Source organism: Grampus griseus (assembly GCF_964374135.1).
Source record: "Grampus griseus genome assembly, chromosome: 3".
Lineage (NCBI taxonomy): Eukaryota > Metazoa > Chordata > Mammalia > Artiodactyla > Delphinidae > Grampus > Grampus griseus.
The window spans coordinates 147,280,005-147,351,306 of record NC_139019.1 but is presented as its reverse complement, the minus strand read 5'-3'; the positions used below and the strand labels follow the sequence as shown (position 1 = coordinate 147,351,306).

General features: G+C 50.5%; 1 protein-coding gene across 3 annotated transcripts; it reads right to left on the bottom strand.

Moving 5' to 3' along the window:
• Nucleotides 1-14,673: 14,673 nt before the first annotated feature.
• On the bottom strand, nt 14,674-50,433 carry NEURL1B (neuralized E3 ubiquitin protein ligase 1B; the record flags this gene model as incomplete). Of its 3 annotated transcripts, XM_082651053.1 has the most annotated exons (5): nt 14,674-14,920; nt 15,291-15,416; nt 17,512-18,231; nt 31,609-32,154; nt 50,403-50,433. In XM_082651053.1, 5 exons carry the CDS (start codon nt 50,431-50,433, stop codon nt 14,676-14,678), a joined length of 1,668 nt encoding a protein of 555 aa, XP_082507179.1. In that variant the 3' UTR covers nt 14,674-14,675. The 3 variants fall into 3 exon arrangements, with proteins under 3 accessions (XP_082507179.1, XP_082507181.1, XP_082507180.1); XM_082651055.1 differs by lacking the exon at nt 17,512-18,231; XM_082651054.1 differs by lacking the exon at nt 31,609-32,154.
• Nucleotides 50,434-71,302: the final 20,869 nt, after the last annotated feature.

Below are 71,302 nucleotides of genomic sequence, written 5' to 3'. Positions count from 1 at the left end.
TTTTCTGTATCTATTGAGATGATCATATGGTTTTTCTTCTTCAATTTGTTAATACGCTGTATCACATTGATTGATTTGCATATATTGAAGAATCCTTGCATCCCTGGGATAAATCCCACTTAATCATGGTGTATGATCCTTTTATGTGTTGTTTGATTCTGTTTGCTAGTATTTTGTTGAGGATTTTTGCATCTGTATTCATCAGGGATATTGGTCTGTAATTTTCTTTTTTTGTAGTATCTTTGTCTGGTTTTGGTATCAGGGTGATGGTGGCCTCATAGAATGAATTTGGGAGTGTTCCTTCCTCTGCAATTTTTTGGAAACATTTGAGAGGGATGGGTGTTAGCTCTTCTCTAAGTGTTTGATAGAATTCACCTGTGAAGCCATCTGGTCCTGGACTTTTGTTTGTTGGAAGATTTTTAATCACAGTTTCAATTTCATTGCTTGTAATTGGTCTGTTCATATTTTCTATTTCTTCGTGGTTCAGTCTTGGAAGGTTATACCTTTCTAAGAATTTGTCCATTTCTTCCAGGTTGTCCATTTTATTGGCATAGAGTTGCTTGTAGTAGTCTCTTAGGATGCTTTGTATTTCTGCGGTGTCTGTTGTAACTTCTCCTTTTTCATTTCTAATTCTATTGATTTGAGTCCTCTCCCTCTTTTTCTTGATGAGTCTGGCTAATGGTTTATCAATTTAGTTTATCTTCTCAAAGAATCCGCTTTTAGTTTTATTGATCTTTGCTATTATTTTCTTTGTTTCTATTTCATTTATTTCTGCTCTGCTCTTTATGATTTCTTTCCTTCTGCTAACTTTGGGTTTTGTTTTTTCTTCTTTCTCTAGTTCCTTTAGGTGTAAGGTTAGATTGTTTATTTGAGATTTTTTCTTGTTTCTTGAGGTAGGATTGTATTGCTATAAACTTCTCTCTTAGAACTGCTTTTGCTGCATCCCATCGGTTTGGGATCATCGTGTTTTTGTTTTTGTTTTCCTGTACGCGGGCCTCTCACTGCTGTGGCCTCTCCCGTTGCGGAGCACAGGCTCTGGACGCGCAGGCTCAGCGGCCATGGCTCACGGGCCCAGCCGCTCCGCGGCATGTGGGATCTTCCCGGACCGGGGCGCGAACCCGTGTCCCCTGCATCGGCAGGCGGACTCTCAACCACTGCGCCACCAGGGAAGCCCCAAGGATCATCGTGTTTTCATTGTCATTTGCCTCTAGGTATTTTTTGATTTCCTCTTTGATTTCTTCCTCAAGTGATCTCTTGGTTATTTAGTAATGTATTGTTTAGCCTCCATGTGTTTGTGTTTTTTATGTTTTTTCCCCTGTAATTCATTTCTAGTCTCATAGCATTGTTGTCAGAAAAGATGCTTGATATGATTTCAATTTTCTTAAATTTACTGAGGCTTGATTTGTGACCCAAGATGTGATCTATCCTGGAGAATGTTCTGTGTGCGCACTTGAGGAGAAAGTGTAATCTGCTGTTTTTGGATGGAATGTCCTATAAAAAGCAATTAAATCTATCTGGTCTATTGTGTCATTTAAAGCTTGTGTTTCCTTAGTAATTTTCTGTTTGGATGATCTTTCCATTGGTGTAAGTAAGGTGTTAAAGTCCCCCAGTATTATTGTGTTACTGTTGATTTCCTCATTTATAGCTGTTAGCAGTTGCCTTATGTATTGAGGTGCTCCTATGTTGGGAGTATATATATTTATAATTGTTATATCTTCTTCTTGGATTGATCCCTTGATCATTATGTAGTGTCCTTCCTTGTCTCTTGTAACATTCTTTATTTTAAAGTCTATTTTATCTGATATGAGTATTGCTACTCCAGCTTTTTTTTGATTTCCTTTTGCATGGAATATCTTTTTGCATCCCCTCACTTTCAGTCTGTATGTGTGCCTAGGTCTGAAGTGGGTCTCTTGCAGACAGCATATATATGGGTCTTGTTTTTGTATCCATTCAGCGAGCCTGTGTCTTTTGGTCAGAGCATTTAATCCATTCACGTTTAAGGTAATTATCGATATGTATGTTCCTGTTACCATTTTCTTAGTTGTTTTGGGTTCGTTTTTGTAGGTCCTTTTCTTCTCTTGTGTTTCCCCCTTAGAGAAGTTCCTTTAGCATTTGTTGTAGAGTTGGTTTGGTGGTGCTGAATTCTCTTAGCTTTTGCTTGTCTGTAAAGCTTTTGATTTCTCCATCGAATCTGAATGAGATCCTTGCCAGGTAGAATAAGCTTGGTTGTAGGTTCTTCCCTTTCATCACTTTAAATATGTCATGCCACTCCCTTCTGGCTTGTAGAGTTTCTGCTGAGAAATCAGCTGTTAACTTTATGGGAGTTACCTTGTATGTTATTTGTCATTTTTCCCTTGCTGCTTTCAATAATTTTTCTTTGTCTTTAATTTTTGCCAGTTTGATTACCATGTGTCTTGGTGTGTTTCTCCTTGGGTTTACCCTGCCTGGGACTCTCTGTGCTTACTGGACTTGGGTGGCTATTTCCTTTCCCATGTTAGGGAAGTTTTCGACTATAATCTCTTTAAATATTTTCTAGGGTCCTTTCTCTCTCTCTTCTCCTTCTGGAACCCCTATAATGCAAATGTTGTTGAGTTTAATGTTGTCCCAGAAGTCTCTTAGGCTGTCTTCATTTCTTTTCATTCTTTTTTCTTTATTCTGTTCCACAGCAGTAAATTCCACCATTCTGTCTTCTAGGTCACTTATCCATTTTTCTGCCTCAGTTATTCTGCTATTGATTCCTTCTAGTGTATTTTTCATTTCAGTTATTGTATTGTTCATCTTTGTTTGTTTGTTCTTTAATTCTTCTAGGTCTTTGTTAAACATTTCTTGCATCTTCTCGATCTTTGTCTCCATTCTTTTCCCAAGGTCCTGGATCATCTTCACTATCATTATTCTGAATTCTTTTTCTGGAAGGTTGCCTATCTCCACTTCATTTAATTGTTTTTCTGGGGTTTTATCTTGTTCCTTCATCTAGTACATAGCCCTCTGCCTTTTCATCTTGTCTATCTTTCTGTGAATGTGGTTTTTGTTCCACAGGCTGCAGGACTGTAGTTCTTCTTGCTTCTGCTGTCTGCCCTTTGGTGGATGAGGCTATCTAAGAGGCTTGAGCAAGTTTACTGATGGGCTCCTTGTTTTATTTTAATGTGCCTGACGTAGGGTTTCATATGTGGGTTAAACAGAGCCGGTCAGATCAGTGGCCTGAGGTGGGAACCAGAGTTAGGAACCACGTACCTTCCTCCCAGCATTGTGGGGTCTTGGGAAGGAACCTGTCCTGGGCCCAGCCCCAGTTCACCCTCACCGTGTCCCCCACCTCAGTGCCAGCCCAACCCCAGACTCAGATGTAACCTCAGCACAGCCTGTCACCCTAACATGCCCTCCTCAAGCTTACCCAGATCCGCAACGCCATTCGCAGGAGCCTGGCTTCCCAGGTCACCTGGTGACATCTGAGGATCTGCTGAGGGTGGGGTGTGGCAGGGCAGTAGATCCGTCAGCACTTGGACCGTGACTACCTGTCCAGTAGTTTCTTTCTGCTTTGGTTTTTGCCGCCTCTCACCAAAGCCACTAGAGGACGACAGTGCTCCATCTTCTAGAAAGAATCAGCCAATCTCCCCCAAGGAGGAGCCCAGAAGGCTCCCTTCTCTGGACCTCAGGACTTCTAGGGTCACTGCTTCATGGTGGGTATGGGGAAAACGTGGTCCCAAGGGGATGGAGCCCTCACCCAGCATCACATGGCTATCCTCTCTCCTGACCCCCTGCCCAGGCTACTCCACTGCCCTTGGCCCATTCTTCTGTCCCTTCTGGAGACTGGCCTGTGGGAGGAAGCCTGCCCAGGAGCCGCCAGCCAGGGGAGTCGTGGGAACCTCTGGAGGAAGAGAGGCTGGTTGTAGCAGAAGGAAGATGTCTCTGGGGACCTTTGCCCCACCCATCATGCTGTCCACAGCCTCTGTGCTCACGCTGCACTCTGCTGTAGACCATGCTTGGGCTGATCCTCTCTGCCGGCCAACCGCTGTCCATGCTCCGAAGCCCAGCTCTTGGGTGACCTCCCCAGGGAAGCCTTCCCCAGGACTGGCGCCCCCGAGAACAACCCCGGCTGAAACAACCCCGGGGGCGGGGAGGGGTCTAGACAGCAAGGCTGGGCTGGGAGGGACAGCTCCAGACAGCCTTGGAACCACCTGTTGGGGAACAGGGGCTTGAGGGAGACCTGAACTGCTCAGAATAATGGAGAAGATTCCTGTTTTTGTGGGGATGGGGATAACACTGGAAAAGGCAAATCAGCTAGCACTGGAAGCTTGGGTGTGGATGGGAAAAGCCAGAGCCATCTCCCTGGGCACCTCCCTGCATTTCTTTCCTGTGGTGGCTTTGGGTATCTTCTCCCAGACCCCCGTCCCCATCCCTCCCTGGTGGGGCAGGTTCCCCTAGGGGACGCCAAGGTGGGCGTGGGCCAGTGTCGAGGCTGCTGCGGGGATGACCAGGCTGCAGGCAGCTCTCCGCTCAGCTCAGCCGGGGAAGCCTGGCCCTTCCCACGCCCCTCCTGGAATGCAGGGCTGCTCCGGGGAGTTGATCGAAAGTGTGACTTCCCCTCCGGAGTCTGAGGTCAGTCAGCCTCCCAGGCCCGGGCCAGCATTCTTGACAGGGAGCCAAAACAAGCAAGGGGCGAGGGGCTGGGGCCAGCTCAGAGGCCTGGGAGCCCCTGCCATCTGATCGTCCCTCGCTTTCATTCCTTGTGGGTAGGAGGTGTGCTAATGCCAGATATTCCACACTTGGGGGAGGGAGATGTTGAAATCAAGGTTCTACTATTTGGGACACCTGTGCTGATCGCCTGTAGATGCTGCTAGCCGTGTCACAGGCCCACTCCTTGAGGTAGTACGGGGCCTGGAGGGAGGCCCAGGGGACTGTGGGGTGACAGAGGTGACCCCTGGCCCAGCTGGGACAGGGAGGAGCGGGATGAATGGGGGAGGTGGTGTAGCAGGCCTGCACTACTGGTAAAAACGCTAACCACCTACTGAGCACTTCCTAAGTGCCAGCCACTTCCTGACACGGAGCGTCCTGAGCAGTCCACCACGGGGCTGACACCCTCTCACCTCAAAGATGCAGGAACTGAGACTCAGAGAGGGTCAGTAACTTGCCCCACAGCAGAGGCAGGCCTGGACCTCAGGCTTGTCTGTCTCCTGAGCCCGCGCTCTCATCCCCCTATGCTAGACTCCATCATAGTGGATACCCTGCTGGGAACTGACAAGCCGGAACGCAGCCTCCTCAGGACCTGGGGAGTGAGTGGTTCTACAGCCCCACCTAGAGGCAGGGAAGTGAGGTGCAGAGAGGGAGCCTCCGCATCGCAGCCACACAGACTTGGAGATGAACAGCACCCCAAGAAGGCACCTTGGGCAGACCAAGTGCCCCAGTTTGTTGGGGTCTAAGTGTGGATGTGAACTCTGGCCTGTCCGGCTGACTCCTGAGCAGTTCCTCCAGAGTCCTCAAAGGATGGCTGAAGCCTTTCCCTGGCATCGGGGAGAGGCAGACGGGGAGTCTGAGGCTCTGAATTGCGAGAGGAAGGTTTAGACCTGGGCAGGTCATAGCCAGGAGGGGAGGGGGCTGAGGGAAGAGGACCAGCCTGCCCAAAGCACTCTGATGCAGCTGCCCCAGGGACTTCTGGAAGCTTCCCCTGGGTACATTTAACAGCCAAGGTTGGGGCTCTGTTCCCATAGCTGGATGCCTGGAAAGTTCATTTTCCACATCCCTGTGTGGGAGCCAAAACCAGCTTCCAAGAGCCAGGAGACTTGAGCCTGAAGGGAGAAGCAAAGATTCTCTGTCCCTAGAATTGGGCTAATAGACGTTATGTAAGTTGAGGACTTGGCTTGACAGCTTTTCTCTCCTTGCCCTTCTAGGTGCTGAGCCTGGTTCTCTCCCTTCCGCTTCTCTCCCCTTCCCTCCTCTCCCATCCTTCCTTTTCTTTCTTCTCTTTCCTCTTCCTCCCCCTCCCCCTCCCCCTCCCTACAGTTTACTCACAGAGAAGCCATGATGCCGTGGAAGGAGCCAGACGTGGTTCACAACCTGGGCTCCACAGCTCACGAGCTGTGTGATTCAGGCAGGTCATTGCCCTCTCTGAGCCTCTCTTCCCTTACCTGTAAAATGGGACAATAATACCTACCTGAATGGCTGTTTGTAGGATCAATGAAAACACAAGTGAATATGTTCCAGGCCCATTTGCCCTTGAAAAATCACTGGGTTTAGATTCTGGGAAATAATTACAAAAAGAAAAAGAAGAAATCCTTTTGTTTTTGAGAGGCCACGCACAGTGGGATAAAGTTACTTAATTTCTCTGAGTCTTGGTTTTCTCTCCATAAATGGGAGTAATGATGGGATCTACCTCAAAGAGCTGTCATGAGGATCCAATGGATGTCCTTAGCACATAGTAAGTGGTCATTAAATGATTTGTTTATTATTATTATTACTATTAAGGATTGTTTGTCCTGTGGGAAGCCAGGAAATGAGGGAAAGAGAAGTCTTTATATATATATTTTGGCAAAACTCCTCTGAGGCTAGCTGCATCAGGGATGCTGAGGGTCAGGGCGTGGGCTTTGTACACTGAAGCTTTAGACAAGAATATGATGTGCCTGGGAGTATGGCCCAGGCATTGGTAAAAGCCTGAACATCCAGGAGAAAGAAGGATGCTTAAATTACATCACTAAATGATCAAGAGCTTTTACGCCTTGGATTTGATCTGTCCCAGCAGCCTCAGAACTACACTAGCCTGAACATGTCTGTTTTGGGGTCTGCCTTCCCGTTCCAGGTTGGTTGATTCTTGAGGGTAAAGGCCATGTCATACCTGATTTTGTATCAGGTGTGGGTGTGTGACGGAGATTGGTTCAGGGATTAAGCGTTTAGATTAAGTGCTGGGCAGACTCTGCCTCTGAGACCTCAGGGAAAGGGTGAAAATGTGCCTCTGAAAGATTTTGTCTCTTTACTCTGGAACAGGCACACCTGGGGTCTAATACTCCTTCTACCTTGGAGGGAGCCTGGTTTCCTCCCTGTAAAATGAGGAGACAAATATTGTGGTGAAGATTCGTTGAGAGAATGTGTGAAAATCACGGTTTCTTCCGCTCGATAAATGCTGGTTCATTTCTCTTACCCTACTGTTTCCAAAATTCAATGTCACCTAGCTGGGCTGTTCTAACAAGCCAGGAGGAAGAGCCCTGGGCAGCAACTTCTCTTCTTCCTTCCCCCCACTCCTGATACTGCTGCAAGGCTCCACCCCAGAAATCTGGGCTCTAAAGCCTGGCCTGGAGGAAGCCCAACCAAACTGGTTAGCCTGGCCTGGTCTCCACTAGAAACTAGCAAGCCCTTATCTCCACCGTGACTAAATTTGGATCTCAAACGCAGACAGTCAGCCTGGGAATTCCTGCTGAATTCTAGCAAGGGCCAGCTGTGCCTGTCGGGTTTTGCAGAGCAGGGAGATCATTTTTCCAAATAAGAAGTTTAAATTAAAAGTAATAACTGGTCATTATAGAAAAATTGGAAAACATGGCAGAAAAAAAGTTACCAATAATGCCATCACCCAGACACAACCCCCATGGCACTTTGCTTCTATTCTGTTGGTCATTCCAATGCATGGTCAGGTTTTAGGGCTATTGGTTGTTGGTGGTGGTTTGTTTTGCTTGTTTGTTTGTTTTACATCCATCCAATCAGAGTGTATGTGCAGGGTTGTTTTTGAGTTGTTGTTGTTGCTTTTCAAATTTTTATTGGAGTATAGTTGATTTACAATGTTGTGTTAGTTTCAGGTATACAGGAAAGTGAGTCAGTTATACATATACATATATCTACTTTTTTTTTCTAAGATTCTTTTCCTATGTAGGCCATTACAGAGTACTGAGTAGAGCTCCTTGTGCTATACAGCAGGTTATTATTAGTTATCTATTTTATATATAGTAGTGTGTATATATGTCAGTCCCAATCTCCCAGTTTATCCCTCCCCCCGCTCCCTTATCCCTTGGTAACCATAGGCTTGTTTTCTACATCTGTGACTCTACTTCTGTTTTGTAAATAAGTTCATTTGTAGCCCCGTTTTTTAGACTCCACATGTAAGTGCTATCATATGATATTTGTCTTTCTGTGTCTGACTTACTTCATTCAGTATGACAATCTCCAGGTCCATCCATGTTGCTGCAAATGGCATTATTTTGCTCTTTTTTATTGCTGAGTAATATTTCATTGTATATATGTACCACATCTTCTTTATCCAATTCTCTGTTGATGGACTTTTAGGTTGCTTCCATGTCCTGGCTATTATAAATAGTGCTGCAATGAACATTGGGGTGCATGTACTTTTTGAATTACGGTTTTCTCTGGGTATGTGCCCAGTAGTGGGATTGCTGGGTCACATGGTAGTTCTATTTTTAATTTTTTAAGGAACCTCCATATTGTTCTCCTTAGTGGCTGCACCAATTTACATTCCCACCAACAGTGTGGGAGGGTTCCCTTTTCTCAATACCCTCTCCAGCATTTATTGCTTGTAGATTTTTTGATGATGGCCATTCTGACCGGTGTGAGGTGATATCTTATTGTAGTTTTGATTTGCATTTCTCTAATAATTACTGATGTTGAGTATCTTTTCATGTGCTTTTTGGCCACCTGTATGTCTTCTTTGTAGAAATGTCTATTTAGATCTTCCCCCATTTTTTGATTGGGTTATTTGTTTTTTGCATGTGCAGTTTTATATCTTGATTTTCACAGTATATTTTAATGTAAACATGTTCCTGTGTTATAAACTCTTTGCTGAGTGCCAGATGCTGTGCCTAGCACATCACCCGCATGGTCTCAATAATGCTCACATCCATCCTAAAACCAGGAGCTCGTATTATTCTTGCTTTGCAGATGAGGAAACTGAGGCACAAAGAGTTTAAGTGTCTGGCCCAATGTGGAGGTGAGCACCAGGCTGTCTGGTTTCACAGCCCATACTATTTCCCAGGGATATATCTGTATCATGTTTTATTCAACCTTTCTTAGACACCTGTTGTTCCTCCCTGCCCAGCTTTCCTTCAACATCGCTTCAATTTTCCCATGGGGTCTCTGATTCCCACCCCCCAACCCATAATTCAACAGGTGAGGCTATTGGGTGGAGGTGAGCACATGTCCTGGCTGTGACCAATCAGAGCCCCGGATCTCCCCAGCTTCCATGATTGGCTAAGGAAGGGGCACGTGATCCAGTTTGGTCCACGCAGGGATTGCTCAAAGGCAGGATATAACCTGGACCTGCTGCCAGCTGTCTTGAGAACTTGTGTGGGAAGTGGGGACAAAAGGAGGCAGAGGGGGAAAGACCACATCCTCTTGCAGCTTTTCAGATTCCGGATCGAAATGCACCCGATTTGAGTTCTTAGGTTTTGATACTGGACTTCTCAGTTACCTGAGCCTTTTAATTCTCCAAAACCCGTTCAGTTGGGTTTCTGTCACTTGTAACCAAGAGCTCTTGGCAAGTACAGTTGGCCCTCCATATCCGCAGGTTCTGCATCTGTGGATTCAACCAGACTCAGATGGAAAATATTTGAAAAAAAATTCCAGAAAGTTCCAAAAAACAAAACTTGAATTTGCTGGGCTGGCAACTATTTACATAACATTTGCCTTGCATTAGGTATTCTAAGTATTCTAGAGATGATTTAAAGTATATGGGAGGATGTGCATATGTTATATGCAAATACGACACCATCTTATATAAGGGATTTGGGCATCCGTGGATACTCCAAGGCAGGGTGGTCCTGGAGCCAATCCCCTGATGACAGAATGGTGGGGGACAACTATAAACCCTGGTTGTTGGTCATCAGGCTTGCTTCTAGTTTTTCATCATTATAAATAATGCTGCAATGAACATCTTTATATATAGAGCTTATCCTCAACAAGAATTATTTCCTGGGGATATTTTCTCAGGCGTTACTTGGCAAAAGGTTTGAATATTCTCAGGGTTCTATAGACATTTTGCAAATTGTCTCCTCAAGGCTGGCAATGATTTGTATCCCTCACCTCCACTCCCCAACTGTGTAGGCAACTGTGATTTTTAAAACTGAGTCCTGAAGAGACTTTCTTAACAAGCCAAAGTTGTATTTGTTTTTTTAAACAGGAAAATTATGTTAATATAAAACGGATAAAAACAGACAAAAATCAAAACACACAACACGCAAGAGCACAACACACAGGACCAGTGCAAACCCTTCCCCACCCATTCCCCCCAGGTTTTGAAACCTTTATTACAGATCTCCAAAGATTAGACTGTATTGGAGAGGTCACAGTATTGAATCAGAAAAAGAGACATTTTTTAAAAAGGTCTGTACACAGGTAGTGGGGTGGGGCGGGGGACGTACACTTCTTCACTCCAACATCAAATACACAATGCAGAAGGGTTTCAGTGATGAGCACAGATTTCTAGAACACTACCACGTATGCTAGTCCCCGGCCCACTTTTTAAAGTTGCTTTCAAAAAGGATTAAAAGTGCACAGACACTTTCATAAGGCACAGACAAATTGTTGTACAAGTCATCTCACTAGGGACTTGAGAAAGACGGTGAGAAAATTAAATACCGAGAGATGCCGGGAGGACACGTGTTCCTGAGCCGGAGTCCTTCTGCCAGAACCGGGTCAGAGACAGGATTGAGCAGCGGAAGGTGACTGCCTCTCATTCGCCAAGAGTTTGCACAACCCTATTCTGGAACTGACTGGGGGTTCTCTGTCGACTTGGGGATTGATTGCCAGTCACCAGTCCCAAGGCCTGAAAGTAGCAGGTAGCTACCTCCCTGTGTCTCCCTGGCAAGACCTGAAGGCGATTATCGGTCGGTGGGGCTCTTGAGGGTTCTGTCCAAGGCCATTTCGGCAGCAACTCAGTGACTACGAGATGCCCGGCATTCCTAATTCAGAGGAGGCTTTCTGAAGTGTGCAGGGGGCTCTGGGTCTGGAAAGCAGTTGTGTACTCACTAAGATAGACCCCCGAGGCAACAGAATGGCCAGGAAAGCCCATGGACTCTGCCCCAAATGTCTCATAATGTCACTCCCTCTGACATCAGAGCTGGGGTCCTATCCGCTCAGCTCCGTCCTCCCAGCACCCCACGCCTGGTGGGCACTCAGCAAATGTCTGTTGAATGACTTTGTGTGCATGTATACACGGTGTTTTACCAAACCCTGAAGACTCATAACCTGATTTCTGATTTACTCAGTAAATCTTTAATGAGTACCTACTAAGTGCTACCACAGGACCCAGCACTAGATGGGTCCAATACAAGTTTACAAATCTGCCCACCTCCTGCTCTGGACTGCGAGCTCCCTGCAGGCCTTGTCTTTAGACCCGGTTCCCATCCCTTTGTCCAGAACACAGGCCACGCTGACCAGTGGTTGTCGGATGACTGAAAAAGCATTGCTGTACTTAGGGGAGCAGCTGCCCTGGGTAGCTAAATCCTAGAAGACTCCCAGTTCTGAGAATGGGCTAGAAAAAGGAGTTTGTCTTGACTTGGAAACAGCTCAATTTCTCTGGCGGTTCAGAATGAACAGGCACCAGACCACAACAATGGGGGTATCCTCTGGTCTTCCTGTCCTTGCGCTGGGGGCCCTACTTAGGGGGGTGGTGGTCATGAGGCCCAGGAAGGTGGTGGGACAAGTGTCTCCCCGAAGTTGCCCCTGATGGGCACCCCCACGTAACAGGAGGAGGCCCTTGGGTTGGACCCAAGCTCACACGTGGCTCAGCTCTGCCGGGAGAAGGTGGACAGTAGGCAGATAAGCCTGAAAGGAAGGACACTTGTGCTCCCAGGGTTCCGGGCAGCACAGGGGCCGCAGTCTGGGGCTGGAACCCTCACACAGGGGCGGGTGCCCAGCTCTCTCCAGGTGCTTCCCAGGTGAGCTTCAAGGAAGAAAACTCAAGGAGTCTCGAGCTTTCTGGGCTCAGGGCCAAACAGCGGAGAGCGTGGGTTTGGCATCACGCGCTCCTGGGTTTGAAGCCCAGTCCTGTCACCTCCTGCTTCACTTCCAGCACCTTAGTTCTCTTACCTGCCAACTGGGGATAATATCGTATTTCACTGATTCTAGGAGCACAGCTTCTCCACTTATGTCGGAGTAAAATGAATCGAATAGCTGTGGCACCTTACAGTTGAAATCGGCAGTGTTTTTCCCTTAGTGGTACATAGAATGGTGTGTTTTGTCATCAGTGGTGTCTTTGATACGACTCAATATGGTACTAAGACCTCCCTCACAGGACTGACATGGGGATGCACCTCTCCAGCCCAGTGCCAGGCACACAGTGATGCCAAATAAAGGAGAGGGGTTCCCTTCCCTCTTCCTCCTGCCCCCTCTCCAGACAGAACCTAGAGGGCGGTGTGGGCAGCTCCTCTGCAGCGCTGAAGAAATCAGTTTCGAGCATCAGGAAATGTCTGGTTTTTAGAAGATAAACACACCCTTAATTCCTCTTGGAAACAGGGAGGCTATTTATAGCAGCTGCAGAGCATGTTAAACAGGCCACCAGCTCCCTTCTTCCCAGGTAACAGGTCACCAGGCACATGGCCTGGTCCACCCTGGGTCCAGGCCCTCGATCCCTGGATTCCTGGCAGTGGTTGCACTGACCCTGGCTGGAACCCGAGGGGACAAGAGAGGAGCTGGCTCCCCCAGGCCGCCGAGACCACCGGGGCTTGCGACTATGGCTCAATCCAGTCAGTGGAGCTGCTGCCTGGAGAACCACGGTCCTGTGGGTGACTAGCCCTCTCACAGGGGTCCTGTGCGTGGCCTTGCCCACACCCAGCACGCGGGGGAAATAGAAGGCTCCAGCGGACCAACTTCAGCTGGGTGCCGCGCGCCGCCTAGGTTTGCAAACTCTTATCTTGGCAAATGCTGGGGTGCCAGTCACTCCCCTAAAGATTCTGCTGCAAAATTAAAACCTGGGCATGTTTCCCAAGTTCATAAGGGAAAAAGAACTAATCAGGGATCCTTGAAGGGGCAAGAGTAGGGCTTCTGAAGTTGAGATCAGGTCGGAATACCAGGCAGAGGAGAAGCAGATGGTCTAAGACCTGGAGCATCACAAGGGCACGGACTGACTGGCCTTATGGGCCTTGATCTGACGAGGGGGACCCCAGACACGCAACCAACACTTGTTACGTGAAGGCAAAAACTCTGAATGTCCTCCCTTCCCCGCTTCCCTCAACAGAGGAACAGATTAGGAATTGGACTAAAAACAATACCTGCTCTTTGCAAGGTGTCTTGGGCCTTTTAAAATGTGCCAGTCCTGCCAAGAGCTCTGGAGTGTGCAGGTACCAGGCTTCCTCTTGGACAGATCGGGAACTGAGAAACAGAGAGGCCCAGGGACCTCCCTAAAGGTACAGCACAAGACAGGGCAGAGGTGGGGCCCAGAAGGGAATTGCAGGCCTCCCAGCCCATCAGCTCAGGTGTGGTCCGGGAGTCTGCAGAGATGGGCCCAGGCAGGGGGGAGGGGGTTGGGGCAGGGCCAGGGTCCCAGGAAATGCCCAGCAAATAACCCTGGGGAGGGGGATAGTCCCAGTGTCAGCATTTTCAGCGAGTGTCTCAGTTCCTAGTTAACATCCTAATGATCAGTTAACATCTTCCGGTTGCAAAGCCCTGCTTCCTTCCCCTACTTGGCCAGCAGGTCATCCTGGTGATGCCCACAGCCGTTGGCAAATGCCAGGCCCCGGATTTCAGCAGGAAATGTGGAGAGCTTCGGAGTGACCCTTTCCAACCCCAGGTGGCTCACCGGCATCTAGGATTCTTCCCCCCGCCCCCCCCAGGAAAAGGGAACCTGTTGCTTGTCTTCTCCTTGGAGACGGTGAGGATGCTATAGACTAAAAGCAGGTAGGGATGGAGTCAAGGGGTGGTGTGCTTGTAATCAGGCTGTCTGGGGCTGAAGGGGTGACAAGGCTTCTGGAGAAGACACTGCCCAGAGCTCTGGCCCCAGCACCCAGTCAAAACTCCTCTCCAAGACTGAGTTAGAAACTGAAAAAGCAAATTGTTCTCTTATGTTCTCCGCCCAACTACTCCCCGAGGAGTTGCTGCTTCGGAGCTGTAAACAGGGAGCTATTTTTTCCTCGCCTTAGAAAATCTGAGTGTCCCTTTTCTATACCACCTGAGGGAGTTCTGTTTAGGTGCAGGCTTTGTACATTCAAAACCAGCTGACGTCACAGCCCTGTAAAGTGAACAACTTCTAGTCACGCTACCGTCTGGGCTCCGGATTGCACATTCCTTAGTGTTAAATAACCTCCTAGAGCCAGGATCCCTGGATAAATACCTACACGTTCTCTCTAGGTCATTCTCACACACTCGCCCTCTCTGGACTGTCTCCCTCCCCTCCCCCTCTCTCACACACACACTCAACCCAACCCCAGCAAAAGGCATTGCACAGAGGACGCCATTTCTCAGCTGAGAGGTCACCGGGGGACAGGGCAGTCTGCCAGGCAGTTCCTGAGCTCGCTCTTGGGACGGCCTTTTGGGGGCAAAGCACTTTCGAGCCAGAGGCAACCCTCACTTGGACTGAGACCCCCGGGGGCCTCGTGTCCACGACTGTCACGCCTTGCCCACCCCTGGAGAGTGGCAGGCAAGATAGCTGCTGCCCTTGGACTCCCCAGCGGCCATGGTGGTTGCCCGGCCCGGGGTGGGGGTGGGCTTCAGAAAGGTGACCTTGCTCTGGTCAAGGCCGTCGGCGGGCCAGGCTACGGCCTGTAGATCTTAATGACGTCCTTGATGGGCCGCCGGCAGATGGGGCAGCAGGCCCGGGCCTGCCTCTTGAGCCGCAGGCCGCAGCCGTGGCACAGGCACATGTGTCCACACGTGTAGATGACTGTGTCCACCTCGCCATCGAAGCACACCGCGCACTCGCTGTTCTTGCTGCCCACCAGCTCCGGTGGGGAGAACACGGGGGACACTGGTGGGCTCAGTGGGGAGCTGGGGGCCGTCACTGCAGAAAGGGAGAACAGGCAGACCTTAATCCGTGGTTCTCAGGTGGGCTCTGCTGGGGCAATCCCAAGAAGGCAGGGCTTCTATGGCAGAATCCATGGGGGGACAACTTGGGGAGACACCAGTTTTGGTTATTCTCCTGGGTTTTGCCCCCTTTCCTAGGCTCCTACCCCCAAGCATCAAGCACCATTATCAGCCTCTGGGATGCCACATCCAGATGTTTCTCCTCCCTACAGCTGAAGAAGGAAAGGATGCGGGGGAAAGGCAGCCACCTTGTTTAGCCCCAGGAAGGGCTGGTACAGCCACCAGGGCGAGCCCCTGTCTCCCTGCACCCTCCACTCCCCCATCCCTGAAGGTCTGCCCTTCCTTACCCAGGGATGATTCAGATGCCGAGGAGGACTGGTTGACACTGAAGGCCATGTCGGAATCGCTATCGTCCTGGGAGCCGCTGAGGGATCCTGACGGGGACGTGGTTGCTGGGCTGGACTGCAGGGTGCCTGAGACCAAAGAGACTCCATCAGGGGCAGTGGGAGGTGGGCTCTGCTCTGCTAGTCCCTGGCTCTCCACTGCTTTGCACCTTCACTTCCTCATGTATCTAATGGGAGGACAAGAGCTACCTCACAGGGTTCTGCTAAGAACGGATGGAATCGTTCATGTGTGATAGACATCTGGTCTTTGCCGCCTAGCCTCCATTCTTGTTTATTTCAGAATCAGCACTGGAATTTTGTTTGAGGCACTACTTCACCCTCACACACATGATCTAGGCCAGGCCAATAAGAACTTCCACCCTTGGTCTCAGTGGTGGTTCAAGCAAGGCCTGCAAGGCCAAATTCTGTGACTTTTACTAGAACTACTAGGAAAGAAGGGGCCCATTCCATGGGGAGATGAGCCTGGTGCTGTAGGGCCTGCCTGAGAGTCAAGCCAACACAGAGGAAAGTACAGCTTTCAGGTGGAATCCTGAGGACATCCTTTCAACACCTAGATCCAGCTGTTCCTGAATCCATCCAATATACTTCCAGACTTCTGAGGCATGTGTATACCCCCCAAATTCCTTTTTTGCTTAGGGCACTGTGAGTGGGGTTTCGTTACTTGCAACTACAAGACTCCCAACTAGTGTTCAACATGGATGGGTCTTCTTCCCTGAACTCACTGTTGGTTCAGATAATGATGCGTTATCTCTGATGTGAAGAGACATGCCCCTTCCCTTACCCTACTTGAGGATGGATGGACAGATTACAGAACCAGGGTTGCTGTCAGACGGGGATCAGGAGGGCAAGTCCCTGGCCTCTAAAAGCAGTCACTTCCTTTCTAGCTTCTCCTGCCTTCTCTTCCTGACCACTCAAAGGCTCATCGTGGTTCTTCTGGAGGTGCTGGGGAGGGGGAGAGAATGACTCTAGGCTTAGTTCTTGCAAAGTCCCAGTGGGAACTTGGGCAACTCATCTCAGGCTGAAATGATGACTATTGTCTGATGGTCCCTTAAAAAAAAAACAACAACAACAAACCCAAACCAACCAAATTACAACCACCACTACCCTGTTCCTCCTCTGTCCTCAAACAGCAACAGTCACTGTCGTTACTATTGCTACTTATTAAACATGCTGCATGTGGCAGGCACCTGCTTAAAAGCATTATATGCACCTCATCATTTCATCCTCACAACAACCCCACGATGCACGTCATCACTCCCTTTCTACACTGAAGGGAACTGAGGCTCAGGGATTCTCTGATTTGCCCAGCATCTTCATGGCTGACCAGCCACGTGACTGGGAGTTATTTAATCTCCCTGTGCTTCAATTTTCAGGAGGATAAAACTGAATGAGGTGACATATGAAATGTTCATCGTTTCTGTTATCGTTTGGACTTTACTTCTTGAAACACGAAAATGGAGCTGTGCTCTCTGGGAACCTTCCCTGATCACCAGCCCCGCTCCACCAAGCTGGCAAGAAGAGAAGCCCCTCTGCTGTAGCAAACACCACACCGTGCAAATCTCCATTTGGGTGTCTGTGAGGACGTGAGGGCGCTCCATGGTCTGTGTCCTCTCCTCTGCCGTGCCCCATCCCACGAGCTCAGGGCCTGGCCCACAGCTGGAGGAGGGTGCTGCGTGTCTATTTGTGGCATGAATGAAGGCAAGACTCAATCTCAAAACGGGGTGGTTCAAGCCTGCGTTCCACTTTCTGTGGACGGTGTTATTCTCATTTTCCTCTTTTAAATGTAGTTGTATTTTCTTTTTCTCCTACACTTAATATACATTACATACGTAAAAATATTTATAATAAATCATAATAATGGAAATAAAAATTGCACCGACAATTTCCCTGTCAGGCTCTGACACCAGCGGGTACTTGGGTTGGTGTGGACAAAGTGTAGTCCAGGGAGCTGCGACAAAGGCATCCCCGGGGCACTGGTTAGAAATGCATCTTCTCAGGACCCACCCCCACTGAATGGGAAACTCTAGGTGGAGGCCAGGCGGTTCTGATGCGCGCTCAAGTTTAGGGGACCACCGGCTGGGCTTCAGCAGTGGTTCCGGCTACCTGTCCAGTGGTGCCAGGATTCCCGAGGTGAGCCCCGCAAAAGCGCGGTCGGGGGACTCACCGAGGAGGCGCAGCTGGCCCGCGGCGCCGCCGCTCACGGCGAAGAAGGCCCAGAGCGCCTGCGTGGTGTCGACACACAGCAGGCGGTCGCGCGGGCGCCCATTGACGCCCAGGAGCACGTCGCCGCCGGGCCGCAGAGTGAAGCTGAGCGCGTCGCCTCCGCTTGGCACGGGCCCGGCGCGCGCCACCACCCAGTACTCTTTGCGGTCGAGCAGCGCGTAGGGGTCGGTGGGCAGCTCGGCGGCCCGGAGCCCGCCCGGGTCGCATGACGTGATGCCGAAGGCCAGCGCACCGGGCGCCGCCAGCCCCGGGCGGCCCACCTCCACGAAGAGGCTCTCCCCGGGCCGCAGCGGGCGCTCGGAGAAGACAAGCGTGCGACCGCCGTCGGGCCGCGGCGCGCAGGCCACCTTGCGGTCGAGCGACAGGCTCACGTCGGGCCCGCGCGTCGCGTGGAAGCGCAGGTCGGCTTCTAGCAGCGCCGGCGACGACGAGGGCCGCGGGCGTTCGCGGGGCCCGCACGGGATGGCGGCGGCCGCGTGGTCGGCGAGCGGCGGGCCCGGGGCGCGGCCCAGCGCCAGGTGGCCCAGCTTGGCCACCACCTGGTTGTTCTCCAGCTCGTTGTTGTCGAAGTTAGCCGCGTCGTGGCTGCTGGGCGGCAGGCAGGCGCTGAAGCGGGCCTGGCCGAGGCGCGCGGGCGTCAGCGTGTCGGCGAACGCGCTCTCTGCGCGGGGAGGGCAGAAGAGGGGCAGTGAGGGCGCAGCCGGCCAGGAGCCCCCGCCTTGCCCTCCCCATGCCCCCACCCCCACCTGAGCCCTCCCTTTCTTTTTCTGATTCCTTCGTGAGGTTATTTAAGATCCTCAGGTGCACAGAATTGGATTAAGCATCATCCCGAGTGCACTTGACTATTCTTATCTTTGGGACGGCCAGATGAGGCCCTTCCTCCCTTTTTCCTCCCTCCTTCTCGTACTCCCATCCCTCCATCCTTTCCTTTCCCTCTTTTCTGTCTTCTCGTCTCCCTTTTTTTCTTTCCCCCTTCTTCCTTCCTCCCACCCCCCTCAGAGGTTTTCATACTTTTGAAGATTTTTTTTTCTTTTAATTGGTGTTAGTTTCTGCTTCATAATGAAGTGAATCAGCTACACATACACATATTTAAAGGGCATTTAAAAATCATTATTGTCTGCTTCCCCAACCAGAACATAAGCTTCAAGGGAAAGAGCAAACCCTTGGGTTTGTGGCCTTACTGTGTGACAGGTTATTTTAAGCTCCTTTTCACAGCTTCTCATTTAGTCCTCATACAACCTGTGAGGTGTGTACTGTTATCACCCACCATTTGGTGAAGAAGGGAGCTGAGGCACAAAGGGGCTAGGGAGCACGACCAAGGTTGCACAGCAATTAAGTGGCAAAGTCAGGACTCGAACCCGGGGCTGTCTGGTTCCATGCTGCTTCTGAAAGAAGGCGGGGCATGGGCCTGTCCTCACTGCTGTGTCTGCAGCAGGGAGCACAGTGCCTGGGTGCTACCCCACCTTTGAATGTGTAAGGTTTCTCCAAGAAATGGCCTCATTGTATAGGACAGGAAACTAAGGGGGCGTGTTTTAAAAGTCACAGTCATGAAAATATTTTTGAACAATTTTTAGTAACATGAAAAAATGCTCTTGATCTATATTAAGTAAAAAAGCAAATAAAAATAGTGTTTGTCGTCCAGCTCTTCATACTTTGGTATCAACAGATTACTTGTTGACTGTCCCTATCTAGAATGTGAGTCCCTGGAGGGCCGTGTCTGTGACAGTCTGTTCACCACCAAGTTTCAGGGCTTAGCAGAGTGCCTGGCAGATAGCCTTCATTATTATGTAGCTTACTGGATGAATAAATGAATGAGGTCTCTAGCAGAGACTGACTGCCTCTCTGAATAACAAAGATATCAGGGAAAGAAAGTATTTTGAAGTTGTTTTTGTGATCAAAATTTTCTTGTTAACCAAAGCAAGTAAAGGAAGCAAGAAAAAGTGTTACTCAGACTTTTTAAACCAAACCACTCTAGCTAAGATTTTGTTACCATTTTGTAATTTATGTCATGGGGAAAAAAATATTTCTTTCTCTTTAGTTTTCCAAATATAAAATTAAATCATAATAACAAACATGGTTTTGCAAAAAACATGCCCTAACCCCTGGTGAGAGCCTCATATGTTACTCCCCACCCCTGCTCCACACAGGGCAGTTTGCAAACTGGCCATCCAAGTTCTGATGCTGGCTCACAGACCTGTCTGGTTGGCCTACTGGTGTTTGGTTTTTTTTTTTTTTCTTTTTTTTAACTTTTTATTTAAAAAAAAACCAAACATACAAATAGTATAATGAATGCTGTTTACCCAGATTCAACAATTACCATTCATGGCCAATCTTGTTTCACTGATGCCCCCATCAGTTCTCCCTCCTATATTATTTTGAAGCAAATCCTAGACATGCCATTTTATCTCAAAAAATTTCAGTATGTCTCTCTAAAATTTAAAGACTTCTTTATTGTGTGTGAGAATATGCTTTGTTCCCAGTTTCTTTGAATGAAGGTCCAAATAAAGCCCACTCATTGTCACTGGCCTCTTTTAAGCTATGGTTGCCTCTTCTTTTTTCCCCTTCCAGGGGTTTGTTGAATTAATCACCCCTTGGTCTTTCAAAATATTTTTTGAACTAGTGGCCAGTATTTAAGAGTCAGGAGATTCACTTTACACTGGATTTATAGCCTCTCTTGGAAAATCAGGTCTAGTGACACAGGACCTGAATTCTCGCCTGTCATCGATGGGTTACAGCTTGCCCTTTTGCTGAGGTGGTTTGCTCTCCTTCCCCATGGCCCTGAGCTGGCCCCTTCACCCATCTCAACTACTTGCTTGGGATCTGTGGACATTTGAGTTTGTCTTGCGTTAGTGGATGCTTCCCCATAACCTGAGGGAAGAAGCAGGATTTCAGTTTGGTCCTTTTAAAAAGTATGTATGTGTGCATGTGTCTGTATGTATCTGTCTATAATACTATATGTGCATAGGAAATCAAGTTCTAGAGAGACATACAACAAAATGTTAATGGTCATTATCTCTCAGGTGGGTGAGGTTATGAGGGATTTTCTTCAGATTTTTCTGTATTTTCCAACTTTTCTACAGTAAACATATACACTGCAAAGTTTTATCATCAAAAACCCCAACATTTTGAAAAATCAAGTTTTCAATTAATATGTAACAATGGGGGGAAAATGCCCGTGATATAATATTAAATGAACAGCTGAGGATACAAAACCGAATATATGATTTGATTCGAATTATGTGGGAAATGTATGCATGGGATACAGAGGAAAGATATAGGAAGGAAATACATAGAAATTTGAGGGCGGTTATCTCTGGGTGGAAATTTCCTTCTTTATGGTTTTCAGATTTTCTCATTTTTCGCTAATGAACATGCACTGATTTTGTAATCAGAAAAAAAACATGAATAAAAGTAGACTAAAACAAGCACTTTTTTTGAAAAGGCATTTTAGACAAGTGGGTGTTTCTGGGAGCCTCTTGGCGTAATGCATTTTCCCAGGGCTCGCTGCCCTACCACAGTCATCCTGTGAGGCCAAGCCTAAAGGCATTAGCCATGGCTTGCCGTGGGCCTCTGCTCTTGCCAACACACTCTGCTTCTGTCCCCCACCCCCAAAGCTCTTCCTCCTGGCCCCTAACAGCTCCATGTAAGAGCCTGTCCTTCAGTATAGCATCCTAATTGAGAGCATGGCTTGGAGATGGGTACACTTAGGTTCGAGTCTTGGCTTCAGTCCTTCTTGGCTATGTGACTTTAGGTAAGTCACTTTACCTCTTGAAGTCTCAGCTTCCTCAGCTTAAATATCATATATTAACGCATATATGTGGAACCTAGAAAAATGGTACAGATGAACCGGTTTGCAGGGCAGAAATTGAGACACAGCTGTAGAGAACAAACATATGGACACCAAGGGGGGGAAGGGGTGGGGGCGGGGGCGGTGGTGGTGGTGTGATGAATTGGGAGATTGGGATTGACATGTATACACTAATATGTATAAAATAGATAACTAATAACCTGCTGTATAAAAAAATAAAATAAATTTTTAAAAAAAAATGGAATAATGATGATACCTGCCCCCCACACTCCCACCCATGTTGTTATAGAGATTAAATTAGATGCTTTTATAAAGAGTCTAGCACAGGGGTCTCAACCCCTGGGCCACGGACCCGCTATCCATCCCCATGGCCTGTTAGGAACCAGGCCACACAGCAGGAGGTGAGCAGAGGGCAAGCGAGCGAAGCTTCATCTGTATTTACAGCCGCTCCCCATCGCTCACATTACCGCCTGAGCTCTGCCTCCCGTCAGATCAGCGGCGGCATTAGATTCTCATAGGAGCGCCAACCCTACTCTGAACTGCACACGCGAGGGATTTAGGTTGCACACTCCTTGTGAGAATCTAATGCCTGATGATCTGAGGTGGAGCCAAGGCGGTGACGCAAGTGCTGGGGAGCGGCTGCAAATACACATTATCATTAGCAGAGAGGTTTGACTGCACAGAGACCATAATCAATCAATGCACTTGCATCATCTGGAAACCATCCCCCCCCCACCCGGTCCGTGGAAAAATTGTCTTCCACGAAACCAGTCCCTGGTGTCAAAAAGGTTGGGGACCGGTGGTCTAGCACAGAGCATGGCACAAAGTGCTCAAAACATGGTAATTATCATTATTCCTTAAACATCTATTAACAAAATGTATAGAGCACTTGCCATGTGCCAAGCACTGTGCTGGGCACTGGCTGAAGAGGAGAACAAGCAGGCATGGCCTCTGGGTCCATGGAGCTCTCACTGCAGTGGGAGAGACAGATTTTAATGAAGCAACTGACAGAAAACTAACTCTTCTTCCAGACTGTGATGACTGCCACCAAGAGCTGCCGTCTCACGATGCTCTGAAAGACGGGCACATTCCAGTGGGGAACTCAGACTCCGAGAGGCAAGGTGAGTTACTCCAAGTCCCACAGCCAGGAAGTGATAGAACTGGGATTCTCTGTGTGTGTCAAAGGGGGACTTGGTCAGAAGTGGGGCCTCAGAGTGGGTCAGAACAGCCCAGTCTCTGATCACGGAGCTATGACACGAAGGCTGAGGGAGTGGTGGCTGGGAGGTGGAGAGTAAGCATTTCAGGCAGAGGGAACAGCATGTGTGAAGTCTCTGAGGCGGTGAAAGCTTGGTATGTTTTTGAGGCTGGTGTTACAGAGTATGTGACAGCACTTAACCTGGGACCTGGCACACAGTAGCCCCTTGGAAAAGCTTGGGTCTCCTTCCTTTATATAAGGAGCTTCGTCCCTATCAGGCATTGTCCCTGAGTGAGACAGGCCCAAGATAGCAGAGTGCTGGCCTAGGCCCGACCCTTCAGAATCCACCTCTCAAAGCTTCTCTATGGAGAATCAGCCAGCTGGCTACAGGCAGAAATCCAGCCACATCAAGAGGCCATCAAGGAAGCTTATCAGAACTTCCTGGCTCTAACCTGCGACTCGTCTCCAAATGCACTCCCTGTACCTGATGAAAGTATACACAACCATTTACTTGAGCACCTACCAGAAGCACCTCCATGCACTCATTACCCTTATCAATCCTTACCACTATCCCACGCGGCTCTGCAAAATGGGCACATTTCACAGTGGGAAAACACCGAAGCGTTGAGAGACGAAGTGCGTTATTCAAGGTCACACAGCCAGCGGTGACAGAAATGGGATTCCATCTCAGGCTACGCAACTCCAAAGCCGGGCTCCTCATGACAAGCAACGCTGCCTCCAAAATTCAGCTCTCCTTGTGCAACTCTTACAGCTGCCCAGCAATGGGGACCCAGCCTCAGGCCAAGCGGAGTTGTGGTCCCCAGGGACCTAATATCTCTGAGAGGAAGGGTCCAACAAGTACCCCCCTCCACCCCCCCACGATCACCCACCAAGCACCATCATGCAGCAGCAGTCCGAGGCCAGGCGCGCGGAGGCTGGAATGGCTGGGATGGGTGCCCTGACCTCCCACTCTCCCTGGGCCACCTCCAGGGCCTGCCTCTGGCCTGGGATGGAGCTCAGTTCTTCCCTTTCTTTCTCTTCCCTGGCTCTCTCAGGTCCACTATGTCTGGGCCTGGAGGTAAAGCAGAATTTATGCCCCAAGAGAAACCATCTGTGTGTGAAGATGACAATGAAGACTGGAAGAACTGGAGACAGAGGGGACCATCCATCAGTCACTTCGGTGTCTCAGAAGGACTGCTTTGCGCCGTGTCCTGGGGGCAGAAGTGACAGGACACGCTGACGGAATGATTGCCGGGGGAGGAAAAGAGGAGTCCAGCATGACCCCGGAGGTTCCGGCTGAGGCACCACGTGGGTGGTACCATCCACAGACAACAGGGATGGCTGTGTGAACGTGTTCTATGTGGGAAGCCTCTAGGACGCCAGAAGGAGATGTGAGTAGGCGGAGGGAACTCTGGAGTTCAGGGGAGGTGTCAGGGCTGGGAATATGGATTCGGGAGCCAACAGCTTGGAGATGGGACTCAAGGCCCAGCGACGGGCTCATGTCATCTGGAGAAAGAGGGTAGATGAGAGAAATGGCCTTGCCTCATTTGTTTGTTAAATTCTACAGTTGTTTAGGCACTTTTCTACGTGCATGTTGTAGTATATGATTTAAAAGTAAGAAGGAGGGCTTCCCTGGTGGCGCAGTGGTTAAGAATCCACCTGCCAATGCAGGGAACACAGATTCGAGCCCTGGTCTGGGAAGATCCCACGTGCCCCGGAGCAACTAAGCCCACGTGCCACAACTACTGAGCCTGTGCTCTAGAGCCCGTGAGCCACAACTACTGAGCCCACGTGCCACAACTACTGAAGCCTGCGTTCCTAGAGCCCGTGCTCTGCCACAAGAGAAGCCACCCAATGAGAAGCCCGCGCACCGCAACAAAGAGTAGCCCCCGCTCGCCGCAACTAGAGAAAGCTGGTGCGCAGCAACGAAGACCCAACACAGCCAAAAATAAATAAATAAAATAAATAAATTAAAAAAAATAATTTAAAAAATATTTTAAAAAAATTTCACTGGGTTGAGCTGAAGAGGGAAATGGGAGGGGGTGGTATAGACAACACCTTTGAGAAGGTTTCTCTCTGAAGGAGAGCAGAGAAATGGTAGTAGCCTGTGGAAGAGATTGTCAAGGGCAGTTTCTTTTAAAGATGGGAGCTACCAGAACCCTTGTATGTGCTCATGGGGATGATTCTGTGGAGAGGGAAAGACAGGCTGGAGAAAGGGACAAATGACAGGAGAATGCCCCTGAACAGGCAGAGGGGACAGGAGCAGAGCTCCTTCTACCATGGCCACAAGAGGGCAGGCAGAAAGGCAGGGGTGTTGGGATCGAGAAGAGAAGGTGAGGATGTTGGGCACTGAGCCCGGGCTTTTCCAGATGCCTCCCTGCTGCCAATCAGAGAAGATTGGACCAGGGCAGACAGACCTCAGCTGGTCCCTGGCCAGTGCGGTTTGTGACCTCAGCTTCCTTCTGCAATTTGGGGAGTTTCACACCTGCCTCACAGGCCCATGGGGAGGACGAATGGCAGCGCTGTGGAAGGAATAACCACGGGCCTGGTGTCATGCCCGGCACAGAGTGGGCCTTTAGGGGCCCCTAGTAGGACGTGGCCACAGACTGGAGCTCTCACTCCTGACTGGGAAAGGATAAGCCTTCGGGGTACCCTACCAGGCAAATGCCTTACTGTGGGGCTGGGAGCTGGGTGCTGATCTGGGCTGTTTGTAAAGAAAACATTAACTGCAAAAGCCGATTACCCTCTGCTGCTCCCCAGTGGGGCTCCAGATGAAGCCAGCTGAAGCCGCTCCTCCCTGCCTGATGTGGGTGCTCACAGGTCCCAGGCCAAGGCACCTCTCGGGTCCTGGACCAAAGCCCCTTGCCCACCACAGCCACTGATCAGCTGGGTGACCTCAGGCAAATCCCTGCCCCTCTCTGGGCCTCTGTTTCCTTATCTGCAGCACGGAGAGATGCACTCAGACCTGCAGGCTCTGATTTCGATCTACAACTTCAAGTCTTTATCAAGCAGTTTGTTCATAACACTGGTGAACAGACACTGACTCTAGAACCACCAGCTGTTAGGTGACCCTGGCCAAGTTATCCATCCATGCTGGGTCTGCCGATGGGGATGACAGGGTTCTTGTGAGGACCAGAAGACATCACCCAGGTACAGCCCTCAGCGTGGTGTCTGGCACAGAGTAGGTCCAATAAATTAACGAAAGGGCTCAAGGCTTTCAGGGGGGGTTAATGACTCCCTTACGAGGCCTTTGGAGAGCCACTGTTGCTGGCTATCAGGCACCCAATCCCTGCTTCTTCTGATCTCAGCACCCAACTATTCTTTTGAGGGAACTCCCCCTGCCCCATTTCCACTCATTGCCTTGAGGAGGGAGTCTTAACTTGGCCAGTCACTCTATCCCATCCCTCTAGCCATGGAGATCAACGAGGTTAGATCTTGAGATTTTAGCTAGACCTTGTGGGAAAGTAGCTCTCCTGCTAGTTCGTGGGACATGGGACTGGAGCTGCTGGTGGCCTTGCCCCCAACCCAGAGGGACAGCCTGGTGGAGGATGACACCAACAAAGACTACAGCTGAGCAAGAAATAAAGGCAGGCCAATATTCTGGGTGCTATTTCTTGGGCCTCTGCATCAAGCCAGTCTAACAGGGAGCTGTTCCCTGGAATTTTCAGTCACAGAAGACATTAATTCCCCATGCACCCCCCACCCTTTTTTTTTTTTTTTTTTTGCTTGAGTGAGATTGAACTGGTTTCTGTCACTTGCAACCAAAGGTTTCTGACAGCATAGCCTGCAATGCCATGGCCTTGGGCTGGCATTCCATGTTCAGTCTGACCAGCCTTCTACTGCTCGACAGAGGAAGGATAATGAGGCCATGACACTGACCACTAGTGAGCTGCCTGGAAGAGGGACAGGGCTGCCTCAGGACAGCATGGGGCCTGCATTCCAGAGCTCTGGAAAAGGGCTTCCTTGGAGAAAAAGGAGCCAGGAGAGGTGTGCATGACCCGGCTGAACCTTCTTCTCTTGGGTCCAAGAACTACTAAAATCAGCAGAAAGTAACTTGGAGCATCCAGAGAAATCAAGGCTCTCAGGATGGACCACTCCAGGCCCCAGTAAGCTCATCCTGGTCGATGCCCCTGAGAACAGTAAACTAGCAGCCACAGGGCAGCCCTGTGGGAGAATGTATCAAGCAGTGCAGTTTGCATGGGGGCAACCCAGGTGTCCATCAAAGCGGGAAGCCATTAGAGAACAAGGAAGCAGAGAAACAGATACGGATAAATCTTAAAATGGGGCAAATGAAAAAAGAAAAATAGAATAAAATCCTTAGCACAATACCATCTACCTATGCATACAAAACAGCTCTACATTTTTTTTTTTGCGGTACGCGGGCCTCTCACTGTTGTGGCCTCTCCCATTGCGGAGCACAGGCTCCGGACGCGCAGGCTCAGCGGCCATGGCTCACGGGCCCAGCCGCTCCGTGGCATGTGGGATCCTCCCGGACCGGGGCACGAACCCGCGTCCCCTGCATCGGCAGGCGGACTGTCAACCACTGCGCCACCAGGGAAGCCCTCTACATATTTTTAAAAGATACACACGCCCAAGGGCTGCCAAACATCAGAGTGACGCTTATCTGGGCAGGGGAAGGCGCGAATGGGAGCGGGGATCGGAGATGAAGCAGAAGAGTCAAAACAAGAGAAGGGGCTTGTGTGATGATACCATGCCCTGAACTGAGAGGTCTGAAGAGCTCAGCCTGGTACCAGGCAGGGAGGAGGGACAGGCACCCATGCAAAGAGGATCGTTGTGATCACAATCCGGGCTGCACCCTGGGGTCACCCGAGGAGCCCTTAAGAAATCTGAATGCCTGGGAGCCACAACCCCCCACCACCACCTCCCTGAGGTTCTGATCTAATCGGTCTGGGTGCAACCCGGGAAGTGGGGTTTTCAGAGCCCCCCAGGTGACCTCAATGTACAGCCAAGGCTGAGAACCACTGAACTAAAGGTTCTAATCCTGGCTCTGCCACTCACAAGCAAGTCACTTCCCTTCTCCAAGCCCTGGATTCTTTATCTAAAAGGGGCTAAGTCGTCCTATCTTGAGGAAAGACTGAATGTCACAAGAGGGGGGACCTGAGGGTCTGGCCACAGAGAAGCAGCGCTCTCTGCTGCAGCCGGACCCCCTTGCAGGAGGAATGCTGGGCTGAAAGCACAATTTCATCAGGTAAGAGAAATAGGCAAGGCCTACGAATCTCTTTTTGCTTCTGAGACTTAATTTTGGCTCAAGTTCCAGGGCAAATACAGTGCACCCCTGTCCCACCAGACGGGGAGGACACTTCCCAGATGAGGGTTGCCAGATAAAATATAGGATGCCATGTTACATTTGAATTTCAGATAAACAACAAATTCTTCTCTACCCAATATTCTGTAATAACCTATATGGGAAAAGAATCTGAAAAAGAATGGATATATGTATAAATGAATCACTTTGCCTTACGCCTGAAACTAACACAACATTGTAAATCAACTATACTCCAATATAAAATCAAAATTAAAAGAAGAAAACAAATTCTTTTATAACGATGTCACAACTATTGCATGGGGTATACTTGTACTAAAGAGATTATTCATCATTTTTCTGAAATTCAAATGTAACCGGGCATCCTAAACTTGACAACCTTCCCCAGATGCTGCTTTAGCTTGGTGTTGAGGGTCTATCCAGTGTGGTCTGAGAGAGGTGAGGGAGGGATGAGGGGTCCCTATTCTGAAGTTTCACAGCTGAGACTCTCTAAGGGAACTATGTTACCCCCTTGTTCCTACTGAGGAAAAGGAAGCCAGAGGAATTTGCATGACACTAACATCAGTTGCTTTTTATTTATCCACTTGGTACTGTGGACACCACCCTCAGAAGCCCAGTTCTTCCAGCAACTGGGAGGGAGGGACCCCCTTTATGGTGGGATTTCTTTGATTCTCATGTTGTGCCGGCAACAGCAGAGTATCTATTACCCAGGCTCAAACCGTACAAAATCATGACTGTTTCGCTTTCTTCTTATTTTTATTATAACTTTTTTTTTTCTGATTATAAATCATTGTTGATAACTTGGGGGAAAAAAAAGAAGAAAAACACCCATATCCCCTTTACCCCGATGCAATCAATGTCAATTTCCTCTTTCCCTGGGAAGGAAACATTTATTGAGCCTTGATCACATGTCAGTAACCTCTCCATTATCTCATATAACCTTTAGAAAGAAAAATAACTTTATTGCCCTTTCTGATTATAAAAGGTTTTTTACATATATATTAAAAAAGATAACTCATAGAGGTAATAAAGAAAGAAGTGGAATTCACCTATGATCCCATCACGGAGAGATAGCATTCCTTCTAATCTCATTTCCCCATCTGCATGTAATTGTGAACATTGCCCCGTGGCACCTGTGATAGCTGCTCCCTGTCAACCAGCTCACTGCAGGCACTACTGGCAGATAAGGAAACTGAGGCTCGTGCCTGCCACCTGCCACTGATGTTCCAGTGGGCCCTCTCCTTCCCTCCAAGGGGCGTGGGATGCTGGAGGGGCTCAATAAAGGCTTGTTAAATGAACAAATGAACAGGGGCAAGAGTCCGTGACTCCTCACAGGCTTGTTCAGTCTCATGAAGTCATCAGAGGCTGCTTCCGATTTGTATTTTTTTAAATCCTAATCTACTTGCGCTGATTATGGAGTGGCTGTGATTTCTCGGCTGTTACCCTGAGACATGGGCTATCTGAGGGAACAGGTAAATGAGGCCTGATTGTCCTCCTGCTCTATAGGAATAAACAGCTCCAAAAAAGAGTGACAGGAGATCTAGAGGAGGTTTTAGAAACCTACATTTCCTGGAGGTGAAATACCAAAATCTTCCATGGAAAAGAGTGTGGGGCAACACAGTGAAAATGCCCAAGTAAGGCCCCAGCTTGGAGGGTGGGTAGCTCTTCATAATCTGGTCTGCCTAAGCCTGGATTTCAGACATGTGCTTCAGCTCCCATGCAAACGGGCAGAGATTCTTGCTTCTTAGCTGTTATTTCTTGAGCGCCTTCTATGTGCCAGGTGCTGTGCTGCATCCCTTTCATACACCATCTCATGTTCCCCTGCCCAACAATCCCACGAGGTGGGTGCTATCGTGAACTCAATTTACAGATGAAGAAACTGAGGCACAGAGAGGGTTTGGTCACCTGGCTAAGCCCACATAGCTGGCAAGTGGAGAGCCAGGTGTGGAGTAGAGATCCGTGTGACTCCCAACCCTCTGCTCCTAACTGCTCAGAAATTCTGCTGCCTTTCTTCTCCTGGAGAGTTGGGGAGCCTGAACGTATACATCTCCCCTCCCTGCCCAATGGTGGTGTGGATGGTGGTAGGCAAGGAGCCCGGGGCCAGAGTTTTCCCTCAAGATGCAGGGCTGAAAGACCAGAAACAGCCCAAACGTTCAGATACACAAACTGTGGTGCATCCGTATCACGGAATGCTACTGGACAATAAAAAAGGAACAAACTTCTGATACACCATCAACAGGGATGAATCTCAAAGACCTTGTGCTGAGATTAAGAAGTCAGAAACAAAAGCACATACCGTATGATTCCATTCATGTAACGTTCAAGAAGAGGCACAATAATCTATAGTGAAAAATCAGAAGAGCGGCTGCCCCGGGAGAGAGGGGGGCTGCCTCAGAAGGGGCAGGCAGGAACTTTCTTGGCTTATGGACAGGTGTATAAATCTGTCAAAACTCAAACTTTAGATCTGTGCCTTCACTGCAGGTAAATGACATATAGGGCTGTGTCCCCTGAGAAACTTGCTCTCCTTTTGCTCCCCCAGAAATGGAGGCTGGGTTGGCTCAGGTGCCACCTGTGACTTCAAGAGCTAAGGTCGCAAACAGAAAGCAGGTCCATGGTTGCCAGGCGCTGGGGGGAGGGGAGGATGGGGAGTGACAGCCCAATGGGTGTGGATTTCCCTTTGGAGTGATGAAAACATCTTGGAACTAAATACAGGTGATGGTTGCCAACTGAATGCCACCGAACTATACACTTTAAAATGGTACTTTTTTGTCATGTGACTTTTTTTTTGTTTTTTAAGCGGTACGCAGGCCTCTCAGTGCTGTGGCCTCTCCCGTTGCGGAGCACAGGCTCCGGACGTGCAGGCTCAGTGGCCATGGCTCACGGGCCCAGCCGCTCCACGGCATGTGGGATCTTCCCGGACCGGGGCACGAACCTGCGTCCCCTGCATCGGCAGGCGGACTCTCAACCACTGCGTCACCAGGGAAACCCTGTCATGTGACTTTTACCTAATTTTTAAAAAAGTTTAAAGAGAGAGAGAGAGAGAAATAAGGTCTTAAGAGCAGCAGACTTGTAGCCCCGTGAGTTCTCACCACCTCCTCTGTTACAGCCAGAGCCACACCTGCCTGCCTGCTTCCCCAGTGGACCTTGAGCCCCTTAACCGTGGGCCTTGATTCGATACATATTGCTGACTGCCTGGGCACTGTAAATACTAGAAGACTAGGCCATATGTTTGACTGCTGTACCAGTAAATGGATTGTGAGTGAATGAATGAGCAAATGAATAAACACGTGTGAGTGAGTGAATATATGAATGAGTGAATGAATGAGCGAGCAAAAGAACAAATACTTGCATGAATGAGTGTGCGAGCAAGTGAACAAGGGAGTGAAGGAATGAGCACAGGAATGAATGAAAGAATGAGTGAATGAGCACGGAACTGAACGAAGGAGCAGGTGAACGAACCTGGGCCTGACCATGGACTCTGGACCACACCCGTGTGGGTTCCAATCCTGGCTTTGCAATGCAAGTCACTTAACCACTGCGTGCCTCAGTTCTCTCATCAGTAAAACGGGGGTAGTAGGTTTTCGCCAGAAAGAAATGAGTTGAAATGTGTCAACTGCTTAGAAGACGCCTGGCAAAGTGAGCCCTCGGTATTCGTGAATGTTACAGAAACACACATTCATGCGCGCGGTGACCCGCTGCCTGGTCCAGGCGGCGCCGCCCTATCCCCCTGCCAGCGGGAGCCGCGACCTACCGAGGAGCTGCACCTCGTCGGTGATGCCGTAGACGTCGATGAGCGCCCAGAGAGGGCCGCTCACAGCCACACCGCAGTGGAAGAGCACGGGCTCGCCGTCGTTGACGCTGTAGAAGACACGGCCGTGGCGGTCCGCCCAGTAGGCCAGCACAGTGTCGCGCAGCGCCAGGTTCTCGGGCAGCGCCTTGGCCCAGTAACCGGGCCGCGTGACCAGGTCAGGACAGGCATACTTGGGGATGTCCTGGGCGCTCATGAGCGACGGGTCGTGCGCCGTGAAGCCGAAGCGCAGAGCCCCGCTCCAGCCCGGGCGCACGGCCACCAGGCGCAGCCGCACCTGCTCGTATAGCCGGATGGGCCGCTGTGTGAACGTGACTCCGTTGCAGAAGCTGTTGCGCCGCGTGGCCCGGCGCGAGTGGCCGTCCAGCCGCACGTTCTTGCCCTTGGCCTGTGCATGGAAACGCGGCGCTTCGCCCAGGACTGGGCGCCGCTCCGGGCCAGGGCCGCAGCAAGGCCGGGTGGCCAGGAGGCGCGCGGGCGGGCTCGAGTCTGCGGGAAGAGACAGGCAGGAGGGTTAGGCGCCCTCGCAAACTGTTAGGCCCCTCTGAAACTGTTCAGAGCTGTTTCACTCCCAGACAGGGCAACACCAATGAGCTGGTCACAAGAGCCAGGCTGGGGTCAACTGACTTCTCCGTCCCCATCAAATCCCTCCACATCTAGAGGCTTCCTCCAAAAGCCACTTGTGGGCTGCAAAGTCCCTCTAAAGGGAACAGCGGCCTTGGATTCTTGGGGAGTAGTGGGGAGTCTTTGGTTGCTTTTCTCTGTGTAATTTTTATTAAAAAGCAAGGCAATTTGGGCGCACTCTTGGGATCCCCAGTGCATCCTGGAATCTCAGCTCTCTGGCACCTCCTGGCTGTGGATATGCAGGAGATCCTATCACTTCTCTAGCCTGTTTCCCTGCCTGTAAAATGGGGACATTGCTTAACTCACACAGCTGCTAAATGAACATGTGGATGGAGTTCCTAGAATACTGCCTGGCACAGAGCATGTGGTTAATAAGCAACTAATAACATGATTATAATACTGAGGTTCCAAAGGACACCCAAGCCAGGATTCTGATTTCCCATCCCCTTTACCCACAGAAGAGGAAGGCATTCTTTATAAGCAAGGCTGGCTTTTCTAGAACATACACCTTTTATAATTCATTTCTAGGGGAATTTTGCCCCAAAGGACCTGGAGAATCTTGGGATAGTCTCCTTTCAAAGGATCTGGACACCGGCCACAAACCCAGGTGGCCCCATCTGGAGGTGGGGGCATCATCCTTCCCACCTTTCCTCCTCCATCCCTGGTTACTTACTATGCATTTCCTCATTTAATCCTTATAATAACCATATGAGGGAAGGACTACCATTATCCCCTTCATGCAGATGAAGACATGGTGTTTCAGAGAGGTTGATTTATTTGCCTGAAGTCACACAGCTGGCTTCACTAAAGGCAGAGCTTCAATTGAAGCCATGTTTGTGTGACCTCCGTCCTGCCTTTTTACCTTATTCTCTCTGCTGTTTAGGAATCAACACAGGATGGATAGAAGGTCTGGGCTATAGACCCCTGACGTAGGAGAGGGATGCAGAGGCCACCTGTTGATTCCTTGTACCCCTAGGCAGGCCTGCTAGGCATTGAACTGGTGGAGGAGGGCTGCAGGCAAAATGCTCACTCCATTATTCATCCATCCATCCATCCTTCCATCCATCCATCCATCCATCCATCTACCCATCCATCCATCCACCCATCCACCCATCCATCCATCCATCCATCCATCCACCCACCCGTCCATCCATCCATCCATCCATCCATCCATCCATCTACCCATCCATCCATCCATCCATCCATCCATCCATCCATCCATCCACCCACCCACCCATCCATCCATCTATCCATACATCCTTCTATCTACCTATCCATCCATCCAACCATCCATCCATCCATCCATCCATCCACCCACCCATCCATCCATCTATCCATACATCCTTCTAACTACCTATCCATCCATCCAACCATCCATCCATGCATGCACCCATCCATCCATCTTTTCTGCAGATGCATCTGCTGGTGTGAAGCACTGAGAGAGCACAGGTGATGATACAATCCTGCCCTTGTGGAGAGCTGAGTCTCTCCGTGGAAGAGAAGACACACAGATGAATAGACATGAACATTAGGGACCGATAATAACAATAGAGACCCCATTAGGCATTGGCACTGGGGGGCTATTAGGCCCAGAAGAGACCCCAGACTCAGCCAGGGGCCGGAGGGCAGGGGGTTATGTCCACAGAGCCAGGTCTTAAGGGAGTCTACATTCCAGGCAGAGGGAACACTAGGGGCAGAGGTGGGAGAAGCTGGACTTGGAGGGGAGGGTAAGTAATACGGTAGGTGTGACAGAGGGTATCTGAGGTTGGGCAGCCACTGCTTTGCAGGGGTGAGGGGTGAGGGTGCCATCGCATCATAGGGACCAGCCAGGAAGGCCCTGAACGCCAGCCTGGGAGGCTCAGAGCGCACACCACGGGGAGAGGGAGCCACTAGGGGCCTCCAGTGGAGCGGGCCGGCACTGCCTGTTAGGGAGGGCCCCTAAGGCAGAGAGGAGGGTGGACACAGAGCCAGGCTGTGGGCCATCTCCGGAACCACAAAGATAAGAGTAAGGGACCACTGGACAGCAATTCCGGCAGGACAAAAATCAGACGCGTGGGGGAAATACTGCCCGGGTGTAAACCATCCGAAGAGGCCGCCCAGGACAGCAGAGGCTGCGTTCTCCACGCACGCTGTGGCCTTGTACCAGCCACCCAACCCTGGGCGGCAGTCTCCTCCTGTGTCTAACAGACCGGATTCTCTCCAAGGTCCCCGCCGCTGGCAACCTCTCCAGGAAACATTAAATAGGACTAGAGATCAAAAGCACCAAAGACCACAAACCACCGTTATCTGATGATTTTTATCTCAGCTCCCATCACTGTTGCTTTTCCAACCTTACCTCTCAATCAGAGGCTTTCTTTACAAAACTGGCTTGGGAACCCTAAGCAGCTGCTCCTTCAGAGTGGCCTGGCGATTTCAATGGATGCTGGGGGGTGGCGAGATACTGCTTTGTTACTACAAGGGGATGTTTCCTGCTAAACCAGCTATATGTTAGGATAAAAGGCAGCCAAGTAACAGCGAAGTTTACATATTTGTTTAATTTTGATTATGTGATCCAACTTCCTTCAGGGAATGAGGGATAAACACTACTTTTCCCTCCTCTGAGGCCAGAGTCCTGATGTGAGATAAAGAAAACCAGAGTGAAAAAGTCTCTAAGAGGATGTGTTATTTACACAAATTGAAAATGCTCAAAATGAAAGCACAAAAAGCAATCTGCAAATTGTACGCCAGCGTCTGCTTTTAGCTCAGCTCAGGGAAAGCAGCCTCTACATGAAACAGAAAACTGTGGCCACGGACCCCACGGGCCTCGGAGAACATCCTAGTTCAGGGACGTCAATGGAAAACCTGAACTTTGTCATTTAAATTACAGCAATAAACACTACAGCCATATTAGAGAAAGTTTGGGAAGAAGGAGAAAATTTCCCCTCTTCTCCCCACATTCATACCTTAACTCACGTTGCATTTTTCATGTTGGCCTTTATCCTGCCTGGCCCTTATCCACGGAAGAACCACTGGCTGTGCCCTCACTAGGCGCCATGTCCTGGGCCGTATGTTTTTGATACAAGTGATACAAGGTTGCAGTTAATTCTTAATACAAATCCTCACCCACAGGATTACTGTCTATTTTCCAGGAAAAAAAACTTCCTGCGGCTACAAGGAGATATGAACCCAGCTCTGTCTGACCCCAAACCAGCCCTCTTTCCTCCTGTCCTGACTTTCCTCCATAAGTAGCACAGAAGGACTAAGCACTAAGTAGTACTGAGTACCTTTTCTAACTTCCTTGCCACCAGAGCACACATTTAATTTTGACTCCTGCCTTTTCTTTCCTAACTCAACATTATATAAAAAGCATCTTTTCCCACATGGCTCCCAAGCGTTCACTGTTCTGTTTCACCACTGCAGAATATTCCACTGAGAGCCAAAATGTCCCCTGCCGTTCCCCTCCTGGAGATGACTTCAGCTGTTCCCGCAAATGGCTGAGTCCATGGGCACAGAGGTTCCTGGCTGCTGGTGCCAGGACCAGATTTAAATGGACACCCTGTCACTGGTGAGGTGTCACCTTCTGCCAGGGAGGGGCCCCCAGCCCACACCAGGGACCAGACCCTTTCCTCTCACGCGAGGCAGAGTCTCCACTGGCCTCGTGCGGGTGTGCCTCCCTCTCTCTGGCCAGGAACTGGGTCTAGAGACTCTAAGAACAAGGCAGGGGGAAGGAGTTTCTATGCGGTGGGAACCGAGGGGAGACTCTGTAGTCTCTTCCTGTGTGTAGGAAGGAGGGGACAGTCCTGGCCCACCCCTCATGGTTAACCAAAGGCTGCTGCAGCCCCTCCAAGACCAGAGGGAAGGGTCTTTCCAGCGTTTAGTCAAGGAAGCAATGCCCCACTCGAAAACGTACGAGTACAGATTTTGGGGGGTGGGTGATGAGTAGCTGTTGGTATTCAGGAAGGAGGGAGCTCTGTTCTGGCTAAACAAATGTTGCCCCTGCCAGCCTTGGGCTAGTCCTTCGGGAAAGCAGGGGGACATCAGAACTGCTCTGCGGGCTGCTGCTCTGTGATCTACTCACATCAGTGCTTTAGAACGGCCCTCACGGGCTCTGGGTTCGAACCCATGCTTTGCTGCTAATTTGTCTGAGGGGCCTTTGGACAAGTCACCATCTGTGAATAGTGTGTGAATGCAGAGCCTCATCTCAGGCTGCTGGGAGGGGCGATGAGAGCACAGAAAGCTCCCAGCAGGAGTCCCAGCACATGATGGATGCGCACTAAACGTTCATTCCCTCCCCTGCAGGGAACATCAGGTCCAACCCCTGGGTAAGCCCCTCACTCCATCTCTCCCACACTTTTATTTTCTAAATCTCAATGTGAGAGGTGGTTAAAAAGAGCACAGGCTTGGAGTCAGGCAGATGGGGGTTTAAATTCTGGTTTTGTTGTTTCGTAGCTGTGTGATCTTGAGGTACATGCTTAACTTCTCTGCTCCATCCCCTAACCAGACCTAGAAAACTGGTAAGAGTCATCTCCACCCTGCACGATTGCTCTGAGGATGAATGAGGCCAGCTGGTCAGACTCGGTGTGTGGCACGTAGTAGGTGTTCACTTAACACTGGGTCCCCCACCCCACCCCCACCCCCTTTAGTTACCTTATTTAGTTTCTTTGCCGAGAAAAGGTTTACTCCTGGGTCGAAGATGGCTACTTGTAGGGTCAGGGGATTATATCCTGCAATGTTTCTCCCATAGAGGGTTGGTAACCTTGGCCAGGAAAGGCCTCTTGAAAACCCCAGGGCCACTTTCCCTGGGTATCCAAGGACAGAGACCTATTTTTAAGCCATCCCAGCAGCGTCCCAAATGTGCACTGTGCCACCCCTGAATGATGCCCGCTCATCGCCCCAACCCAGCCTTTCCTTTGATCTAAAAAGAGCCCAAGGAAATGGCATTTACTGCCAGGAGGATGGCAGGAAGCAACAGCTCCAGCTTCTCTGGCTGCCGAGATGACGGCCTCCAGCTTGCTGGCGTTCAGCAGATGGCATCCTGGCTGAAATTTTCATCAGATTCCGCTCCACCGGCAAAGGGAATTGCCAACTGCGAGGACAGTCTATTCTAGCCCCTCCCTCTCACTAGAGGATTTAACTAGCCTTTTACTGAGCCTTCGTTATGTGCCGGCACAGGCCTTTGTGGATTGAGTTTACATTCTTACAACCCTGCAGGGTAGGTTTGACCACCTTCATTTTCCAGAGGAGGAAACCAAGGCAGCAAAGCTGGGCAGTGGCAGGAGAGGGCCAGGCTCGGGCCCTTCCTCCCATCCCTGTCCCCTCTCCAAGGCGGCCGCCTGTGGCCTTTGGGGGCGGGGGTCGTGTGCCTTGCTAAGCACCATGACAGCTGTACCGGCCCCTCTCCCACCGAAACACACGCACACTCCACTCACACAATCTGATGTACAACTTCAGGGGCCTTCTGAACCGCACAACATCCAACCTCAGACTGTGGCCCTTCAGTAACAAGTCTCTGTTTCAAGTGACAGAGGTAGGAAGCAACAGGGTGCATGTGTGTGCACGCGCACGCGGGCTTTAGAGAGGAAAAGGCAAGGCTGGCGTTTGGCAAGGCTTCCCGTCACCCAAAGCAGGGCGGGGATATCAGTCTCCTTTGGCAACAGAAAGTAACTTTTCTATTGGTGGGTTTGAAAGTGGATTAGAAAAAAATAACCAAGCCTCCTTCACCTCTGCCAAAAAGGGCAGTGACATGCACCCAGCAGACGGACTCCAGCCTAACAGGACTTTGTTCTCTGTTTCAGAGGCCTGGTCGGCCAGCACCCAGGGTGGAAAGGAGCCAGCCCACACTTGGAAACCGCCACCAGGCTCCTCCCCGCTCCTATTTTCTGCAAACAGAACCCGGTCAGCACAGTGCAGCCGGAAAGGCACAACACTCCTGTCAGCAGCTGCAAGGAGGCCCAGGGGGGAGGCCGGAGGTCACGCGACACCGCTCGTTGGGAGAAAAGCCCTCTCCTTCCAGGTCTAAGTGGCAGCCCTCTTGGCTCAAGTGGGCTCAGATGCACTGAGTTCCCAGGGAGTGAGGTCATCCCAACGCCCCTTCCAAGCGTGTTCAGCAGAGTTGGGATTCCCAAGCCGGCTCCGACCCTCTGCTGGGCCCCTCGGTCGAGGTCTCTTCTTGATAAAGGGACCCAGGAAGCTCCAACTTCAGAAGCGCCGGCTCCCAGGGTTAGGACCCCACTGCTGCAGAGGGTGGGGGGGAACGTGCCCTCATTCTTTTTCAAGTACCTCACTTCCTCCTTCATCTGACATTTAAGGAGCATCTGCTCCATGCCAGGGCCGCACTGGCTGCAGGGACGCACGCACTGAGGAGTCACACACAGTCCCTGACCCCAGAGCTGCGAGACCAGCAGGGGGCATGGACACAAGACACCATGACTGCACAGGGTGGTCAGCACGGAGGGCTGGGGCCATGGGGATGCTTCTCAGAGGGGCCACTCTGCAGTCTGAGGAAGAAATGGCTGGGGGTGGGGCATGATAAAGGGTGGGGAACCGTGTTTCAGGCAGAGGGAACAGCACAGGCAAAGGCCTGGAGGCGAGAACAAGCTGAGCGCGCTTGGGGAACTGCAGGGAATACAGCGTGGGAGGGAAAGGGGAGGGTGGAGAGGGAGTCAGGAGCTACAACACAAAGGGTCTTAAAGGCCTAGCAGAGGAGGTTAAGGTCCTCAAGAAGGCGCTGGGGGCCACTGAAGGGTTTGGAGAAGGGAAAGAGCCTCTGAGGATCCGTCTCTCTGAAAAATGAGATTCAAGTCCTGGGTCTTCCCACAGAAACTGCCCGTTCCTTTCTTCCCTGCCTATCAAAATGATCCGGCACAGCTGGAGCGGGAAAACCAGTCCAGGTTTCAAACGCAGCTTCTAACCGCTGGCACAGTCCTGTCCCTTGGCACCTGCCTCTCCTCCAGGTAGCTGCTGGCAGCTGCCTGCTGAGCCAGCTGATGGGCCAGCCTTCTCCTTCTCTTTGCCCTGATAGCAGCCACTCCCCCAGCCTGGGTGGTGCCCAGAAGCCTGGCTGTTCACTCTCCTCAGCCCTAGATGGGCACCTTCAGGGCCCCTGTCCCCATTTTGAAACAATAGGCCCACTGGCCCTGCTTTTCAGGCTCAAAAGCAGCTGGAAACTCTCCTAGAACACCAACTGTTCTCACCTCTGGAGCTGAGGAAATGCTCTTCACAAACCCCATGGCTGGGTGGTGTTTGCTGGCCCCGAGGGGTGGGAGCCCACCTCTGTGGCACTCCCCGTGTGTGCCGGGGGCTCACCACATGGCCCATTCGCTCATGGCCGCACCCTGCCAGGTGGCTTCCAAGTGAAGAAACTGAGGCCCAGAGAGGCGGACGTCCTGGCCAGAGACCACCCAGCCTGTGAGGCCAGTGCCTGTTTTTGAATCTGGTCCCGTCTGACACTGAAGGTTGCATCCTTCCTGTTTTATGCCTCATTCCTCCCAAGGTCTCTCGCTTACCCCCTGACCTATGAGAAAAAAGTAGGCTATGTGCAAGAGGCATAAGCCACCTTCTGGGACAGAGGTGGAGCGAGGCCCTGGCTTGGTCTCAGAGAGGGGCAGGTGTGGTGGTGGAGGTCATCCATCAGCCTGTTTTGAGCAACTCAAAGGCCCCAGGTTGGCAGAACTCGGGATGAACAACAAGCAACATCTAAAAAAAGGAACGCAGTGGCAGATTATAGCAGGGGGATGGAACCCCAGAGCCTAATGTCCCCAATGTTTAAAAGGGGATTGGAGGTGGGGCATGATCAGAGAGGCAGACCTCCCAGGGGGCCATCCGGAGCCTGGGGCTGGCCCTCCACCCACCAGACTTCCTGGGATCCTCCTGACAGTGCCGAAGGAGGTGACTGCTACCAGACCCACTGCTAGTGAGGAAGGGAGGCTCAGATAGGCTGGGAGAGCTGCCCAAGGCCACACAGCCAGGAAGTGGCGGAGTTAGCATTAGAACCATACCAGCCTGGCTCCCAAGGCTAGGAAGAAGATGCTATGGGTGCTTTGGGCAAAGTGTAGAAGTTATCCCTAAAGGGAAGGAACAGAGTCTGGCACACAGTAGGTCCTCAACTAAAGTAGATTCCTTCCCTGCCATGTCTGGCTTTGAGGCCCACAGAGAAGTGACTCAAGGGTGCCCCTCCCACTCGCCTTCCTTCTCCAAAGATCCAGCTTTCTTTTTCCTCTCCCCCTCATCTGTCAGACTGGCCTTTCTCCAAATGTCTGAGGGCTCCCAAAAGCCAGTGAGTATAGACTGAGGATGCCTGCAGGAAGTCTGCATGGGCTTCTGCCCCTGACCCAAGAAGTAAAGGATGAATGTTGGAAATGCAAACTCAGGAGTCCTGATAAGAATCTCCACATCATACGTCCTAAGCTCTGATGATCTGAGAGTTGTTGGCTCACTGGGGCCTCTCTACATCCTCACGAACCCATTCCCCAGATGAGGACATTAGGCCCAGATGAGGAGGGGAGGGCCCAAGGTCATGGCGCAGGCAAACAGCTGGGTCAGGATTTCACTCAGATCTGAATCCAAAGCCATGCACACACTTAACCATTATGTGGAATTGCTTCCCTAGCCAGCCAGCGAGTACTTTAGGAATCTACTGCAGGCATTTGAGAGGTGAGACCCAGCAGGACCATTTGGTCCTATTGCTCCTCTCCTTTTCATCAATTTCAAGAGCACAGATTCCTTGCCTTCAAGGAATCCAACATCACCTCTGGCAAAGAGGGTGAGACATGCCCATTTAAAGAGTCCCCATCTCATGCTGGCTCAGACTTCTCATGGAGTCTCCGATTTATTCCTCATCACAACCCCATGAGGGGGGTCGCCGTCATTCTCCCCATCCTAGAGATGGGAAATGAAGGTTCAGAGAGGGGAAGTGACTTGCCCAGGGTCACTTAGCTTACATAGAGGAGAACTGAGGTTTGAACATGAGACTACCTCCAAAACCAGTGCTCTTTCCACCATCTCTCCTGGGATTCCAGCCAAAGACCCCACCTGTAATCTCTGGGTGACCCTTCGCAAGGCTCTTGTCCTCAGAGTCCTGATCTGCCAACTGGGAGGTGGGACGTGGTGATTCTGAGCATTCTCGGAATTTATGAGAGGGGTGGGCATCTCCTTGGGGAAAAGGAAAGAAAACACGCGCCTGAGGGATATAATTATGATGTAAACAATGGGTAATGTTGAGGATGTAAACAGAACACACTTGTTAATAGCTGTGGGCCTTGTGCCGACTGCCAGTACTGCCCCGGACACCACCCCCCCACCCGTATCCCCAGATGGTTTACTCATTAAAGAACTCTCTCCCCTCTGCCCAGATGTGATACAAGAGGCCAGCTCTGAGCTGCCCTGAGTCCTGGTAATAAGGAGAATGAAAGGGAAGGGAGGAGAGCGAGCTGGCACTGATATCCAAGAATGGCTGCTGCTCAGAAGTACCTGCTGCTAAGTGTGGAAAATTGTTGAGGCTGGGAGGTCACAGGGGAGGGAACAGACCCAGAAGGGGGCAGGTGGCTTCATCTTTCTGTGCCTCAGTTTCCTGATCTGTAAAATGGGGCTAAAGCCTCCCAACATGCAGAACTGGCAGGGGGATTAGAAAAGTGAGAGATTATGAAGGGCCCTCCACGCGTTCAGCAGATGAGCACTGGCTAGCACTTCTTATTAAGACCCCGGGATCAAAAGGCACCTTAATGGACAATTCATCCCGGATCGATCTGATGCTCTAGTTGCCTCTACAATGTCCACGTCAAGTCCCAATTGGGCTAAACACCAGTGCCACTCTGGCAAAGGGTACTTTCTCCCCCACTGCCCTCATTCCACTTCCAGATAGCTTCCACAGTTAGAAAGTTCTTCCTTTGACTGAGCTGAAATCTCATGTGATGTCCATACACGTCTGGTCATGTCTGTGTTCGGTCCACAGCACCCTTCCCTATCAAGTCTGCTCCCCTGCCTCATGGATCTGCAGGCAGCTCTCAGGTCCCAAGGGTCCCCAGGCTATGCTGCTGGGGATACTTTGCTCCTCTGGGGCTGACGTGGCCCTTGCTTTGCTCTCCAGAAAACTCTCAGGACATCAGTCGTCCCCTGGCCTGCCTTGAAAGGGGGTTGAAAGGAGATCTACACATCAGACTTTGGGAATGTCAGCTGGAGTCCCCATAAGCCACCGGGAGAGTGGCCCTACCCTGCCATGCCTAAAGGTGGGATGTGAGATAAACCACCTCAGAAGTGGTGGTTTTGAAATCTGAAAAGAAATCTGAAAAAGAAATCTGCCAGACAGATCTAAATGCTCACAGGTTTCTGCTCAATACTATGAAGGCTTCCAGGGCAAATGCGAAATGCGCCCCCCCTGACCCCCTGTCTTGACCTGGCAGTCATCCATCCCACATCAACACTGCTTCCTTCTAGTGGGAATCATGTTGGACTACCCAAGCTGTGTGCCCTTAGGCAAGCTACTTTCCCTCTCTGTTCTCTCAATAGTTATATGGGACTAAAAATAGTAGCTCTCTCACAGGGCTTGTCCTGAGGGCTAAATGCAGGTACCTGCTGAGAACAGTGTCTGGCACAGCCTGGCTGAGTGATACAAGCTAGTGGTTATTATTATTCTTTTGTGTCTGTCTCCGTTGGGAGCACCAGGCCCAGCAGCGAGCAGGGGCTTGTTTGTCTAGTGAATACATAATCATAACAGGTGCCCCCTGTGAGCACTCACTATCTGTCAGAGGCTTTGCAGGCCTGAGACGTAACATCACTATCTCCTTTCTGCAAAAAAGGGAATCAAAGCTTAGAGAGGTCAAGTCGTTCGTCTGGATCATAAGGGGCAGAACTAAGACTCAGACCCAGGGATGGAGGCCCCCAGCCTGTGCCATTACCAACTCTGTTAACAATGACAGCACACCAGGGGGACAGGATGCTCCTGGCCTGCAGGAAAGCCTGGGTGCAGGGTGACAAAGGGCGCTCACCCTGGCCCCAGGCCCTTGCTGACCGACTGGTAGGGGCTGCCTGGAGCTCTGGGTAGCAGCCGGGCTCAGGGGAAAGGATGTGGGTGCATGGTGACACCTGCCAGTGGGGGGTGGGGATGGCCGAGCACGGGCCAGCTTTTACCAGGCAGACACATCAGGAGCCTGAGCCCTAGTCAGGCAGGAGGAAGGGGTGCAGAGCTCCAGTTCACCCCTTCTCCTCCAGGGCAGGATTCCACCTTTTTAGTTAGAGTCTCCAGGCCTGGGGCGAGGTGAGCGGGGTTGGCGGATGGACCTTTTCTATGGGCAGCATCATCCTGGCTGCTGGGGACAGAGGCGATTCACCTTCCCAGGACAAAGAAGGTAAGAAGGTGTGCCTGCAGGAAGGACAGCTTGTGGGGAGGGGGGACTCAGGAGCTCAGGATGAGGCCAAGGGGCAGCAGCCCCAAGAAACCCGAGGGGGCAGTGCCCCATAGTGATGGGGGAAGGGGCTCTGGGGTCAGGCAGGCTTGGGATCAAATTCTGTTCTGCCACTTCCTAGCTGCCTGACCCAAGGCAGGTCTCATGACCCTTCTGAGCTCAGTTTCCTCATCTGTGAAGTGGGAGACTACTTCTGGAAGGCTCGTCCTGATGGTTTAAAGGGGATGAAACAGAAAAAGGGCCTGGCATGGGGCGGGTGTGCTGCAGCTCTGACCACTGGGCTACACCCCCCAGGTGGGCGCTCACAACCTACCGCACGCTGGGCCCCTTCCTCTTCCCTCTCTGCTTTAAGCTCTCACCACACACCTGGCTTCTGGGCTTCTATTTTAAGCCCTTATAGAGCATCACCAAGTACAGAAAGCCCTTTGGTCCAAAAGAGGACAGAGCTGACTCTTCTTGTCCATGGGGAAGATTAAACAGCCTGTTCTGAGCAGCCTTTGCGGCCCAGCCCAGCAAACACAGCACATCATCCTGGCGGGGAGTGTGGCATCTGAGAAAGCTAAGTCTTCTGACTGCAGGCCGGCCTGCAAGAAACCACTCTTCCTCTGACCTGACCTCTACCCACCGCTTTGACCTCATATTGCTACCACCACTTGCACTGGGACCCCCAAACTCTGCAGCTCCCCCTTCACATGCCCCGTTCTCCCTCCCCTCAGGCCTTTGCACATCTAACCCTCTGCCTTGAACAGCCTTTCCCATTCCCTTGTGGCTAACTTCTCTGCTTTCCGGTCTCAGCTGGACAGGACCTCCTCCAGGAAGCCTTCCCTGCATCCTCCTCTAGGCTCTCACAGCCCCCTGGGCTTCCCCTCCCCCACTTACCAAACTGCCCTGTCCTTGTTAGTCTCTCCCACTAGACCTGGAAGTTTGGTGAGCCGATGCAAACTGCAAATGCAACCTGCCAGGCAGATTCTTCTCCTCAGAAATGAGGTGTCTTGGACAGGGCTCAAGGAACCCTTGGGAACTGCTGTCAGTGCTATGAAAGGGATGACTCCCAATCCAGCCCCTCAGCTCGGGGCTCGTGGTCACCTGGGGCAGAGCTTTCAAGGCAGGAAGTGAAGGGCACTTGTCAGCCAGCCCCATCTAGGGACCCCAGGGGCAGGCCTGAGGCCTCTCCTGTCCATGGTGGCAACAATAACCATGACAGTGACTGCCCTGGACATTGTGCTAAAGCCTTCGCCCTCTCTGTTCCGTTTAATGTTCACTCCCACCCACTGCGGGGAGCTACGAATCCTCCCCACTTGCAGGGAGGAAACCGAGGCACAGAGAGGGGAGTCCTTGCCCAACATCACTCCACTGGGAAATGGCCGCGCTGAGATTTGAACCCGGGTAACCTGACTCCAAGATGCATGTCTAGACCCGGACACCAGACCTCCTCCTGCTGTAGACCAGTGAGTGGGTTCACCATAGCCCTTAACCACTGTGACCCACGGAGAGAAACGCATTTGACATTGTGACATGCAACACGCACAGGTGCACGCACACGTGCACAACTGAAGCCAAAGTTTCTGAGGCCAAAATACTCTTCCTACGCGAAGGCACTCGATATTTTATTTTTTATCCTATTCTGTGTCATTAGGATTTTTTTTTTAAAGGTGGTTGTGCACGACCCACAGTAGACAGACAACAAGGCCAGGCCTTGTTCGGGGTGTCGGACATCGGCCCCTCCCTCTTTGAGGCACAGGGTAGCAGCACCTTACGCTCTGCAGTGATATAACCAGTCACGTGACCTGCTCTACTAGAACATTCTGTCCCTCTCCCACCAGTGGCCAGCTCCACGGGGCCTGCCTGTGGCTGTCCATCCCATTCAGGGCGGAACCCCAGGGCTGGCACACGACACATGCCCAACAGGTGTCAGATAAGTGAACGAAGGTGCACAGTCAGGAAAACGCAGGGCAGGGCACACCCCAGGGTCACCCAGCCTGGGCACACGGCACTTAAGCGGAGATCAGGATGGCTTTGGTGCAACTGAGCTACAGAAGAGGCAGAAAAAGATGACATTCGAATGGGGGAGGCAGACATTCAGTTGGACTTTCCTTCAGATGTCGCCTCCCCCAGGAAGCCTTCCCTACCCCCCTTCCCTGCCTGGGGAGAGAGAGAAGGAAGGGAGAAGAGGTGGGATAAGAGGGTAAAAACAGAGGGAGGCCCCAGTTCCTTCTGGCTCCAGATTCTCCACAGGCAACTTCTCCATGTTTCCTATACATTGGACAGACCCATTCCTCTTCCTCACTTCCACTGATGGATAAGACTGCTCCATCCTTTCCCCCAACGCCCACGCCAGCCCCCAGCATCCTCGCAGGCCCTCACCAAGGAACCTTGACTAGTCAGGGCCCCTGACCATGTGTTGACAGCCTGGTAGGTTTCAGGGCTGTTGGACGAACCACTATCACTTTGAGAGGCTCAGGCTCAGGCCTCTAGCTCAACTGGGAGGCTATAAAGTGATTCTTCATGACCCAGTGGGAGAGAGGCAGATGGGGCCAGATAAGACGGGCAAGCCCCACCTAACTTTACATTGTGACTGGGTAAAGGAGGAAGAGCCGTGCAGAGAGAGGGGAACGTCCCTGGTTGGGTCATCCGTGCAGCCGCCGTGATGGCTGTGAGAGTGACAAAGGCTGCTGTCCTCCCTAGAGCTGAGACGGTCCAGATCCAGGGAAAAGAGTGGCTGCCAGGCCCTCAGAGCATCACCGCCCACTGCCAGAGGGCAGCAGATCTGACCCATGTAGGCCCAGTAGCCACACGGTTCCGTATTCAGGTCAAATAAAGAAAGAGGCTCTACAGGGAGGGCACCTGAGTGGCCCAGTAGGAGCAGATGCTTCCGGTCTGGACGTAGCATTTGCAGACTGACCATCTACGTTAGGGAGATTGGTTCTCCCCCTTATACCGGTGAGCCTTTGTCCTTTACCTCTCCAAGCTTCCATCTGCCTCCCTGTAAGATGGGGATAAATATAGCCCTTCTAAAGCGTTGTTATGAGGATCTGAAACAGGTAATGTGGGTAAAGCCCATGACTCAGGGCTTGGCACAGAGCAGGATCAACACGCTTCCCTCACTCCAGAGCTCCAGGATACCACTCACTGAACTAACACTAGAAAGGGCCGTTGACTTGGTCAAGCATAGACTGACTTAATGATTAAACCCAACCGACAGTTTGAATTCAGACTCTTCTCCAACCAGAACTACGGGTGAGCCCCAGAGGCGTGTGGAGGGAAGGGATTGAAACGTGCTGGTGGGAGAAGGGGGAGAGTTCCTCCTCCCATCCCCCTCCCTGCTGGAATTGTGCCCTCCTCTCCCCCCAACCCCACGCATGTTTACACTTTTCTTTCTTTGCTTTGCAAAACCCAGATTAAGGCTAAAGGAGTGCAGAAAAAAGGACCATGTAGTATATCACAAACAAGACAGACCTGGGTCTGCTAAGCCCAGCTTTACCACTGCCTTACTGTGTGAGTTGGGGCAGGTGTCTCAACCTCTCTGTGCCTCAGTCTCCTCATCTGTAAAATGGAGGAGAATGGCACCTTATTTTGCAGGTCTGAACTGCAACTAGAAAGGGAATGGGGAATGCACACAGTAAGAGCATAGCAAGTGCAAATTCCCATGCTGAACCCTGCACACTTGTTTATGGGCCATCGATCTGAATTGCTGATGCCCTTTGTGAGGGCCACCAAGGGGCTTTCCCTCAACCGATCACAAAAGACATTCTTTTCTGGGGGCATTTCCTTACTGTATACAATAGCATGCCAGGTGTGCTCTGGGGCACCCAATAAATGGTATCTGAACCATGGATGTCAGGGGAAGACTGCAGGACTTTGGAGCTAAATAAACCTGGATTCAATCCTGGTTCTGCCAACTGGTTGGCCCATGTGAAATGGGATGCGTCATTTTACCTCTCTGAGACTTGGTTTCCTTATCTGTAAAATGGAGATGATAATCCCTACCTTGCAGAGCTGTTGCAAGAACTAAATTCATTCATTCAGCAAATATTTACTGAACATCTCCTATGTCCCAGCCACTGCTCCAGATGCTGAATATACCCCAGTGAATAAAACAGGCAAAATCCTCCCTGGGGAGACAGACGATAAACAGCTAACTACATGTACAGCATGGCACATGGTGAGCCATGCTAAGAAAAAACACAAAGCAGGGGAGAGGGAGTGGGAGACGATGGGGGCAGGGGCAATGGCAGGAGTCGCGTGAAAGAAGCAGGGGGAAACCATGTGGAGATCTGGGGTAAGGATGTTCCAGGCAGAGGGATCGGCAAGTGCGGAAGCCTTAAGGAGAAGCATGCTTGGCATATAAATGAAGCCACATATGCAGGAAGCCTGGCATGGAATCCAGGTGCTCGGCAAATGCCAGCTCTCTATTTCAAGTCCCGTAGAAGGAACCCCACGCATGTGTCCTTTTCCTGAGAATGAAAGCACAAGGATTTCTACAGGGCAACACTGAGCCAAGTGTTCTTTCAGCCTAAGATGCAGGCAACATGTGAGCTCCACCGCCAATTTTTGGGCTCCCGCCAGGCACCAGGCTCTGAGCTGGGCAATCAGGGATACAAGATGATCAAGACGTGGGCTCTGTCCTCAGGCAGCCCCAAGGCGAGTAGTAGAGACGGGTGATGACAATGCAAAGTGGTCTGATGAACAAGCAGAGACAAGAAGGTATTTAGGTGGTAGAGCAAAGGTGTAGGTGGTCAGGGAAAGCTTCCTGGAGGAGGTGACAACTGAGCTGGGTTTTGAGAGATGGACTAGACACTGAAAGGATATTCCAGGTGTGGGGAGCGTCACGTACTGAGCACAGAGGTGCAAAAAACAGCACAATGTGTGTGAGAAACTAATTACGGGCAGGTCAGAAAACAATAAATGTTTCTTCATGTTTTTGGCACCTACAGCCTGATGTGGCACAGGAATGCCAGTTCCATCTCCTTCCTCAAACTCAATGCAAGCTTCAGCACCAGTGGAGCTTGAATTTTCCATGATTAGCTACTGCCGTGAGTAACCGGCCTTAACCCCAGGCTCCCAGCGCGGGGTGGCCCTGTCCACAGAGAGAGGGCCGAGTGGGATGGAGACTACATAAATATCCAGCTATATTTAGCCCGCCTGGCATGCCTCTGTCCCTTCATCTACCCCAAGGCTGACCCACAGGTGGCAGAATGGCTTTTCTACTAGAACAGCATAAACATTTCTTAATTAAGAAATCCCACAAAGGGGCTCATGTCTTTGTGGCTGGGAGGACATCTGCTGCTCTATTTGCCAATATCCCTGGACACCTCCAGACTGGGTGGCGGGCTCTCCCCATCCCATTCCCATCCCCATGCCGTCAGTAGCCCTGGCCATAGGAGGCGTGGCCACTCTCAGGTAAGAGGACCTGGATTCGAATCCCACCTCTGCCACTGATTAACTGGTGACGCTCTGCTGGTGACTTCACCTCTCAGGGGATTTGGTAAATTCTGTGTGCAGTGGCCTGAAAGCTGCCCAGGGGCTTATAAAGCAGAAGGAGGGGCTCCTCTCCTATAAGCAGGCCTTGGGAATGTGGGGCTCAGCACCGTCCATTTCAATCCCTTCCAGGGGAAGAAATAATTATTTTTTGATATGTAATTATGAAGGAGAGAGCTATATGGGACTGTTAGAGCATAGAGGAGGTGATACCTCCCTCTCCTCCTAAAACCTCACATATGTGTCTCTCACCTTCTGCCTAAAGGCTGCTACAAATGCCCAGCCTTAAGGCAAAATAAAGATTTATTCTAAAGACTTGGCAGGGAGGAGGGTGGGCAGACAGACATAGGTCCCAATCCAGACCCCCTCCCCACTAGCAACATGGCCTTGGGTGTGTCATTTCGCCTCCACTGAAACTCAATTTCTTCATTATAAAATTGGAATACACACCTTTACTGTGAAGCTTCTTTGCATATCGCGCTGGGGTAGGCAAAGTGCCAGACACTGAGCCTCCAAGCCTTTGAGCAGCGCTGATCTATTCCCACAATTATCAGGTATTTTCTAGCAAGGCCTCTCTGTCTTCACACCCCCACCTCCTTCCAGCTCTGGATCCCCTTACTCTGGCTCCGGAAATTCTGGGGCGGTGTTAACTAGGGGGCGATGCGCTCGACAGCGGCGACTGCAAGGGGCTAGAGAGCTCCCAGCTGAGCAGACACCAGAGGGGGGCGCAGCCAGGGTGCGCGTGGGAACGTGGCCAAACCAAGGCAGCATGTACCGCGGGGGCGCTGAGCGGCTGGTAACTGAGGTACCCCTGCGAGCACCCCCCCCCCAACTCTCAGCCGCTGCAGTCTCGGCACATCGGGCGGCTTTTGGCCGTCGGAAGCCCTGCGGAGCCTGGTTCCATTCACCCCCCTGGAGCGCCCCGGGCTCCTTCATCAGCGCCCTTGGGCTGGAACAAAGGCAAGGGGTCGCGCAGCATCGTCCCAACGGCCCCTTCGCGCATCTGGCCAAAGCCGGGAGAAAGAGCACCGGGGTCCCCAAGGTAACCAGGACGCGGTACCCGCCCTCCCAGAGCGCAAAGCTCAGCCGCTCCGCGCGCGCTGAGCCGGGAGTCGGGAAGCACCAGAGATTCCAGCCCGCCGCGCCCGCCGAGGGCTCCAGGGGTAGGTGGGGTGGCTCTCCGGAAGTCACCCAGAGGGTCCCCCGAGGAGAGAAGAACCCCAGCGCCCGACTCCCGGGAGGGGCTCCCCGGCGTACCTGGCAGGGTCCTGTGCACAGTGTTGCCCATAGCTGCGTCGGGGCGCGGCGTTGGCGGTGGCGCGCTCGGGACGCACGGAGGCTAAATACGCGGTGGGCCGGGAACCCGGGCCGGGGTCGGGCTCGGGCTCCGGGGCATCGCGGCTGCACTGGCGAGCCGGCGGGCTGCAGCTGGGGAGGGTGCGGTGAGGAAAGCAGCGGCGGGAGGAGGAGGCGGAGCCACCGGCCGGGGCCTGCCGGCTCCGCCCCCGCCTCCCGCTGCCTCCAACCACGCGGAGAGGGGCGGGGCCGCGGCCGCAGCATCTTTTGAAAGTTTGCACCGGGAGGCGGGAGGGGAACGGCCGAGCCTCCCGCCCTCGCGGCTCCCGCGCCCGGGGCAGGAAGGCGCGCTGGGCAGCTAGGTGCCCTCAGGATGCCAGACTCGTTAGCCTGCTGGCCTTTCTGTCATTAATTGCAACACTGTAAGAAGGCCTACGTGTGCCAGGCGCTGGGCCACAGGGGGGCCAAGCCCTCGCCCTGCGGAGCTTCTATGCGGGATGTTGAAGGTGCGGGGGTAGGGGTGGGGGATGAGGAGGTCCGGGACGGAAACACAAGCACAAGGTCAACTCGGACAGTGTAAAGGGCTTGAAAACAGTTCAACCAGGGTGATGGGTTGGGGTGGGATCTCGTGCCTACAAGTAGGAGAAACCTAGACAGTGTCCAAAGGTTGGGAGGAGGGAACATACATTCATCAATTCACTCACTCGCTCATTCATTAAAATATTTATTGAGCACATCCTCTGTGCCACAGGCTGTGCCGGGCACTGTAGATACAGACAAGCCATGCTAGTCTAGTGGTGAAGACAGAAATAGCAAGCAATTAAGATCACATAATATAATGATCAAAGCCAGGAGGAAAATAAAACAAGACTGATGGGGTAACTCTGCGGGGCTCAGGGAGAACCTGGGGGCGTGTCAGCTCCATCCGATGCACAGCAAAGAATCGGCAGGGGAAGAGCTGGAGACAGTGTCTCTGGCAGAGGGAGTAACAGGCATTCCTTATTCATTCATTCACCCCACAGATCTCGGTACCTCTCCTGTGCAGGAACCCAGACCACACTCAGTGGGGCATGAAGCTTGCTAACCCCTGCCTTCATTGGGCTCCATTTTTCAGATCAGAACACTGAGGCTTAGGAGGTGAAATGATTTGCCCAAGAAGACCCAATTCCAAACCAGTTTTTTTTTTTTTCCGGCTTTACTTTCCATGCTCTTGTAACCTTTATGACCTTATGAAATGTGTTATTACCCCCACTTCACAGATAGGCAGATTGAGGCGCAGAGAGTGGAAAACAGGTGCTCCAAATTTCCCAGTAAGGGGCAAAGCTGGCCTGGAGATATGTGATTGAAAGATGGGTATCCGGGAGAACAAGCCCCCGCCCGCCCCCAGCCCCCGCAGCTCAGTTTCTCTGGTGCCTTCTGCCTCGAGTGCCTGACCCATCCCAAAAGGGTTCTCGTCCTTCAAGGTCAGCTCAAAGCCTCCACCTCTGGGAAGACTTCTCTATTCCCCACCTCACCCTGATTTATCATATACGTCTGAACATAAGGTTGGCTTGTGTTTGAGTCACAATTTCTCATATTACGGGTACTCTCTCAGTCACTTATTTTTTAAATACAAAGTCCTGTTCGGGAAAGGTGCAGTAGTTCCATATACCCTCAATCCACGTGAGTTTGGGATGCGTATAGAGGTCAGTATTATTATAAAAGGAGTCTAGGAAATTTTACTCATATAAAGCAGTGCAGTGCAAATAGGATTTTGTAACTGCAAGTGTCACAAAGGTAGGGTCACAAAGGGTGACGGCGAGGGAGGTTGTCGTAAACAGGCCTTTTAAAGGTCACTTTCAGAGCACCCAAATAAGTGGCAGCGTTGTGCAGATCACAAATGCACACCTGCAAATGAAGCCCCAGCTGTCCTAATGCAATGCAGATGGTACCTGCAGAGGGGACACAGTGTCCAGTGGTCACCTGACGCTTGGATCCAAAAGGGCTGTGTTTTAGCATCTTGGTCCCTGTGATTAAGATGTGCTCTGGAAAACCAAAACTTCTTTCCCCCCACCCTCCCACCAGCTGATGGTGACACTAGTGTCAAAGCCACGTGTAAAGAGTTTGAACCAAGTAGTTTCTTGAAATTTTAGATTGGACAAAAGCAGTCTTTCCAAATTAATATTTTATTAAATAAATGAAATATTAAAAATTTAACTATATAAAAGTGATTTAAAATATATCTCTCTCAGTAAAGAAATAAATATTACAATAACCGTTTGACTATTTCGTCTCCACACCTTAAAGTTTATATGATTCAACTTTACTGTGCATCTTCTCATTGGGAGAATAGGGATTGCCCTTAACCTTTACTTGGGTGACCTAATATTTGGGCATATATGGTAGTTGCTCACCCCTCTGAGGTCCCTCTGCACTTTGTCTTTTCTGTCAATTATACCCTCAGGGCAGGTGCTTTAGCTGTTACCCCTCTGTCCTCTCCATTGGCAGATGGGAAGCCTCCTGTGGGCAGGACCCAGGACATATTCACTTATGAATCCCCAGTGCCCAGAGTAGGAGTAGCATGCCCAAATGCTCAATACACATTTGAAAAAACTGACTGCAGAGGGGCATTGCTCTAAAACGGGAGAAGAAAGGAAAGAAGGATGGAAGAAGGGAGGGAGGAAGGGATGGAAGAAGGAAGGGGTAAAAAAGAGTTGTGAAGGAATGAGTTTTAGTTGATAGCAGCCCTGGACTTGGGTGTCATCAATAGTGATATGTGTGGGGAGAAACAAATAAAATAGGGACGCATTAACAGAAGTATGGTCTGTAGAGCAAAGGAAGAGCTTGCCGCTCCAGTGCATGATTAGACCATTCTGGGAGAAGTTGCTTTGGTTCTGGGCACCACACTTGAGAAGGAAGGCAAAGCTGCAGGTGGCTTTGGGAGAGAGGGAGCTCCCAGTCACAGGAGGTGTGCAAACAGAAGCAGAGGACGCGGGGCATCCTTGGGCCAGGACAGCAGCCTCTAGTCATAACCTCTCCTGGCTTTGACTTCCACACTGCCCCCCACCCTTAGCCACATCCAAAACCGTGGAGACAATGCTACCCTCCCTTGGCACCAGGACCCGTGCTTGGGTTGCAGGGGCCCCTGGGTGGGGCTGCCTCTCTTGACTGTGCAGTGTTGGCACAGTCTCCCATGGCAGTGGGTAGAGGGAGGGCCCAGGCTCTGCTCCCTGGCATTGCTCCCTCTGGGCATGCCCTAGCAGATCCTGCCCCATGCATGGCAGGCCGTCAAGTGCACCTCGTAAAAAGGGCACACACTGAGCTGGTGGGGGTTATGGCCACTGCAGACTCCTGGGTAGAAGACCCCTTCCTCCAGGGAATCCAAGGGTCTTTGCACAGACTCGTCCTTGCAACTCAAGAACTGAGAATCCAGGCTACAGTCAAACCACAAAGCTTGGTTTTAAAATTGCTACGGGAGGCCTCTACTTTTCAGCAAACTGCCCATCAAACCTCGATTTCCAAAACCAGCGGTCTTCACCCACAAAAGCAATATATTTTCAGTTCCTGGTTACAAAGTGCCAATCATGCAGTGGGCACCAGGCTGTGCCCTTTGAGCGATCCTCCTCACAGCCTAGTAACGTGGTCATTAACATAATTCCTGTTTGACAGGAGAGGAAACGGAAGTGAAGGGCGAAGAGGGAACTGCCAAGTTCACACATCCAGGAGGAAGCAGAACTCAGAGACTTCTAGCTCTCTCTCTCTTTTTACAGAAGAGGAAACAGGCTCAGAACCACAAAGCCACTCATCCAGTGTGGCACAGTCGTGAACAGAGGAGACAGGTGTCTTGAGTTTTTCTGGCTCCCATACCTATGTTCATGCAGGGCCGCCCTCAATGAGCAAATCACGTTTGTGTGATACTAAATCTGGCCACAGTTTACCTGGCAGCCAAGGCAAAAAGGGAAAGAAGCCCTGGCACATGGCTTTCCTTGTCCTGTTCCCTTGCAGATACATACTTGGTGCTGGCATCAGTTCCAAAGGGGAGCTCATCACTGGTGCACAGGAAGGCTGAATGGACAGAATCTTCCTCTAGAGTCTACCCAGAGACACATCAACAACATTCAGATGGATGGGTCCCATGGTGGCCATCCGAAAACGCCAAGCACTGGCATTTTCCTGAAATCCAGTGGAGGCCTCTCTGCCACAGGCTGGGGTCATGGGTGTCCTGGACTCAGCTTTCTCATAACACAAGGACAGAGCTTAGATGCTCTGAGACACATGGTCATGATGGCCATGGGATGGAAGCCTGAGGCAGGGGGTGAATTGAAATCAATTTATGATCCCAATAACTTGCACTTACTGTGCAGTTGCAATGATAATTACGACACAGTAATAGCTAACATTTATTGAGTGTTGGATGCTGTTTTGAGTCCTTTAGATGTATTAAGCTAACAACAACCCTAGGAGGTAGTATTATTAATATGCCCATTTTATAGATGGGGAAACCAAAGCCCAGAGAGTGTAGGTAGCAAGGCCCCGGTCACATAGGCAGAGAGCAGTATGACTGAACATGTTAGGTTCTGATTTATTTAATCCTCATAAAAACCCTATGAGTGAGAAAAGGAGTGAAGGGTTGTTAAGGTGTTGCTTGTATTTGTTGCCTTTTGAAATCTTCATCCCCTCCAGCAGAGGTGGGGGCCATTATCATCTCCCTCCTATATGACATGCTGGGAGGCTCAGAGAGGTACAGCAACTTGCCCAAATCTACACAGCCAAGAGGGCAGGACCCGAACAGGAGCCCAGCCTGCTCTGACCCCAGAGGCTGTGCATTCCTCCTGTCGGCCCCTCAGGTGGCTGAGAGTTTGCAAAGAGCCCAGCCCATCCTACCTAGAGCAACTTGAGGGCAGGCCTGTGCAGATCCATCCCAGGGTCCAGCACACAGCTTGTCCTGGCCCTGGGAGAGCCCACTCTTCCCTGCTGCCTTCCTAGAGCTGTGGAGAACCCACCAGGGGGACATGGACTTTTAAAGAAAAACTGGAATAATGAATGTGGAAAGGGCCAAATCCTAGCTAGGCTACTTACTTGATTACCTTGAATCTTGTTGGCTGTGTGTCTCTGCATAGTTACTTAACCTCTCTGGACATCAGTTGCCTCATTTGTAATATGAGGATGATAATAACGCCTACCTGATAGGCGCTATAAACTTTCAATGAGATTATGATTGCAAAGTGCTTGACACAGAATAGGTGGTCAGTAAGTGTTTAATGAATGAACGAATTGATGAGTCAATAGATAAACCCCAGGGACAGGGGTTGGATCTCATCCACAGATGATGTGCTGGCTAAGGGCTCAGTCTCTGGAACCAGCCTACCTGGCTTCATAGTCTGGCTTCCCTCCTATCTAGATGTGTGACCCTGAGCATGTTACTCAAATTCTCTGTGCCTCACTCCCCTCGTGTAAAATGGGCTAATAAGGGTACTAGCCTCATGGGATTGTTTTGAGGATTAAATGAGATAATACACGTCAAGTGCTTAGAACAGTGCCTGGCACATGGTAAATGCACAATAAAACTAAGCCACCATTCTTATTAATTAGTAACTCTTGTTATTCCTGGGGTCAGTTGCTTGGGGAAGAGGACGTTTCTTCTAGAGGAAGGGGACAGAGTGCGGACATGGGGTGGGACAGTAGAAGAAGCTGCTTCTCTTGGCCTTGAACACTGTGGTGTCTCATGTCCTGGGGGAGCTCCTCAGGGCTGGGTCAGGAGCTGCCAGGTCTGGGGAGCCTGAGCAGGGGACCAGAGGGGTTACGCCAGCCTGGGGCCCCGTGGTGCCACTGCAGGCCATGTGAAGCGTGGGTTATGCCTGGCAGGCCTGGGACGCTTGGCTTCCTGTGACCCTGGGGTCTTTCAGGCAATCTTCACCTCCCTCAGCTGGCCCTGCACTGGCTAGAGAGCATCAGGGGAATCACGGAGGCTCTGGGGCCATGTGGGCTGCAGCAGGAACCTGAGTGGAGGATCCCAGGTTGTCAGGGATTTGAGGCAGATTGGGATCTGGGACAGCTGGGATGTGTGTATCTTAATGTGCAGGGCCTTGTTGGTCCAGGAGGCCAGGCCACTTGCACCACCAGTGGGTTCGGTGGGCTCCAGGATTGGGGGGCAGACCCAGGTCCTCCTCCAGCCCTGATGGGAGATGGTGCAGAGGGAAAGAGTCCAGCCCCGGGCCCCTGGCTTGGGTGCACAGCCAGCCCACTACTGCCTAGCTGAGGGTCTTTGAGCATGTCACGTGCCTGCTCTGCCTCAAGTTCCTTATCTGTAGAATGAGGACAGTTGTTCCCAGTGTGGGAATGAAATGAGAAGCAGCCTGGGAAGGGATCGGCGCAGAGTGGAGGCTCAGTCCAAATGGCCTGAGGTTAGAATTACCGCGAGTTTGGAATAAGATCCAGTGTGGAGCACACTTTTTCTCCAAAACACATCTGTAGTGTAAAACGCGATTGGGCTGCATTTCTTGAGACGTTGCCAGGAGCCCGGCGAGGCTGGTAAAGGCCAGAGAACAGAGGCAGACCTTGGTGGGACAGGTTGGGGGTGAGGTGGTGGAAGGATGCCACCAGGGGCCACAGCAGGTGCAGCAGGGTACGGTTTGGACCCTGCGGCCAGGCTGACTTTTTCAAAACCCCTGGCTTGCCCTTTCTTGGCCACGTGGCCTCTGACAAGCAACTTCCTTCACTAAGCCTCAGTTTCTCCCCCTGAAAAATGAGGACGGGGGACAGGGTCTGTTTCTCTGACTATTGGGAAGAGTAAATGAGGCCAGTGGCCCTTCCGTTGCCCCAGAGCCTGGCATGGAGACTGGCTCAGACCAGGCTCTTCATCTCAGCAACCACTGTTACTGCCTCAGGAAGAGAAAGGCTGGGGCCTCTGTCTGCTCTCTGTGCTGAGGGACGCTATTCCTTGTTTATGTAGGGAATCCATCAAAGCCACCCCAGCCCGTGCTGGAGGCTTCTCACCACGGTCTGGTTCACGCTCAGAGGTTTCTTCATCATCGTCTGCCCAGCCTGAGGGAAGGTGTCTGTGCCGTGTGGCTGGGGGAGCTCTGGTACCGATTGGGACTTGGAAAGCCCAGGATCAACTCGAGGCTGCAGCACTTACCCAACTGGGGCCTCAGGCAGGCCTCAGTGTCCTCATCTGTGAAATGGCCAGGAAAAATCAGTTTCTGGGTTTACTGGGGATCAGATGGGATTCGTCTTGGACTGTGATATTCAGGCTGTGTGTATTGCAACACTGCAGTCGGAAGCACAGGACCAGGTCGGCAGTCCAGGATTTGGTCCCATAGACCAGGGTTCAAATAGTGATTCGCCTTCTTACTTGCCCTGTGACTTGCCCTTATGTCTCAGAGCGATGGGGACTCCGTGACAGGCTAAACTCTCGTGAAGCAAGGACCATTAATTCTATCAGAGGGATAGATATAGAAAGACAAATACCCTCTTTTATCTCCCACTCCTTCCCCCAACAATTTCTGGTCCCTGCTTGCTCTGCCCCCACTTGTCCCGTAACTGGGTGAAATCTCACGAGGGCTCTTTAAAACTCAGTCCCACAACCATTGCAGGAGCACCCGTTCTGCGCCAGGCCTAGGGTCGCGCCCTCGCTGGCTGGAGAGAATCAGGCAGTACAGGTGGGATGGGAGGAGATGGGACCCGAGCCAGCAGAGATGGGTGACTGGGAGGTGGCCCTGAGAGCTGGTGCCGAGGCACTGGCCGTGGAAGCCCAGCACCCAGGAGCGCTGTCCAGTTCACCGAGCCATTTCGCTTCGTGGCCTTTTCGCCCTTTTCACTGATGAAGAAACTGAAGCTCAGAGAGGGGAAGGATTTGCCCGTGTCACACAGCTGGACTCAGGGGACTCGTGCTTGTGGTGGGACCCCTACAGTCGGGTCCTCACTCTCACTGACCCCTCACCTGCAGAGGGAAGAGGCTCCTTAGACCAAGAGGAAGGAGACCATGAGAGGAGGCAAGCACGTGGAGAAGAGTCCACATTATCCTCCATCCTCCCGGAGTGGTTAAGGGTGGGAGCCCTGGGACAGAGTGCCTGGGTTCGAATCCCAGCCTGGGTACGCACTGCCTGTGACCTTGGGCTAGCCACTCCAACTCTCTGTGCCTCAGGTTCTATTTCTGTGAAATGAGGCAAATGATAGGAACTCCCTGAGAGGTGTGTGAGGAGGGAATGAGCTGATAGGCCTGAAGCATTTACAGGGGTGTCTGGCAATAGTGCGTTCTCAAGAAACACATGCCCCACGGGCAGCCACGGTTACAGGTTCTAACTCCTGCTTTGAAATGCCTCATAAGATTCTGTTTGCATTCTTTGAGTCTGAAATACACTTCTAAGCATCTATCCTGAGGATGTAATCCCAGACGGATAGGGACTAAGCTAAGAAATGCCCAGAGTTCTTCAGTACACGTTGCGTACTCCAGCATGAATTCACAAACATCTCCTACCACAGGTAATGTTCAGTAAACAGGTGTCGCTCACAGAACCTTACAGAGCTCCTGGCCATGATGCTTCTGAAGAGTCTGGAGTCACGGGAGAGAAAGCTTACGTCATAATGTTAAATGAGAAAGGCTGAACAATGTGTATAAAAACAAGGTGAAAGGAAATGCGTCAAAACATGACAAGTCATTTTCTCTGAGTAATAAGGAATATGGGTGTTTTTTTCCCCTTCTATCTGTGGGTAATTTTTTTTTTTTTTTTTTTTTTTCTGTACGCGGGCCTCTCACTGTTGTGACCTCTCCCGTTGTGGAACACAGGCTCCGGACGCGCAGGCCCAGCGGCCTTGGCTCATGGGCCCAGCCGCTCTGCGGCATGTGGGACTTCCCGGACCTGGGCACGAACCCGTGTCCCCTGCATCGGCCGGCGGACTCCCAACCACTGCACCACCAGGGAAGCCCTCTGTGGGTAATTTTTAAATGTTCTGTAATGAGCATGTACAAAACTTTTCTAATGGTAAAGGACTCAACAGACTACTTTTCAAAGGTAGAGTTTTATCTAGTGGCTGAACCACTGCCTGACCGGTCCTTAGCATTTTGGTGTGGATTGGGTTGTCAGTTTTCAAGCAATGAGTTGAACGCTGTGGGATGGGAGTGTGACAGGTAGTGCTTAGTTCATGCATATTTACTAAGTCCCAGCCCTGGGTCAGCTTCAGAGTGTGCAAAGTGTGCAAGGGAAGTGGGCCTTGGGGGAGGGCCTAGGCACAGCTTGAAGTCCCCTTGATACCAAGCTGGCAGGAGGTACCAAAAAATATTCTGGGAACATTGCTGTCTTCATGATTTTGCCATATCCAGATGTTGCCTGTACTATCACTCACTTCAGAGTTTAAAAAAAATTGGTTCACCTAAAAAATACTCAGAAAACTGTAAAACATTATTGAGAGGAATCCAAAAACTAAATGGAATGATATATCACATTCATGAATTGAAGATCCCGTATTTTAAAGAAATCAATGCACTGCAAACCAATTTATAGATTCAGTGCATACAACCCTAATCAAAATCCTAACAGGTGTGTGCGTGCGTGCGTGTGTGTGTATGTAGTATGTATTATAACTTGGAAAACAAGTTTGTAAACCCTGTGTGGAAACACAAAGGGTGAAGGATAGCCATTTTTTGAAAAAGACATTTTTTGATAAAAAGGAACAAAGTAGAAGGATTTGCTCTACTGGATGCCAATACCTATTATATAGCTAAGTAACTAAGATAGTGTGGTATGGGTACAGGATAGACAAATAGACCAATGGAAGAGAGACAGATGCCAGACATACATGGACTCATATGTTTTTTGACAAATGTGACATTACCAAGTAGTGGGGGAAAAGGAACATCTTTTCAATGACTAGTGCTGTGCCAATTGGATACCTATATAGGAAAAAAAGAAACTTGATCCCTACCTCACACCACTCACAACATCAATTTCAGGGGAATTATAGATCTACATGTTAAAGGCAAAACAGTAAAACTTCTAGACAATAATGTAAGAGAATGTCTCAATGACCTCAAAGTGATAGAAAAATTCTTTAACAAGACACAGAAAGTACTGATCATAAAAATGGATTGATAAAATTGACTACAATAAAAGTTAACATTCTTTTTGTCAAAAGATATTAATGAGAAATTAAAAGGCAAGTTACAGAGTGGGAAAAATATATCATACACATATAACCAACAAAGGACTTGTTTCCAGAATAAATACAACTACAAATTGATATGAAAAAGACTAACAACTCAATACAGGAATACTTAACTTTATTCAGTTTTGTTTACTGTGCTTGACAGATACTGAATGTTTTACAATTTGAAGTTTTGTGGCAACGCTGTGTTGAGCAAGTCTATCGGCACCATTTTTCCAACAGCGCTTTTTCTCACTTTGTGTCTCTGTGTCATATTTTGGTAATTCTTGCAATATTTCAAACTTTTCATTATTATTATATGTGTTATGGTGATCTGTGATCAAGAGTCTTTCTTGTTACTCTTATAATTGTTTGGGAGTGCCATGAACTGCTAACATTATAAGACAGAGAACTTAATTGATAAATGTCATGTGTGTTCTTACTCCTCCACTGACCAGCTGGTCCCCTGTCTCTCTCCCTCTCCTCGGACCTCCCTATTCCCTGAGACACAATAATATTGAAATTAGGCCAATTAATGACCCTACAATGGCCTCTGAGTGTTCAAGTGAAAGGAAGAGTCATACATGTCTCACTTTAAATCAAAAGCTTGAAATGATTAAGATTAGTGAGGAAGGCATGTCAAAAGCTAAGACAGACTGAAAGCTAAGCCTCTTGTGCCAAACAGTCAGCCAAGGTGTGAGTGCAAAGGAAAAGTTCTTGAAGGAAATTAAAAGCGCTACTTCAGGGCTTCCCTGGTGGCGCAGTGGTTGAGAGTCCACCTGCTGATGCAGGGGACACGGGTTCGTGCCCCAGTCCGGGAAGTTCCCACATGCCGCTGAGCCTGTGCGTCCGGAGCCTGTGCTCCGCAATGGGAGAGGCCACAACAGTAAGCAGTGAGAGGCCTGCGTACCACACACACACACAAAAAAGTGCTACTCCAGTGAACACATGAATGATTAGAAAGCGGAAGAGCCTTCTTGCCAATATGGAGAAAATTTTAGAGGTCTAGATAGAAGATCAGACCAGCCACAACATTCCCTTAAGGCAAAGCCTAACCCAGAGCAAGACCCTAACTCTATTCAATTCTATGAAAGCTGAGAGAGGTGAGGAAGCTCCAGAAAAATGTTTGAAGCTAGCAGAGTTTGGTTCATTAAGTTTAAGGAAAGAAACTGTCTCTATAACATGAAAGTGCAAGGTGAAGCAACAAGTGCTGATGTAGAAGCTGCAGCAAGTTATCCAGAAGATCTAGCTAAGAGAATTCATGAAGGTGGATACACCAAACAACAGATTTTCATGTGGACAAAACAGCCTTATATTGGAAGAAGATTCCATCTAAGACTTTCATAGCTACAGAGGAGAAGTCAATACCTGGCTTTGAAGCTTCAAAGGACAGGCTGACTTTCTTCTTAGGGGGCTAATGCAGCTGGTGACTTTAAGTTGAAGCCAATGCTAATTTACTATTCTGAAAATCCTATGGCCCTTAAGAACTACGTTCAATCTACTCTGCCTGTGCTCTATGAATGTAAGAACAAAGCCTGGATGACAGCACATCTGTTTACAACATGGTTTACTGAATATTTTAAGCCCACTGCTGAGATCTGCTGCTCAGAAAAAAGATTTGTTTAAAAATATTACTGCTCATTGACAATGCACCTGGTCACCCAAGATCTCTGATGGAGATGAACAACGAGATTAATGTTGTTTTCATGCCTGCTAACACAATATCCATTCTGCAGACCGTGAATCAAGGAGTAATTTCGATATTCAGGTCTCCTCATTTAAGAAATACATTTCATAAGGCTATAGCTGCCATAGATAGTGATTCTTTTTTTTTTTTTTTTTTTTTTTTTTTTAGTATGCGGGCCTCTCACTGCTGTGGCCTCTCCCATTGCGGAGCACATGCTCCGGACGCGCAGGCCCAGCGGCCACGGCTCACGGGCCCAGCCGCTCCGCGGCACGCGGGATCTTCCCGGACCGGGGCACGAACCCGTGTCCCCTGCATCGGCAGGCGGACTCTCAACCACTGCGCCACCAGGGAAGCCCGATAGTGATTCTTTTGATGGATCTGGGCAAGGTCAGTTGAAAACATTCTGGAAAGTGTTCACCATTCTAGATACCATTAAGAACAGTCACGATTCATGGGAAGAGGTCAAAATGTCATCATTAATATGAGTTTGGAAGAAGTTGATTCCAACCCTCACGGCTGACTTTGAGGGGTTCAAGACTTCAGTGGGGTAAATAACTGCAGGTGTGGTGGAAATAGCAAGAGAACTAGAATTAGAAGTGGAGCCTGAAGATGGGACCGAATTGCTGCAATCTCATGCTAAAATTTGAACGGATGAGGAGTTGCTTCTTCTGGATGAAGAAAGAAAGTGGTTTCCTGACATGGACTTTACTCCTGGTGAAGATGCTGTGAAGATTGTTGAAATGACAGCAAAAGATTTAGAATATGACATAAACTTAGTTGATAAAGCAGTGGCAGGGCTTGGGAGGATTGATTCCAATTTTGAAATGAGTTCTACAGTGGGTAAAATGCTATCAAACAGCATTGCATGCTACAGGGAAGTCATTCGTGAAAGGAAGAGTCAATTGATGTGGCAAACTTCACTGTTGTCTTATTTGAAGAAAGTTCCACAACTATCCCAACCTTCAGCAACCACCATGCTGATCAGTCAGCAGCCATCAACATGGAAGTGAGACCCTCCACCAGCAAAAGGATTACTACTCCCTGAAGGCTCAGATGATGCTTAGCATTTTTCAGCAATCAAGTATTTTTTTAATTAAGGGTTACCATTTTTAGACATAATCCTATTGCACACTTAACAGACTACAGTATAGTGTAAATATAAAATTGTATGCACTGGGAAACCAAAAACTTCATGTGACTTGCTTTATTGCAATATTCTCTTTATTGAGATGTTCTGGAACCAAATCCTCAATATCTCCGAGATATGCCTGTATAAAAGTGGGGAAAAAAACAGGCATTTCAAAATAAGAACATTCCAATGGCCAATAAATATATAAAACAGTACTGAATCTCACTGATAATCAGGGAAATGAAAAATCAATTTCACAATGAGATAACCATGGCACCCCAGCCGGATTGGCTAAATTTAAACTTTTGACAATACCAAGAACTGGCAAGGATGTGGAGCAACAGGACCCCTCATACACTGTTGATGGGAGTGTAAAGCCATACAATCACTTTGGAAAATTATTTGGTGGTATCTGTTAGAGTTAAACATACATGTACCCCCGTGATCCAGCAAAACCCTCCTAGATATAGACCCAACAGAGACCTGTTCATGAATGTTCCTAGCAGTTTTATTCAAATAGCCCCAAACTAAGAACAACCCACGTGTCCATCAACAGTAGAATGGTCAATAAATTGGGATATACTCATACAATGGAATATAATTCAGTAATGAGAATGAAGTACAGTCCACATACCAACCTGGATGACTCAGCAACATAATGTCCTGTGAAAGAAGCCAGGCACCAGAGAGAACATACGACATGACTTTATTTATGTGATGTTGAAAAACAGGTATGTGTAGGTTATAAAAGTGTAGAGAAAAGCAAGACGTGACTATCATAAAATTCAAAGTAGTGGTCAACTTTGAACAGGAGGGAGGGGTACCGTTTGGAGCGGCCCAAAGGAGGGGCCTCTGGGGAGCGAGAAATGTCCTATTTCTTGACCTGGATGTTTGCCTTTTGATAAATTATTGAGCTGCACATTTTAGTTTTGATGCAAGCTTTAGCCCCACACAATGTGGCTTCTCTGTGCATGTTATATTTCACAACAAAAAGTTTAAAAGAAAAAAAAACTTCCAGGGCACCAGAGGGAAGGCAATTTGAAAGAGTCCGGCTCCCGAGGGAGCATCCCTGGGGCAGTAGATCAAGATACTGTCAGTAAGAAACACAGAAGACATCGAAGCCTTATTTTATCTAGGCGTCAAATGCCTTACCCATCTTAGAATTAGAAACAGAATTCAAGAGCGAGAGGGGCAATGCAGGGATGTGCATTAGTATGTTTACACACTGGAAAATAAATGCATATAGTTTTCTGACTGAAAGTCAGGCAGACCTGGCTGCACTGTTTGGCAGAGATGGTCAGCTGTTCAGTTTGCAAGGTGGAGTTTTTTGGAAAATGTAGGAGTGGAATCTACAGCTCCAAAGTTGTGATGAGATTTTATTTAAAGCACTTATTGGGTATACAGCATGCTGGAAGTTACATCCTTTGCAATTATTTGCTTCTATGATGAAAACATTTAGGTGCCAACTAAAACTGTTTGTGTGCTGTAGGTAGTTTTCAAAATTCTTTTAGGGGCTATGTGAGGCCCCAGTGTGAAGACCCCTGTATGAATAGACAGGTGGAAAGAGGCAAGCCGGGTGGTAGAGAATGGGCAGAGGCCTGGAAGGCCAGCTGCGCTGGGAAGGGGCTGGGGGAAGAAGAATGGTTGTCTGGTCTGTGAGGGAGCCCTGAAGAGTCACCCCTGAGGGCCTACAGGAGGGAGAGCAGGAAGAGGCCTAGGCACTGGGGAAGTAGAGCCCAGGAGAGCCAGCAGGAAGAAAAGGCCAGGGGCTGGGAGCCTTTACATGAACAGGTGGTCAAGCAGATGTAGGAGAAGAAAGCAAAGAAAGGGGGCATCCCTGGCCCCTCGTTGTGTGTAGCCACAGCTCTTGAAAAGACCCAACAAAGCAGGCCCCCTACTCTGGCAGCTGCCTTGAAAAGACCTTGTGCCCACCCATCTGCCACCAGCTCCCATCCCCCACTAGCACCAGGGTTTCCCAGCAACACTGGCCTTTCCTGGCCAGGGGTGGGGCAGGGGAGGGAGGTGGAAGGCCACCCAGCCACCTAGCCCTGTGCCTGGGGACAGAGGCCGCTGGGGGCGACTCTGTCCTTCACATCTCTCTTCGGAAAATTGTCAATACGAAAGATAGTGGCTATAATAAAATTTGAAATTTCAAATAGTGCCAACATTGGCAGAAAGATCAAAGTGAAACTGTGCTCTCTGTAAACCTCCACCGCAGCCAGTTTGCTATGTATTCTTGTTACCTCTGGTCAAATTCTCCCCAAAAGAAAATAGTTGGGTCTCTAGAGTCAGCCAGTTAGGATGTGCATCCCAACTCTGCCACCGCTGTGTGATCTTGAACAAGTTCTTTACCTCTCTGAGCCTTATTTCCTCATCTGCTAAATGGAGCTAGGTTTAGTACCAGTCTCAGAAGATTGATGCAATATTCTGGGTCCTCCACGGCATGAATCCCTACCCCCATCCCTCCTCCACCGAAGTTGAAAGGGGTGGGTGTGTCCCCCGGGGAGGAGAGTGGAACACTCTGAGCACTGTCCGCAGCCCACCCACACACTCAGAGGGAGCTGAGGCCCCTGAACTAAGGAAAGTCCATTCTAGTGGACAAGACAGACAAGAAACCAGGGTGATACGTGGAATGAGGGAAAACAGATCAGTGGGATGGGTGGGTGGCAGTGGCCTTTCCAGCCAGGCAGTCAGGGAAGGCCTCTCTGAGGAGGGGGGAGGGAAGCAGGAAGGAAGCCAGGTGGACGTCTGAGGAAGGGTGCACCAGGCAGAAGGGTCTGCAAGGGCATGAGCTCAGAGGCAGCCCGGTGTGCTTGCACATGACATAGGTATCACCTGAGGAAAGGGGAGCTCAGGAGGACAAAGGATCAAGGTCAAGGCCACCTAGGATGCTGAGTGGCTGAGCTAAGAGATTTCAACCCACGTCTTTCTGACCCCAGAGTCTTTGACCCTGAAGCCTCCCCCAGCTGAATGCTGCCTGCCTTGCATCTCTCACCTTATCAAAAGGTCAAAGTCCTCCTCTCTTTCTTGGAAGAGCAGGGGTGGGGGTGGGCGGGGCTTAGCGCAGGATGGTTCCCACTCAGCCAGCCCTGGTCACAGCCCAGTGGAGCGCTCCCCACTGATCCCTCCAGGTTCCTGTCCCTCCGGTCTCTACTGCCCCTGAGCTGGACCCTGCGGGAGGAGTTCCAGGATCAGGCATCCCTCTAAACTGTCCAGCCACTCTCGGCCACCTTGTCAGAGACTGGGATTCCCGCATAGCCCAGCTGGGGTCCTTTGGGGTCCTTGCGACCTCCTAGGACTCAGACAGCTGAGGGCGCAAAGCCATCTCCGGCCTGGGCTTCCTGCCAGTGCAGGCCACTCTCTGGCCTCAGGTGCCCCAGTTGAGGACCAGGGCCATTGCTGAATATTAATGAGGAAATGAATGAATGAAGAGGGAGTGACAATGAATGAAAGGGATGCGCAAGCAGCCGGGTGGCCTGGAGAGCTGAGAGGCAGGAGGCTCCAGAGAGGTCAGACAGGGGAGGTCAGAGGGGGATGCCATGAAAGGTTAGACTCAGCTGGGCCTCCTTTAACCCCAACCCCGAGGCTCATGTGCCCATCTCTGAAATGGACCCATTATGGACTCTGCAAGCAGTGAGTGCCTCTCCCTCCAACTGACCCAATTCTGGCCACTGGCCAGAGGCCATCAGCTTCTGAACTCCACAGCACTCACGATTGCATGAGGGGAGCCTCTGGGATAAGCAGCTCTTGTTTGCGGTGCACATCCCAGCCCTGAGTGTTGGCACTGCCAGTCTCTAAGCAGCCCTCACAGTGGGCGCTCCTGTCCCTGTAGTCTAGGGGCAGAAGCAGCCACTTGGACCTGGCATCCCAGCACAAGATTACACGGGGGAGCGAGAGCCAGAGTCACTCCTGGGAGTTGGACTCTGGAGGCCCTGGGTGCGCGCTTGCCCCCGGGGGGCAGGCCCTCTGTGGCCGCAGATCCTTTCCCGGGCAAAGCTCATCCTGGTCGGGTCTCTGTGAATCTGTCCTGACCTTCAGCTTGACACGGGGGTGGGAAAGGCGGGGGCTATATTTCAGGACCCATCACGTGAAAACAGACTGAGGATCCCCCTATTTTTAGCAACCAAGCTGCATGTACCTGTTCCCTGCCACCCGCCACCACCACCACCACCCCACCACCAGGAGCAAAAGCTCGGACGAACATTCATTCACACACAATAATTCCTTAAATAAAGACAGCTACATTTTGGCATCCCCTGTGCTCGAAATATATGCTCCTTAGATTTTTCATATCACACGCGGTCTGCATAATTTTAACCCAAGCGCATCAGCTGTCGACGGTCTTATGTGAGTCACCGTTTGGGGTCTTAAGATAACAGGAACAGACTGGCGGGCTCAGTGAGTGTGGACATCCTGGTGCTCAATCCTGGTGGTCTGTCTGTGGGGTTCTCCTCATCCCCCAGGGAAGGGGCTGGAATCATAGTGAGGCCTACCACCTACTGAGCTGGGCTTCCTGTATCCATTTTGCTCACAGCCGGCAGAGTTCTCACCCTGCGGCACGCCCTGGCTGAATCCCTCCTGTGGTGTCCCGTCCAGTGCATAAAAGCTCACCTCCTGCCCTGCCCACAAGGCCCTCTCTGATCTGGCTCCTGAGGACTTTTCCAACACACCTTCCACTAGGCTGGCCTGTGCTCGCGGTGCTCTGTAGGTATTCCGAGCTTCACCTGGCCTCAGGGCCTTGGCACCTGCTCTTCACCCTGACTGGAATGTTTTTTCCCCAGATCTCCTGAGTGGCTTCATCTCATCACTCAGGTCTCAGCTCAAGTGTTGTGTCCTCAGAAAAGTCCCCTAGACATTGACCATCCTGACTAGCTGGGCTTAACCTTCCTGCCTCTCCTCCCTCAGGCACAAGTTATCTCAGCCTTCTATTTTATTGTCTTCAAAGACTTCCTGTAATACAGATAGGGCTACTCATTTATCGTCTTCCTAGGAGGCCAGCAACATGAGAGCAGGAATCTCAACTTCCTTGTTCACCACTGTATCTTCAGAGCCTATGTGACACACAGCAGGTGTTCAATAAATATCTGTTAAACCAATGAATGAACCCTCAGCAATGCTATTGCTATTTCTCCTGTGTTACAGATGAAAAAACTGAGACCCAGAGAGGTTAAGTAACTTGTCTAAGGTCACACAGCCTGTACACAGGGATCCCCCTGGTCCCATGAGCCCCACAGTAGGTCTGGGGTTGAGAATCTCACCTGGAGCACAAACCCTCCTTCTCTCCTCAGGGAATAAATCTTGAGGGGCATGCAGTGAAAGACTGAGCAAAGTCTGTCTAATTAACCAGTGCAGGGGCCTCCATGCAGAGAGGATGGACCTTTGATCACAGCCCACAGGTGACAGGACAGGAACTCCACCCATAAAGACAATTGTGTCATTCAGGCCAGCGGCACTGACCAGCAGCTTACCGGAGCTTGCTCTCATCAAGTCAGGTTATTACAGGGCGTTACTGTCCATAAAGGGCCTTGGAATGAAGGTGACCGGGGAGAGGCCTTTTTAGAAATTTCTGAGCCAACTCCCAAAACCTTTCACCAGCTTAGGGGGAAGGGAGCTCATGCTTACTGGGTTCCTACTGTGTGTCAAATGCCACGCTGGGTGCTTTCCTTACATTTTTCCATCAAATCCTCCCCCCAACCGTGGGAAGCAGGTACTTTTGCCATGGTGAGCCAAAATTAAGATGCCATCCATCGTAAGATGCGTTTCGATTTCCGGCACACAAATAATGTGAACACACGTGCCTTGTAGACTCGATGAAACCTGGAATTATCCTCATCTTACACACAAAGATGCTCAGGCTCAGAGAGGACAAATGATGCTCCGTTGTGGGCGGGGGAGGTCCTCCCAGCTGCTTGGTCTGGCTCCCCACCCTCTCCACTGTGTGCCCAGCCACCAAGCCTTTCTGCTGTTCCTTCTGCTTAGAGCATCCTTCCCAGTCATCGGCCCCACTCCAGCCTGGTGAGACGCCTGGCCCAGACATGACCCCCTCTCTGGCCCTCCCTGGCCTCTGCGCTCTGTGGATGAGCCTCTGTTGGCAGCCTGACCTGGAAAGCGGTTCATCAGTTCTTCCAGGGCTGTGACAGTCCGGTTCCCCATCGTCTGTCAGCCGTGACGTAGATAGGATCACCTGAGGGGCTTCGTTCCTCCTTGTCATGGACTATCAGACCTCAATGGACTTAAGAATCACAAGGGGGAGTGTGTCTGTAATGCAGAGTTCTGAGCCCTCCCCTTAGAATTCCTGATTGGCTAGGTCTGGGTGAGGCCCCGGAATCTGCACTTCTACAATCCTGCCCTGTGATTCAGTTGTGGGAGACTTTGCAAACCGCTGCTCTAAGCTTTAGAGTCTGAGGTCGTCTGGACTGGCAGGATGGCCCCCAGGGAGGTTGCCCCTGTGAACTGAGCAATCAGGACCCTCTAGTTGTAAAGTGGGAAAGCAATACGATAACAAACATACCTGCCCCAAACGTTTATTAGTAGATTACACCATCCCACCCAGGCTGACCTACCTGTTTATCCCTACTGGAGTCAAAACTTACCCCTCCTAAATCAACTGTACTTCAATAAAAAATAATAATAATAATAATAAATAAGTCACGGGGATGTAAGGTTCAGCTCAGCATAAAGAATGTAGTCAATAATACTGTAATAACTTTGTATGGTGACAGACCGTTACTAGACTTATCGTGGTAATGATTTTGCAAAGTATTTGAACATCAAATCACTATGTTGTACACCTCAAACTAACATAATATTGTATGTCAACTAAAATTTAAAAAAAAAAACAGAAAAAGAAACTTACCCCTCCTATCCATGCATTGCTTAGAGTTCTGGTATTACTGGTAGAGCTCCGGCTCCCTGACACCCTGGCCTTTTTGGGGTGCCAAGGTAAAGGTGTACAGTGTAGGTGCGAGTGTTCACTGCTCTGTGTTCACAAGGGCTGTCGGGAGATAACACCTTCATGCAAAGGAGCAACGCCAATGGTGGAACTCTAGGCCCGGTTGCAAGCCGCTGGTAATAGGACTAACAATGCTCCTGTGTATGTCCCTGGCACTTGGTACGTGGTCCAGCAATAGTTTATAGAAAAACCGAAGGGCCCGGGCCTTCCTCCTGAGCTCTCCTATTTACAGCCTTGCGTTGATGTCCTTATGGCTCCTCAGACACCACTTACCAAAACGCAAGGCTGGAGGGGTGAGTGCGAGCCTGGATGGTGAGAGCCCTATAGGCCTGAGAGTTTGCCTGCTACTCTAGGATAATGGGGATTTTGAGCAGGTGGCAAAGGGATTGGAGGACAGAGAGAGTGGAGACATGTACCCCGGTGAGAAGGCCGTTGCAATATTTTCTCCAGCCATTCATGGAGTGTATTCGGGTGGATAAGGAAGGTCCCTGCCTCGGAAAGCCCACAGCCTGGACACTCAGCAGTAGCCAGAGGGCATCTGTCATGCTCTTCCAGGAAGCACAAGTTTATTTTATAATTGATGACAAGGCCGAAAGAATCTGCCCACTAGAACTCTCCTCTATTCTCGTTCTATATCTTAGAGGCCAATGACCTGGGGACTTTGATTCTCCTCTCTTCTGCTTAGAGCCTCAATTTCCACCTCTGTAAAATGGGTATCAAATAAAATCTGCCTCATAGACTTGTTGGAAGATTCAAAGAAGGAAACAGATATGTAACCATGCCTGGAGTGTAAGTGGCCTGTAAGGGTTAGGGGTGGGGACTATGTCGGGGACATGCTAGTAGAAAGAAGGAGAGGGGCAGACATTTCTACTAAGTCTCTCAATGAGTAGGAAGTGCAAACAGATCAGAGAGACATTTGAGAAGGAGGTTGATTTTCCACAAGACTGTACTGTGTGGTTGTTGCCCCAGTG